Source organism: Hirundo rustica, chromosome 14, assembly GCF_015227805.2.
Source record: "Hirundo rustica isolate bHirRus1 chromosome 14, bHirRus1.pri.v3, whole genome shotgun sequence".
Lineage (NCBI taxonomy): Eukaryota > Metazoa > Chordata > Aves > Passeriformes > Hirundinidae > Hirundo > Hirundo rustica.
This window is the reverse complement of record NC_053463.1, coordinates 8924935-8996289: the sequence shown is the minus strand read 5'-3', so window position 1 is coordinate 8996289 and position 71355 is coordinate 8924935. Positions and strand designations below refer to the sequence as shown.

Here is a 71355-nt window from a genome sequence, read left to right as displayed (position 1 = left end):
TCCCTGCCCAGGGCGGAGAGTCTGCTCCAGTGTGGGGGATCTGCATGCCCACATCAGGAACATGCCACACTTCCTTCTGCAAAAACAACCAGAAATCACTGTATGTCACCCCAGTTCACTGATTTTCACACCAGTTTGTCTTTTCTTTTTAAGCGAGGAGCATCAGACATCCCAAATGTGGCACCTCCAAACTGCCAAGACATTGAAAAGTCACTCTCTGTTCAAAGAAGTTGCTAATAGTATCAACCATTCAGTTCTTACTCCTTTGTTTTTTACACTGTTTTAGTTCTAATCTCCAGTCTAAATTCCCTGCCTAAGGTGCTTACTCCAACCTGGCTGGAAATTTCAGGAACTGCAGAAACCAAGTTGCCCCACTGAATACAGGGCATGATCCTGGGAAGAGCAAAACAGGGAAACACTGTGGACACACTAAGGAAGAAAAATCCTGGGAAAAGTTGTGTCAGTGAGAAAATCTTCTGGTATCCATTAAAAGGTAATAATTCTAACCAAAGGAAGGGGGATTTTCCTGATGTGAAATGAAATAAACATCCAGAAATGATTTGTGCGTGTATTTAAATTTAGAATTTTATTAAGTATAAATTGTTGTTCAAAGGCCCTTTTCTTCCCAGAGTAGTTTGGCTACAATCTTCTCTTGAGAAAGTAAAACCCTGCACAGAACACAGCTTCACTTTGCTCAGCCCTCACCATGCAAGAACCACCAAGCTGGGATAGTGGGCAGCAGACCTTTCCATTTTTTAATTTCTGCTGTGGTCCTGGTAAATGCACAGCATCTCAGAGTTGAATTTGAGGATTTTTGTGCTAGGTTTGTGCTGAAAATAAATATGGATATTCATAGGAATGGTAAGAGGTGAGGGAGATCCCTGCCTGACGCCCTGGCATGGAGCTGGGGGATTTCCAGGTTGGAGGGTGCTCAGTATCCAACTTTCAGACCAGTTTTCCATTGGAAGCGGTGCTTTAGCGCTCCTGACTTTGTCATTTTGGGGCTGGTTTAAGTCATCAGAACGTATGTAAGTCCCCAAAGTGCATCACACGGGCAGCAGAGCTGGGCTGACACCAGCCTGCCCTGACCTGGCTCTGGGGTGCTCAGGCTGTCGCTGTTCTTCAATGAGGTTGTCCATGTCTAAACCATATTCTTGCAAATTAAGTGCCCAAGGGCTTTTCATTTAAGTCAAAATCCAAAAACTTCTGTGACCTATTCCTCTTAGGAGGTTCGGTTTCAGGCAAAGTATGGCAGCACTTAGGTTGGATACGGGTTTTTGAAATTGCTGCAGCATTTTTTTGTGCAATTATATCAAGAAACTATTACAAAGAAGTTATTTATGAAAGGCAAGCTGGCTCATTGTTGAGGCTTTTTTATTTCACTCACTTCTTAATTTGAAAAGGGACTTCTGTGCATCTTGAAATACTTTCCTGTGTAGAGAGGAGCTTATACTGAAACATGTGTGCCGTGCTCCAAAGTAGTAAGGCTGAAGTCCATGCAATTGAAAAAAAATTGTTTGTTAAAATGTTTGTGTTTGCTGAGCACAATGAAGACTCTGTGCTCTTATTAAAGTCACAAAAATAGCCATTAATTTTATCCTGGCCCCACTCCAAGAATGAAAATCAACTCAGTATCATTAACTCAGTGTGGCATCTGAGTAATTGCTGGGATCTCAGGTGCTTTTTTCCCATCCCACAGGAGTTTTAATATTCACATACATTCAACTGCCCAATGTTCCTGCCAGTGGTCCCATATGACGGTGTGCCCACTGGAGATCTGCACTGAACAACATGGTATTTTAATTGTGCATGAGCCTTCATCTTATCATTTATCTCCATTAATAATGCAGTTTCTCTCTTTAGTTCTTCCATTGATTCCCTGTGGTGGCCAGGAGGAGTCTAAGTTGCCTTTGCCTATAAACCCCTTTGGCACGTGGGCACACATCGAGTTCACTCCTGTGGAATTCCCGTGGAAATTCCAACTGGGAGGACTGGCAGCATGATCCTGGTCCCAGGCCTCTGCAGGCAACCATCATGTGTTGCCTGAAATGCAACAGAACCTCTGAAATAAAAATTTGGCTCCTCTGATCAGGATCCAGATGGATAAATTCAAGCTGAGGGCCCAGTTTTGACCCATGTCTGATTTAAATGCGAAGTATTGTAAATCATTTTAGCCATTCCTGCACGCATTTAGGCTCACCCATGTGAACAGTACCATTGGAGTCAATGATGAGCAATGGCATTTCTTCTTTATTCACTGCTGATTTCTGGTACTGGGTGCAAATGACTCTTTTATTGACTTTGACACCAAAATTCCTTAGCCACTTCAGAGACATTGCACTTATTGATAAATGCTGCTTGATTAGGGTGACTTTTAATTTTATAATCCCATTAAGAATGATAGATACGTCAAATATTTGTGCCTGCTGGACAGAACATAATATTCTGCTCTAAGGTTTCCAGTTTAATTTTTTTTGAGCAATTGGGCAGAACCACTGCTGTAAGACAAACAGATGCTCTTCAGCTGTACTTTTCCATAAATGATTTAGTTCTGTGGGGTTTTTGTTCCCCTACCAGGCATATCAAGTTCAAAAGAAAATGTTGCCTCTCACTAATGAGAAGATTAATCTCATTCACAAACGCAGCAGACTTTGTCAACTCTGTTGAAAGTTTGATGACCTTTAAGAGACAAAGTTTTAGCGTGCCCAAAATAAATAATTCATCCTTCACAGATTTGCCCTGTGTATCCATCTGCTTAAATCCGAAGCATGCTGATTAAAGTTTCTGAGTGCAATTATCTTCCTACTTCATTCAGATAAAAATCTCTATTTTCTCACTGCACTTCAAAGCGCCACTGCTCATTTAAGGATATCACCAGTGCGATGTATATGGGGTCCATTTTTGCTCTGACTCCTGCTCTCCACAGCCTTCTTCAAAATCTCACAAAAAGGACTGAAGTTCTCTTTTCCATACAATTTCCTTTTCCAGCACTGAAAGCTGAAACGTGTAACTAATCCTCCTGTAAAATCTTTGAAATCATCATCTTCAAACACAGCCAGAAAATTCATTTCTGTTCTCGTGTACAGAGCGAAAAATGTCACGTAGGCAAGCGGCAAGATGTGATTTACTTTGGTGACTGCAATTACTGTCACTGCTGGTCTCCTTCCACCTCTGAGGGCTGCAGGCAGCAAATTGCCAAGAGAAGCCATTGCCCTCATCTCTCCCCTGTGCAATGCCCCCTCGGCTGATTTCTTGCCCCACCTGTTGCCCTTTTGGCTTTCAGCCACACTTTTGCACGTAACGATGCGTGTAAGTAACACCAGCTTGGAGTGCAGCCAAAGGGGGCAGCTCATGGGGGCACACTCAGGGGCAGAGCACAGAATCACAGAACATGGAACTGAGGGACACACAAGGATCATCCAATCCAGCTCCTGACCCTGCACACAACCCACCAGGTGCCTGGTCCCTGCCCCAAAACACCCGCAGCCATCGTGGCTTCCCTCCAGCTGTTGGCTTCAGGGGGCAGGTTTGAAGCATCCTGCAGTGCCCACATGCAGATAAATAAGCTGATTATAAAATATCCAAGCAGATGGTCTCTTTTGTTGCTACCTGTGAGAATAAGCACAGTGCTCCCATATCCCTGGGAGGAAGGAAACAGCTCCATGGACATCACGCAGCTCTCAGTTTATTTAGGACACTCTGAAAGAAATGCTGAATGAATATTGCAGCCATTTCAATGAATCCTTCCTGGCCCCACATGAAATTAGACAGAACTGGCACCATGTCACCTTGTTACTAGAGAGAACAAATATTCCCTCTGGCAAAAATCCTCCTTCAGCCTTGAAAAATGTTGGGATGTTTTTTATGCAGAAATTGAAATTGGTTTTAAATGCTCTCTGGACTGAATGTTGCTTGTCATAGATGAAACAATGAAAAGGAAAGGAGAAATAACAAGGTATTGCTGGATTTTTAAAGGCGATTTACAGAAGAAAGGAAATCCTAGAGATTAGGAAGTTGTTTAAATACCAGTGACAGTCAAATATGGAAACATTCCAAAGTCAGAGATTAGGGGGAAAAAAAGGAAAAGATAGGAATTGTAAAGAAGAAAACCACAAGGAGGGGAAAGTATATTTAAAAAAAAAAAAAAAAAAAAAAAAAAAAAAAGAGTATCCATGGAAAGAAAAACAAAAAGCCTCTTAAATCCAGAAACAGGGCACCTGCTTTCCTGGCAGTTACCAGCAACAAGGAAGACTCCACCTGCCAACCCAAATTTTTAATGTCAGTAAATCACTGTGCTGGTAAAATAACAGGATGTTGGAAAGGAAACAATTGACAATAATTAGCGGATCAGATACCACTCCCACACACTGGCTGCTCTCAGCACTGAGCAAGGTTTGCTCCCACTCAGTGTGGATAACCCTCTTCCCATCCACACGGGCACATTCCTTTGCCTGGAGGTTGCAAGGTGAGGTTGGCTCCATGGTGAGGGAGGGGGATGCAGTTGGCCATGGGCCAGTGTGTTCCTCTGGGACCTTCCACCCCAGGTGCCAGATGAGGAACCAGTGAAACAGGGAAAGTTGGGTGAGAAAAAGTGTCTTGAGATGCTGAAGCCAATCTCCTCTTGGCAATGCAAAGGAAGTTTTGAATACAGGAGGAGTAATCAAAAAGAAAGAGCAGGTTGGTTGTATGAAGATCACACCCATTAGCATGTCACACATGCTCATACCCCAAAAGACTCAACAGCTCAACCTAGAGTGAGCAGCACATGAAAGGAAATATGGGATGGGAACTACAAATCATAAAATACATCACTCAAATTGAAAGCTGAATTTTGAGCCTCTAGAACAACATAAAGCCTGTGATGTATGCAGAGAATCAGTCTCATGTCTTTTGTTCAATTTAATGGGAGTGTTATAGCTGGAATCCCTCACATTGCACTGCACGTGTCAAGGTTGCCCTTGGTAGAAGCTATTGATGGCCAGTGATTTTGATTTTATCTTATGCTATTGTGATTCCATACTCTCATGAGCTCTTCTGAACCATGGTGTTTGCTTGGCAAACATGGACTGAGCTGTGGGTGATATTAACGTAGAGGAGCTGCCCAGAGGCTGTGGCTGTGTTAGGATTTCAGGAGGGTAGGAGACCTCTTGGTTTTGCAATATTTGAGCATCTGAATTGTATGCTAGCATTGAGTTCATTTGTGACAATCAAGGAAAATGAAACAGTTACCTAATCACAGTTACACATGAATGTTGATGCAAATTTGATGGAGGTGCCTGGTGAGAATCATAACTGAAAATCTCTGGTTAAGTTGTCCTGCAATTAAGTGTGCAAAAAATGAAGTAGATCTCAAAGGTAAGTTTAAGGGAATGGTATTTTTGGACATTTTCTCTGCCACTGGGTTGAACAAGGCAGACAGCCAAGAGTTTTTGCTTTTAGTGATCAGTAATGGTCTTGCTCTAGTGAACTTGTGGCTTGATGTTTTAATTGACTGGTCAGAAAGAAGCCAGGGAAAGGTATCGAGGGCCCTCCACCTCTTTGATCAGTGATCAGAATCCCCTCAAAGTAGCTCATTCATCCCTATCATCAAAGGCATGGTAGAGACCATATGAAAATTACAGCCCTGTTAATACATATTAAACAGTGTTTCTTTAACAGATGGGAAACCATAAACAGTTTCCTAAGATGCATAAACAAATCAAGAGAACTTCCAGCTTTGACGTCTTAATAGGCTGTGATGAATAATTTGGCATCGCGACAATATCTCTGCCAAGATAAGGAGCCTTGGGATGAAATTGCTCTTTCAAAGAGTTATTCAGTAGCTTTCCTATCTGAGCACAGATTATCTGGTTTATGGAGGACAGTGGAAGGTCTTGCTAGGGAAGTTTATCTGACCTGGCTCTCAGGGCTTTATCCTGTCACCAAGATCATTACCATGATAACTTTCATGTGAATCAGCTCTGCTCTTCTATTTTTCATAAAAAACCAATGTCTGACTCATATCCCACAAATAAGATGGGTATCATGGGGGAAGGGCTTAGTCTGTTGTTGAAATAAAAAACTATTAGCCTCTTTTATTATGGTTAGGTAATTTTCTGTAATGACAATTTACCAAAGTAAATGTTACTACCTGGAAAAAAAAAAACAAAAACCAATTGTAGTTGCCTACTGTTCACCAATAATTTATCAAAAACAGTGGCAAGAAGAAATCCTTGAAAATAAAATTTCACATATGGATACATGTTTCAATTGCAGACTGTAACTGAAATAAGCAGTGATTCATGGCAGATGAAGTTGGAATTAATTAGAGAAGCTCTGGTCTGTGACAGCCACCCTGTTTTCTCTGGACACTCAATGGTTTGGGGAAGATGATGGTTTTTGGCTCACACAGTGGTGCAATAGACCCATAGCCAGGTTTTTCCACTTTCTCCAGAGATGAACATTGTGTTGCCACAGTGCAGGGCATTGTAACGTGGAGAAGCCTCAGGAATGTGGATGGGATGTTTTTCATGATGCAGTTTCCATCCTGCCATCTCTTGGTTATTAACTGCAATTCTCAGTGCAAACAGAGATGTATCTAGAGCAAGGCTTGGCACAGCTTGGCTGCTCACCTCTTGTATCTCAGCAAACTGAAAATGCTCCAAGGCCCATCCAGCTCAGTGGGGCTGCAGCTGAAGGGAGGAGGGAAGGGGGAATCCTGACAGAGGCCATATGGACATCTGTGTGTGGAGGTGGTGCGTGGGGACAAGGGTCAGTGGTGGACTTGGCAGTGCTGGGGGAACGGTTGGACTTGATGATCCTTGAGGTCTTTTCCAACCACAGCTAAGCACAGAAAGGTCACACGAGATCAGAGCTCAGACCCTGCCCATGCCCTGCTCCTCCAGGTGACACTGAGCAGATAAAATCCCTTCTGGGAAAGGGAAAGCAGCAAACCTGAAATAGTTGTGCAGCTCAGCCTTCAGGTGCCATTTCCCTGGGCATCCCTCATAATCCCTGAAGCTGCTGTCTTGGTAATAACCTAGCAATTAAAGGAAAATATTGGTATTTAATTAAACTTGTCAATCAACCAGGAATAAGTTTTCCTTATCAAGGGGAGCTGGATTTGATTTTGCCACTTAGAAGTGAATGTTAAAGACTCTTGTAGAATAAAACTTTAATTAGGAAAGGAGATTTGGATTAACATGTAAGGCAGAGAGAGAATGAAAGGTCCTCAAAAATCATCTGAGTATGATTCACAGGAAGAGAGGAACCTAAATATGGGAACAGATTTTTTAATTTTTTTTTTTTTAAATAAAAGAGCAGATATATGATGCTAAAGCTCATGGGTAGAAGAGGCACAGGAGGGATTTTGATGAGACTAGGATGTCTCTATTCAATCCACTTTCCTGCTCTTAATATTTAGTCATTTCAGGTATTCCAAGTCTGGTCAGAAAGTGCACACATACACTGTGGAGCATTAGAAAATCCTCAGGATTTTAATGCCTGACTCATAAATTTAGATATCAGAGGAACAAATCTCTTCCGAGAGATTTGAAAAAGGTACAATTTTTTGTCACTTGCTGGTGGTGTTGGTAACATGGAGGATGCGGCCCATCTGCACCTCATTCCTAAACCCAGAGAGCCCCAGACCTGCCTGGCATATCCACACCAGGATCTGCTCCAGGTGCCAGGGATTGTACCCTGATAAATCCCAATGTGCTAAACTCCGTGCTCAGCTCTACGTTTCTTTCAGACTTGTTCCCAAGAAATATTTAATTTCATGGCATTGACTTCTGGTCCTTGGATGGCTTCTTCGTCCCTTCTCAGGTATGTCTCCAAAGGTTGGTGCCTCAGGGATTCACAGCAGCATCACTTTTTTTTTTTTTTTTTTTTTTTTTTTTTTTTTTTTTTTTTTTGGTACTTATATTTTATTTGGGGTTTCATGGAAAACAGGGAAAAGTTGAAAATACACTCAGAGAAATCAGAATTCATGAAAGTCTGCTCTGCTCTGCTCTGCATGTTGAGTCAGAACAAGGCTAGATGCAGGGAGGTGTTGCCTGGAGGATAGCAGTGCAGCTTAACTGTGTAAGCTGGAAAACAGCTCTGCTGTCTCTCCAAGATTCTTCCAACTGGGGGATGTTGAAATCCATGCTCTGAATTCTTGGGTGTTGCTACAATGTGCCCAAAAATATAGCTTTCCACTGAGCAAAGTGGGAAATATCATAAGGCAAGATGAAATCTCATAGGAATGTACTGAACGGCCAATGTCAATGGAAATGTACTTCATACACTGCCAGAGAGTTTCAAGCAGAAAAAAACCCCAAACACCACCTCCCAATCAAATGACCTCCTGCCACTTGTAGTTCTTTAGCACTTCCCTCTGAAAAAAATGCAGGAATCAGACCCAGAAGATGTAATTAATCCCACATTAGCAACCTGGGAGGATGCTGCTGGAGCAGGCAGGGGTAGGTGTTCCACCAGCACACTGACCAGTGTGAAACTGGGCTGGAAGGTTTCTGCCATGTTAAGGACTTGCTTTTAAACTTTCTTCTCAGAGTATTCTTCTGCTCAGTCATTAGTTTCTCCCTTGAGTACATTACCCCCCAAAATCATAGTTTTTTTCTAATCAGCTTGCCTGGACATGTTTCTGGATGTTTGTATTCTATCACCTGTGATCAGTATGAAATTTGCCTGTCAAAAAACTACGGGAAATATTCAGCTTTATAGCTGAGGAAAAAATGTTTGTCACTTGTGTGATCTAACCTGAAAGAAAGGATTTTGCCCTGCAGAAATTTTGCTTAAAAGTCTGTCAAAATATTTTAATGGTATTAGTGGAGACCTTAAGCCAGGGCTGCCTCAGCCTTCACAGCAGACAGCTGGACAGAGAGCTCTGGTTTGAGGAATGGAGGCTTTGGTTTTTTCTCCTTTTAGTTGTGGTGCTCACAGTTCACCTCTCTGCTAGGAGTTGTCCAATACACCAAGATGCAGGAGAGCTCTGGGGTTGGATTTTTGAAGGTTCAGGCAATTCCCTGTGGTTTATCAGCCAACAAAATGGGGATGGGGAGGAGCTCTCCCCAGCCATAGGGAACAGTAACTCCTCCCTGATCTCAGCCCAGGAAAAGTGACACCCAACACTCCCTCCATGGCCACTCGTATGTTCAGCTTACAGAATCAGAATCACAAAGGTTGGAAAAGCCCTCAAAGATCATCGAGTCCAACCACAAACCCAGCACTGCCAAGGCCCCAGGTGCCATATTTACATTGTTTTTGAACACTTCCATGGACAGTGATTCCACCACTTCCCTGATCAGCATGTTTCAATGCTTGACTACCCTTTCCACAAAGAAATTTTCCCTAATATCAAAACTGAATGACCCCTGGTACAACCCAAGTCCCTTTCATCTTGTCCTATCTCTCATTACATGGGAGAAGAGCTCAGACTCCACCTGGCTACAGCCTCCTGTCAGGGAGCTGTAGAGAGCAGGAAGGTTCCCCCTGAGCCTCCTTTTCGCCAGGCTGAGTCCCGCCAAAAAGTGATTGAACCTTCAAAAAGTTCCCTCAGCTGCTCCTCATCAGGCTTGTGCTCCAGCCCCTTTCCCACTGCCCTTCTCTGGACACACTCCCATTCCTATTGCTACGTGTTGCTTCTTCATATGCAAAGCCTGGAATTCAACCCCACAGCCTGGACAAGACAGTCGTTAATCTGCAGGCACATAGAGACTTTCCTTCTTGCCTCACATTTGTTTTTCTTTGATGATTGTTTGAGATGCATCTGTGTTTGCTTTAGGACTCAGATCAGAGCTATGTACTCTTCAGCAGAGTGGGGCTCATCCTGAGGTCTTCCATGTGTTGTTTTCATTAGAATACCGGTTGCATCCTGGTTGCAGAAAAAAAATTTCAGTATTGGAAGTACAATTTGGCCAACAGGATCATACATTCATATCATACAACCCAGCAGTGGGGTTCCCTTTTTCTGGGAATTCTTTGTTCTGGAGAAGTAGCGCCAAGGCAGTGAGATTGATTTATGTCGCCAATAGAAACCAAACACTCATCGCAACATTTCACAAACAGCAAACTGCTCCAAGGGCCCTGGTATGGGGGTGACTAATGCTGCTGTCCCTGAGCCCCACAGCTCCCTCCCTCTGCATCCAGACACAGGGAACAAAGTCTGGACACGCCCTGCAGGGGGGAAGGTGCCAGCTGGGCAGCTCATCCCACCTGCAAGGCTCCCCTTTGAGTGTGCTGGTGAACGAAATGACCCAAGACATTTTTAGGAAGCAGAAGAACGCAACAGTTTAAAAGATGTAGGGTTTTTAAATAAAACCGTTTTTAAAAACCTTGCCTATAACCTGGGAAAGTAAACCGGGGGCAGACACTCACCTTGTTCCTGCAGTCAGGTGTGTGGCCCCCAGACGTGGTGTTGGCTGCGGGTGACCACAGGCTTCCAGGGTAGTTAAACACTCAGTGCCCCACCGTAGCCTTTCTTACATTTTTACATTAATCCACTTGTCTTACTGCCAGGATGAAATATGTTTTCCCCATCCTGATTTTCTTTATCCTGTCTGTTCCACCCTCAGACTGTTTTAATCCCCCTCTTATGTTCTTTATCTATAAGATGGGAATCATGCAAGGCTTTTAGTGTTATTGCCTCCTACAAACTACCCCAACGCACAAATCCTCTGCAAGTCCAATGTGTCTGGGCAGGTACTGCAGCAAATGTCTGTGCAGCAGCAGAGAGGATCGGATCAAAAGGCACATCCCGCTCCAGGGCTCCCTCCCACCGTGCTGCCTGTGAATTCACGCACCGTGGACAGACACTGAGCTCTGCCCCACTCGGTCAAGATGTGGCGCCTGCATCCTGCCCCTCTGAGAACACCACATGTGCTCGCTGTATTTAATACAATCACATCTTCACTTGTAATACTAGGGGTCAGGCTATTTCAGGCGATCCCGGAGCAGCAGAAGGAAGCTGTTTGCTCCTGGGGTTCCCAGAGCAGCGTCTGTTGTGTGGCCAGGGCTGACATCCGCAGATGGAGGGGGCGGGCAGGGCTGCCGGAGCGGCCGCATCAAAGCGCATCTGCGGGGCGGGCAGCGCATCCCTCCCGCACCACGCACCCGCGCCGCCTGCCCTCGGCCGCCAGAGAAGGCAACCACAACCCAGCTGCACATCTCAGGCGTCGGGAAGCTGTTCCTGGGATGGAAAACATAAGGATTTAAGTAACAGGTGCTGATGCTGGGGAAGCATTACACAAGCGAAGCTTCAGAACGCAGAGAAGCACCTTTCCTCTGTTGGTACTTATCTTCTGAGATCTGAAATCCCTGAAAGGTTTTCTACTTGAAACACAAAAAGGTAGAAGGACAGCACCTAAACAATCATTTTTTGTTTGCTTTGTTTGTGCTGATGCAGGAGTCAAGGAAGTGTCAGAACGTGATCTAATTCGTTGGCTGGCGTGACTTCCACAGCTATAACAAATATCATATAATGCCAGAAGTGGATGTAAGCTATTAACCATGCCGAGGTAGGAAATCCAGGGATCAGGAGTTAAGTGACTATATTAAACATTTTATTTAAGATTCAGATGTCTCCTGGAAGAACACAGAGCCTTGAAATGGGATCCAGACCAGGTGATGGCTTGGATGGGGCCAGGCTGGATGGAGCTCTGGGCAATCTGATCTAGTTGGTGTCATCCCTGCCCGTGGCAGGGGTTTCGATCTTTAAGGTCCCTTCCAAACCAAACTGCTCTGTGTTTCTGTGAAGACACCAGTTTGCACAGCACTGGAACCACTCTGATTGCTCCAACACGGAATGTGGCACTTACAGGTGTGGTTGCAGGAAAGGATAAATGTTTCAAGAGATGCATGTTCAGCATTTCTGATCAGAACAGAATGAAAACAACAGATTTCCTCTCACACACCAGCCTGAAGAGAAGTAAGTGTCTTTTGCACTGTGCTCACTAAGAAGTCTGCAGGGAGAAATCCAGCTCAAGAGAAATTCCACAGAGGACAATCATGACCCAGTAAAGGCAAAGGGATTGTTAAAGGAAGGTGTGTTTTAGCAGTGTTCACAAGTAATGGGACTGACAGCATTGCACACTCATGTGCCAGAGGCTTTTCTTCCCTACTGAGGCAGCAAAAGAATACTTTTAGCATATTCTGACATTAATTGAAAACGCATTAGTGGCTGAGAGCAAACATTAGCTCTTGGTCTTGAGAAATTTCCTTTGTCACAAGCATAATTGTAATAAAAACTGAAACACCAAAATAAATGTTAGAACATTTAAAAATCATAAAGCCTTCCCTGTTTCCACTTTTCTTCTGCAATAAATTAAAAGCATAAGAAATTTCCCCTGCAGACACAAACATTAAGAAATCATTCGGCAAATGACTTTTTTCAAGCCTGGCATCTCTAGCCTGGGGAGAGCTTTGGAAAGGTCACAAGAATTTGTCCCATGAACGGCCTCTCTTCAAGCCTGGGGGGTAAATCTGTGGATCTGGCACACCGTGATGCTGATCTGGCAAGGACACGAGGGCAGATTGTGGGAATGCTGCCTGTTCTTTGCCAGGTGAGTTGTGCCACCTCCTCACCTTATCATGTGCATAGATACCTTTGCTCCAGGAGGCACCTGAGCATGTGTTTAAGTCTCTTTTCAAAGGAGTGTAAGTCCTTTCCTAGAGATCTTTCCTGAACAGCAGCCAGGAGAGATGACATAAGTTGTTGTGCTGCCTTGGGCAGAGACAGCAGCACCCTGTGAGTGCCAGGATGTCTGATACTGCCAGCAAGTCTGGACCCACAGGCTCCTGTGCCCTGAGGATGGACAGACCCTGCCCAGCAGGTCAGGAGGAGGCAGCAGGTTTCATCTCCTGCCTTCTTGGCACACAACCCACAGATCATAGCATCAGCGTTGGCACATTTCACTTCACCAGGAAAAAAAAAATGGGAAATGCAGCACCGACCACAACAAAGACATTCACAGCTCACATTTGGCATGCTACCTGCAGATCATGGCTCTCATCTTCCAGTGCCTGAGTTTGAAAAACCCAGCATCTCTGTGTGTACAGTAATTTCTTCTGACAATAAAGTCCCATCTGTTTCAGTCTACGTGCTCTGTGTCAGAGGGACCTGTGCAGACTCTGCATCTTGGTGCCTCTAAATTTTTTCTCTCTCACAATAAACAGGTGTGATGTGGACTTTGTAGACTCCCGGCTTAGGAGCATGTCCCTTCTTGCCTAAACAGAAGAACAAAATGAAACAAAACTTAGAAAACCACCAGTCCCCACTGCAGGAAGAAGGAAAGTGTCACAGACCCATGAGACATTGCAAAAAAATAGATAAATAAATAAAAGTTCCAAAGATGTCTTTTATTTTATAGTGGAGCAAGATAGAATCAAGTGTCTCTGTAACCAGAGTGAAAGTGACATTTGAGCAAAAGCTAGTTTTTTATCCATTCATGCTAAAGAAAGGATTTAAGTTCAGCCAAGGTCTTCCTCTGGATCTCTAACAGTGCTGATTTCCACTCAGGGAGAACAAATACATCTTTGCTCATGTAACAATATCTTGGTCTTTTCCTGAGCAAGTTTGCTGCAAATTAGCCAGAGGGAGAGAGCTAAAACTTGTGATAGAAATAACTGTCATGAGGAACAAGGGCTCAAGGGGTTTAGAAAGGTGATTTTATTAACTTTATGTCAGTTTTCAGTGCAGGATAAACGTCCACTTAAGAGCATTAACAATGCATTCCCTCAGAAGAGACATTTGCAGGACCTTCCAGGCTGCTCCACTTGCCTTGAAAAGGTGAAAGAACAAACAGCTGGAAGGGCTGGAAGGATGAAAGTGGGGGCAACCTGCACCAAACCTGTCCAAGGCTTCATTTCAGCTCCTTTGGCACCAAGTCCTCAGGCACTGATGCTCAGAGCAGGAAGGGGAGCAGCAATCAGGACAAGAAGGGGCTGTGAGAAGTCCCAGTGACCAACAGGCACTCACCTGACAGTTCCAGCTCTCTGTTTGGAGAAGGAAGCAGGATCCCTGTTTGCACATGGGGGATGCAGCCTCACAAACAGGAGTGCAGGCTTTGGCACAGCACAGACAGAGGTGGCTCCCACCTGCAGGAACAAGAGTCAGGTGTGATGAAAAAATGCTTTTAACATGCAAAACACTGCTGAGTTAGAGCATGTGTCAAAGCTCACTGAGAGACTGAACACTGGTGAAGAGTCTTCATTTATTAGGCACTTAATTGATTTGTTTCCTGGCTGAAGATAGAACAAAATGGGACCTGAACCTTACTTGGGGCTTCTGGGTGCTGGGACTGACCTCAATATTCAGGACTGTGACATCAGTCTGCAAAATTCACATTTAGTTAAGCTTAACTCTCCCCAATTTGACCAGCCAAAAAGACTGATTGATGCCCCAGGAGCAAGGGTGAAATAATTCCTTACAAAATCTCTGGAAGCAGGATCTGGAAGAAAATGTCAATGCCTCCCATCCCACAGTCAGGCGATCTCTTGGCACTGACTCCCTCTACTCTCAACAGCAGAGAGATGTTTTCCTAGATATCTCTAGATGTCTAGAATTTCTAGACATCTATTGTATTTCTAGATTCCCATGTAGGAAATCCATCTTTGTTAGGCTTCCAGAGTATCCAGCAGACAATAAGGAGTATCTCTGGTTCCTAATGCCAGAGCACAGAAAAATGGGAGAGTGCCATGCCAAGCCATAGAATCTGTGAAGACCCCCCTAGAGATTTCAAAATATAGCAGAAGTGAATGTCCATGAGCTCACTGCGATGGGAGCACCAGGGATCTGGGGAAAGCTTAATCCATGACATAGGGATCACCGAGGAGAGGGAGAGCTGAAACCCTGCAAATTCCCTTTCCCCAGTAAAACATCCTGTTTATGAAATACTCTTCTGACATTCAAACACCTTCATCTGTTTGTTTTTAACAGCTAACATTTTCTGAACTTAAATGTCATCTCAGCTGTATTCCCAGAGCTTAAATCATTCTGGTCCTATAACCATTCTTTTATGCTTATAACATATATTTTGAATTAGCTAAATTAGATTTCACTCTGTTGTCACTGACTGTCAGTTGTGATGCTTTTGACTTTCAGTTGCAAAATGTGTGGAGGTTTAAGAGACAGCAGAGTAAGCAGATATCCAAAGTATGAATTAGATTTTTAATAGACAAAAAAGCTATGAAGATGGAACTACTTTAAATTACTTTGGATATGTGGCCGTAATTATTACATGCATTTGATTTCTGTATACATATACAGGGATTTTTAGGAGGCTGGTTGCTATGGTAACTTCTTTACTGCATGGTCCATATGTTGCTTCTGAAATTCCTTTTCCTCTGTGGAAAATTACACCCATGGACATGGATGGCATTTGTAAATCTCCTAAAAAAGCAGTAATTTTCCTTTTCTGCCTAAATGTCATCAACTGTGTAATGGAAGTCTTTGAAGTTCAGTTCTCCTCGTTGTCAGTTCACCAGGCAAGAGACGTGAACTGCATCCAAACCTTCTCTCTCTACCTCCAAACTTTTGCGTTGCTTTGCTGCAAGACTGACTGATAGCAAACTCCCTGACTTTTTCATGGCTGAGTGTGAGCTCAGTCCTGTGGATATGGGTGGGTTTGGACTGGATTTCCTTTGCTCTGGAGGCTGGGAGAGCTGGGCGTATTCAGCTGGAGAAATCTCCAGGGAGACCTGAGAGCCCCTTCCAGTGCCTAAAGGGGCTCCAGTGACCTGGAGAGGAGCTTTGGACACGGGCATGGAGTGAGAGGGCAAGGGGGAATGGCTTCAGACAGCAGCAGGGGATTAGATGGGATATTGGGAAGAATTTCTTCCATGTGAGAGTGGTGAGGCACTGGGATGGGGCTGTCCAGAGGAGCTGTGGCTGTCCCATCCCTGCAAGTGTCCCAGGCCAGGTTGGATGGTTCTCTGAGCAACCTGGGATAGTGGGAGGTGTCCCTGCACATGCTGGGGAGGTTGGAACAAGGTGATTTTTTAAGGAGCCTTTCTACCCAAATCATTCTGTGCTTCTATGCAAGGAAATCAGTATTTCTGGCTGCAGAATGAAAACTGCTTCTAAAAATTCTTGTAGAGCAGAATTATTGTTTTCCATGTGGCTCAGGATGTCACTGTTGTAAAAAGCCAAAGAGATGGAGATCAGAATCAGCTCAGCTCCAGGTGCAGGCACAGCTGGGAGCACCAAGTACCTTTGGAAGCTGCAGTGTGCTTTGCTCTCAGGGTGGACAGAGCAGCAAATTAGAGCCATCCATAGGCACACCAGCACATTTTGGTGTGTTTTTTTTTGTTGGCTCTGAACCTTCAGACAGTTCTTCTAAGGTTGCAGCATTTCTCTATTCATCTGCTGGGGTTAGGGCAAAACAAACAAATAAACAAACCCTAACCCAATTGTTGCAACCAGTTGCTTTGCCTGGTCTGTTTTTGAAGTTTAAATCAGGGGATTAGGAATCCACAACAGAAAAATCCAGCACTGAGGCTGAAGGAGCAATTCTCTGAGCCAAGAGCCAGGCTGGCCTGTCGGATGTGTCCACACTCAGGCTGTGCCTCAGCATTTCATTGCTGCCATCAGCCACGAACAAAAGCACATCTGTAAAATATGGATTTCAGTGAGATTCGATTAGGGGTGGATTTCACTTTGTATATCTGAAGTTAACCAAAAACCCACAGACATTTAGATGTATTTTTAACCTTAATTTTGCAGCAATCCTGATTAACGACTGTGGCTTGGAAGCCACCACCTTTATACACCTAAAGAGTCTGTGAATGTTGGCTTTGCAGAAACCTTTCCCTGTGCCTTGCACAGCTGCAGTTCTGTTTTACATTGGAAAGGTTTGACACCTCAGCAGGATAAAGTTATAGGTTTTATCCCTAAAATTTCCCAAACGCAGTTTCCATTATTAACACAACTGTGACAGCTATAGTTTGTTTATATTGCTTCACCTGGGGCACATAAACTTAAAGGACTGAAAATACCTCCATGCAATAAAAGAATTTTATATAATTGCTACCTCTTGCTGCAAGGGACAGCTGGCCTTTGAAAGTCGGGAACTCATTTACATCATTGAAGTAAAATGTAAGCCTGGGGTTGAAGTTGCTGTAATTTATGTTTCTGAAGCTCAAAACAAAAATATGGCTGTCCAAAGGGCAAATACCTTTCCAAACAAACTAATATTCATAATTCATCTTGGAGAGTGTATATATCTACAATCTCCTTCTAGAAGGCTTTCAATGGCAGTCGCTGTTTTCTCCTGATACTTATTCTCTATTACCTCTGCTTTGCTATCCCCAAAGTTAAAATGTCTCTTGACGCTTTCCTAATTCAGCTGTTTTCAGTGTTTTGTAATGTGCTGTGCAAGGCTGTGCCACATCCCCTTACAGTCACCAGGGACACATCCCAAAGTTGTCACAGGGGGCTCTGACCGGTGCAGCCCAAGGTAGATGTGGAAGAGGTTGGGTCACCAAAGCCTCCTGAAAGCACTGAAAATGATTTATTTCATGAGGCTGGACAAAAACAGTGAGCAGAATAGTTATAAATGACCCTGCAGTTCTTGTGCTGAGTATTTTCTTGTCACTGTCTCTCAGCATGTGTCTGAACATCATTTATATATTTTGGGTTTAGGGCCCCGTTCCAAACAGCTGTTGCTTGTTTAGCTTTTTCATTCCACCCCCTCTCCCCGCCTTGTTTTTAATTTAGAATACTGAAAATCTCTCTGGCATGGGCTGACACCAAAAATGTTTGTTCTAGACTTGGACGAAAGCACCCACCCATGGTCCCTGCTTTTATGATTTACAAATTCACCAACATTTATTATGGCATTGCAAAACAACAGCGACAATAAGAAATTCAACCACAGCTCCCTCACAGCAAATTCCAGAGCTCCTCTGCAATCTTGCAAGCCCATCATCAAGGGGGAGCCTGCATTTATTTAGATAGTTTATTTCCAAATCCCATTTGGAGTGTGATCATGCTCTGCCTTGGCTTAGTCCCATATTTGTCATTTGCTTTTAATATATGTTCAGATATACCCACGACTTAAAAATGATTAATCTCTTTTCCATACTTTTAAAGAGTTTGGTTGGGCTGCCCAGCGTAGCTCAGCAGAGAAGAGCAAAAGGCAGATTTTGTCAGTTTTGGGTTGTAAAAGTGTGAACACTGAAATCAGGTTTCTAGAGCAAGAAGACCAATGACAGGTGAATCCAAATTTCACCTGAGCATTGTGTGGGTGATCTTGATTCCTTCCTTAAAAACACCTTTTTGGGCAAAAGTGAGCATGACTGCAGGCAAAATCTATCCAGTTGGAATGAGGCTGGGTATTCAGGTCCTGCTCCACCTGCCCTCATCACACGAGGAACGTGACCACGAACCTGCTGAGAAGGAGAGGACACAGCCAGTGGTGTCCTGCTGCTCCACTTCAGCTCATTTACACCTCGTGTGGGCTGTGCCCATGGCCAGGCTGCACCTGCACGTCCCTGGAGCTTTATTTAATAAATAAATGCTAGCCTGGTATTTGGGAATGCTGTGGCTCACTGGGGACCTCCTGTTAGCTGCTGGGGGACAAAATTCTCCTTTTCCATCAGGTTTTCCCCTGGCACGGGGAGATGTGGGTGCACACACACAAGTGAGGCAGGTGGGATCTGGCCGTGACGCACTCAGCAGTTTGCAGGCTGACCCCTGAGGATGGATTATTTTCCCTTCAGAATCACAGTAGAAATGTTGAGGCCGGAGTTTGGGAAAAACACAGCAGTAGCTTTAGAAAAATGTGCTCAAACCCTGTTCCCAAGTGAGAAGGGGAGCCTGAATGCAAGCCCAGTCCTTCCCTCCCAGCACAAGTGCAGCCCCTGGGAGGTGCTGTCATGTCCCAGGAATGTGTTTTCTGGACCTGCTGCATGGATCCCCCTCAGCTCTCTGTCCTGGTTCTGCTGGGACCACCCTCCCTGGCTCTGCTGGCTGAGCCTGCTCTGAGGGGACACCTCGTGCTGGGGATGGGGGAATGGCAGAAGGACCAGGACCCACTTTTTGGAGGAGCACAGCTGCCTGCAGCTGCTGCTGTGGTAAATAACGAGTATGGAAGGGCCAGCCGAGTCAAAACTCCCCAGCCTGACCGGTGTGGGACTGCCCCAAGGGCAGGAGTGGACCCAAATCCCAGCTGCACTATCCAAACTTTGCCAGAGGCAAAGGAGTGAAGCTTGAGTGAAACTGGATTGCTGCTGCACCCCTGGATTGTTGCCTGAGAGGAAACAGTCCCAGATGCCAAATCACAGAATCCCAGAAGGGTTTGGGTTGGCAGGAAGTTTAAGGCTCACCTTGTTCTAACCCCCTGCCATGTCTATAAACACCTTCACCGGGCTAACTTGCTCAGCGAGGAATATATTCCTGAGATAAATTGAATAGTGAACAGAACCATCAAGTAGGAACCACTGGTCATTGCCATCTGTGCACGGAGGTGGTGAGGGGACTGGCAACCCAAAGAGCAATTTCCTTTCTTACTCCCCTTCTAGGGCTGGATGTCACAGGATGCAGTGGAAGTCAGTGTTTCTAAGAGGACACTATAGTGAGGAGGTTTGCTGCCAAGCAGGAGCTTGTCCCTTCCCAGGAACTAACTGATGGAGGTGATTGCCGTGGTCAGGGACTGCTATTCAGGTCTGGACAATTTTTTCCAGTCCTCCCTCTGTGTCACTGGTACCTTTTCTTCTCTACCTGCTCGGAAACAGCTGCAGATGCTGAGAATTTAAAGCGTAGCCCTTAAGATCTAATGTAGTTGAAATGTCTATAAACACCTTGAGTCTCTTTAGAGAACTCTGTGCCTGCCAAACTGTGCAGCTTAGTAGGATGTCTCATTATTCGTGGTGCTTCCCCCTCCTGCAGTCCATGATTATGTGAGAGCTGCGGGAAAAATACCTTTAAAGACTTCAGTACATCCTCAATGCTTGAACTGAAAAAGCAGCCAAGGAAACTAACTTAATTAAAAAGTTGAAAACTTTTAATATTTTTTAAGATGACGTCAAGAGTTGGAGTTTGCTGTTTTTTTCTCCCAGCATTGGCAGGTAACAATATTGAAATATTATCAGAATATTTTTTCCTTATTTCTTTGTATTAATAACTCAAGAGCACAGATTGCTCAGATGAAATCTGTTGAACATTAATCACCAGATTCTGTTTTATGGCTGAAATAAATCTGATTAGAAAACAGAAAAAAAAATCCTAGTATATCCAGTGGCATGATTTACCATGAAGGAAATTCACTGGTGGAAATAGGTTGCTTATAGAAGTCAGATTTTGGGTTTGAGTAGAGATGTGTATTGCACAGCTGACCAGGGATGAACTAAAATGGCTCCACACTATTAATCACCAGTTATCTTCCCTGCATATGTGTATGTTAGGAGGATTACAAGATAACTGATCTAGAAGAGCTCCAAGGATATACAAGATATAATAATTTCTTGGACATTGATTAAAAGAGAAATTTCATTTTCTCTTCATTCTCAGGGCTGGGTCTCCCACAGTCTGGTTTGAGGGCTGCAGGGGTGCAGAGCAGCATCCATCACAGGAATCTCCTCCTAACAGGTAGGTGCTGTACCCAGGTATATCTACGTAAGGATCAGAAATTGGAAGCAAACCTCCCACCCATCTCCCCTCTGGGCAGTTTGGTTTGTGCTGAGGTGTGGAGCTGCAGCACATGAACTGGATGGGTCACCAACACCCCTCAGGGTCACCAATCCCCTGAAACACCCAGCATGGGCACTGGGAGTGCAGTGCTGCTGAAACCACCAACCCCCCTCTGCCCCCAAAACGCGTCAGGCAGCACAGCATCCCCCAGCTCGTGAGTGAGGTTATTGCTGTCAGCACCAAATGAGATTTTAGGGACTTTCCACCATTTATCTTCTCGTTGCCTCTCTCCTCCCCACAGGTGTACACTTGATACACATTTCTCCAGGGGAAGAACCTGTTTTCCTGGTGGACAGGAATGATGACCCACTTGCCTTCTGCTTCAAGCATCCATCAAACCCAGCCTCTGTGTCCCCCGGAGTCTTAATTTTCCTCTTGACAGCAAAGACAAATTACTCCCCCGGGGCTATTTGCTCATGTCTACTCAAGGTTTCTGTGACATTTCTTGAAGATGACCTATTTTTTAAACACACAATGAGTTTTCTTTCCACTTCCACCTACCACTGTGAAGGCAGAGATAGATTTGCTTTAAGAAAACCTAATGCTGTCAATCTCTGACACATTCTCCCTCTCTGCTTTCTGCTTTAGGCTTCTTCTGGTTCCCAGTTGTTGCAGCTGTCATTTTTTCCCATATTTGGGGTTGTCCTGCACAGATAAAGCAAATAAATATCATTTCCTGCACAGATAAAGCAGATAAATTTCATTGAGGTGCACCAACCAAAAGGAAATATATTTTAATTTTTATTTTTCTTTTCAGTCCAAGTTTTCCCAAACTCACCCTGAAATCTGCCTTTTGGGTCCCCCAACACCATACCCGCAGCTCCTAAATGGTGGGGAGCATTCCTGTGGGGAATATTCTCCTGTCTCTAGGATTATCCCACTCTCTCTGACCTCTTCTGAGTACACAACACGAGAAGCTGGGAGCTGTTGTTCAAGTCATCAAACCAGAGGAAAGGAGTATTTTATGCTGTTTAGGACAATGGTTCAACTGGGGTGTTCCAGGTGATGAAACATTACACCAGGAACATTTGCTGTTAAGACAGCACATAGGAATCACCAACTTTGTCAAAAGACAGTTGGATGGTTAATCTCCCCTTTAGGTATTACTTTTAGGCTTTTAATAGATTTTAAGACTTTTTTTTTTTTTTTTTTTATTCCTCTTTTTCAGATATTTTTGGAAATGACAGCCATATCTGTACGTGTCTCAAAGACAATTTCTTTCCCAGTAATGTCCCCCGGGACCAGAGAAAAGCAATGGCCACCCACCTGCCAGCCCCTCATCTGCTCACAGGCAGTTTGTTCTCTGCAAAGCCGTGCCTGGAACACAACTCTCCTTCTCTCCAGCCACATGGAAGGAACCTGACCTCTGCATGCCACCCAGGGGAGGCAGGCAGGCAACGCAAGGAATCAGGAGGGAGCTGGTTTTGTTATTGATATTTTCGTGATGAGGCATGCAGAGAAATAGGGGAAAAGTGCCTTCAATTCCCCCAGTTTCTCATTTTGGAGAGCTTGTCTTTGCAAAATAGCTTTTTAATGTCATAATTGGTAAAAATGTCCTTCCCTTAATTTTCCTCTCCCCAGAAAAATTGCCCTGCAGTATCATACAGGGGACAGCCGGGTCTTGCACTGGAAATACCAAACACCCAGATTTGCAAGGAACACTGCCAGCCCAGGCTATGATTAAACCCCATAAAAAATGAAGGGACACTCTGGCCAGATCCATCCGGGTGTTGAAAGAGAGAGGAATGTGATTGCCACTTTCCAGTTTCCCTTGGCTCAAGGATTTTCCATCCAGCACATCCTGAGGATGGGAAGTGGTGCTGGACCACCTGCGTGCTGGCTGTGCACAGAGGCCAGCACATCCCTCCAAGCATCAGCATTTCCAAACGCAGCCCTGGGGTTACACAAAGTCTTTCTGATCCCACCTCAGTGACCCCAAGGCTACAAATGCTGCCATGGGACCTTCCTCTCATTGGAAGGAGCTCCCTGTTCCCATAAATCATAGAAACCTAGAACAGTTCGGGTTGGAAGGGACCTTTAGAGGTCATTTAATCCAACCCCCAAATGGAAACATTGTGATTTGGGCACTCTACAGTGCAAACTCTCCTGGCTGTTGAATGCAATAATCACACTCTGGATAGCTGTGAGTTACTGTGCAGAGGGAAAAGGCCTCTCTCAAACCCCCTGCTTTGTCCTTCTACCATTTGTGTATGCTTAATATATATTGAATAATTTAAACAATCCACATGCCATAACATGCCCCCAAATGTTTAGTTGAGTGTTCCCAAATTTGTTTTGCATGTTTATCCTTCCATTCGTTAGGAAGGTAAATGTTCTTTGACTTCACCCTGTGCCTTTCAGCATTATTTTATGGAAATTCCCATTTCCTGCACTGAAAGAAACCCTGATGATAATGAGAGGCTTGAAGCGTTTCAAACAAAGAAAAAGCAGATTGAGTCAATTCTTCATTTTGTTCTTAATCAAAACTAGTTGTGTGCATTTGCATCGACAATGAGCCCAGCACACAATGCTCCATATGGGCTTGGCTGCTGGCATTCAGTGAATGGCAGGAGCCACTGAAAAAGCTCCCTGGTTTTCAAAGATTTAGAGATGACCTTGCAAAAGTGTCATTTGTCACTGCCTTCCTTGTCCAGAATCACTAGGAAAATCCCTGGAAACAGGCTATGGAATTGCAGAGGCCAGCTCTCACAGGCCAAAGCAGCACAGCAGCTCTTGCCTACAGGGAAACAGTGGGAAATGAGAAACTGGAAGCTTTTAATGGAGCCCTCAAATATTCCTTTTCAAGATTATTTATCTGGATATTGGTCTTCTACTTCAGATGTTACTCATTTTTCAGTATTATACCAAGTCTACTATAAATATGAATGCAAACAAGCTATGGTCCATTAATCCAGGCACCTATTTATAATTCCAAAGTGTCTAAAACACTTGGAAACAACCCACAAACTTTTACTGCTCCCCAGTTCAGACCTGATCTCACAGAACCCCCCCCTCATGCTAATTCCAGTCCAGTTATACCCAGGAGGTATCCAGATTTGTGCCATTTTAGGACAAGGCCCTCCTTTCTGAGCACATTAACAGCCCCCAGCAGGGCTGTGGTGCACAGACTTTGCATGAACAATCAGAAGAGAGAGGGATGGCGAGTCACACAGGCATCCCTGGTTGTGCTCTTCTGAGTGGCTGGACGAGTTCTGCTCAGGAAGGATTTATTTCGACTCATTTTGGTCTGTGGCTGTGAGAGGCTTGCAAAACCTTTCACCTTCTTTCCCTGGAGCCATGTATATTTTATGAGAAATTTAAGAATTACCTCTTATTAAAATGGGGATAGTGTAATTACCAATAAAAAGCAGATGTTATGGCATGACTAATGCCTGAAAATGTGTATGTAGCGAGTACAACATACGAGCACATCCAGACTTTTCACTGAGATAATAAAAATTGTCTTTGTTGAAACAAACTGGCCAAGTCACAGAGGTCTGAAGTCACAGGGAAATCATTGCAGAAAACACTGAAAGGCTCCACAAAAGAGCAGCTTTGCTCCCACTGATGTCAGCAGCAAAATGCAACAGCAGGAGGTTGCGACAGAGAGCTCCCATCACTGCTCACCCTGGCCGTGTCAGGAGGTGTTTGGAAAGGTGTCCTGGTAAAGCACCAAAACTCACCGTGCTGAGAACGTCCTCCCCCTGTAATGAGCCGTAATTAGCGAGCTCCCTGACACCTCCAGCACCTCTCAAGGGTCCACAACCCACCTGCAACAGTCAAGATCGTTCCCTTGGATCACTCCCAAGTATTTTGGCAAGGCGTATCAGGAGCAATCCGCGTAGGCTGACTTTTGAAACAGGAATGTGCAAATAGCATGTAAATGGAGTTGTTCAACAAATCTGTTCAGGCAGTCCCAGGGTTCAGAAATTTCTGCTGAGCTCAAAACTTCCTCTCCCTTCCTTTCCTGAAAACTGCATTTATTGCTCTCTACAGATACCTGAAGGGAGGCTGTGGCAAAGTGAGGGTTGTCTCTTCCCCTGGGGAACCAGAGATAAGACAAGGGGAAATGGCCTCAAGTTGCACCAGGGGAGGTTCACCTTGGATATTATGAAAAATTTTTTCATTAAAAGAGTGGTTAAACATTGGAAGAGGCTGCCCAGGGAAACGGAAATGGTTTTCTGGTTATTCAGTCAAAGGTTGGACTTTATGATCTTGAAGGTCTTTTCTAGTCTTGATTCAATAATTCTATTGCTTTTTGCCATAAAAGGATCTTCAAAGATGCACTCATCAAAAGGGCCTTTGCAGCTCAGGATGTGTGTGGATGTCAGCCTGTGGGTATAAATTTGGGGGCACAGGAAGATCTGTGCCCTGGCCAGGGGAGGCTGCAAGGGCAGTGGCAGCTGGAGGTGGGAGCTCAGCACCCAGGGTTTCGGGAGGGCCTGGAGCACCACAGCAGCCATGGGCTGGAGCTCAGCCCTGACCACTCATCTCCAAACCCCAAGTCTGAGTCTGAATTGTTCTCTGTCCCAAAGCCCATGCCCTGCCCAAAGCCCAGTGATTCAGGGTACACTGGAGGCAGCAGAGACTGCCCCAATTTTTCCCTAAGTCCCTCCCATATTCAGTCATTATTTCCTCTGCACACAAATTCCATATTTCAATTTGAAGGGAAAAAAGCACATCCAAATCCTCAGACTATTCTTGGCCCAGTCAGAGTGTTAACTCACTGGAGGAACCTCCAGCACTGTGCTGGGGTGTGCTGCAGGCTGGAGGGCTTTGTTCCTCTTAGTTTGTACCAGCATTAGCTCTGTCACTCTGTGAGATGAAACTAAGACATGCATAAGCAGCCTTGACAGCAATTAGTTCTGGCAGAACCTTTGTGGTAATGAATTTCAATGATGGTGGGCTTTTGGGTGCCTGAACACTTCATTAGCTGCCAGTATATCTGACTGTTGCAGCTGAGAAATCACATTTTAATAAACCACTTTTTACTGCAGGCAGCAACCAGGATAATATATGGGATGAATAATAATAGTCCATTCAAAATCATTCCTGTGCTTTAGAGCTTTGGAATTTCAGTAAATAGATCAAATACTATGCAGAAATGAATCTTACTCAGAATTTCTCCATTACCTAGCTATTTATGAGCATTTTTTTAATGTATTGTCAGAGAAGTTGCTCCACTCTATTACACTTGCCAGCTAAACTCTGAAATTCATACATGTTGATGCAGTAATAAGAAAAATCATCTCTAATGTAGCAAAATGCATTTTAAGTTCAAATGGAGGAAAATACATGGCCACATTGTTGGAAGTCCATCAAACATCCCTCCCGCACCAGAGAAGAAGGAAGTGAAGGAAGGTGATGTCCGGTTTATCAGGGCTTGTCTCAGCAGCTCATTACCTCACTGGCAGAGATAAAAGCTTCTTTAGAAAGCAGCCAGGGCATCGGCAAGCATCCCAGTACAGCCAGGATGCCCACAGGACTGCTCTGGGGAGGAGGAAAGGGAGCTGGGGTGGGTGGGGTGTTCTCCCTCTGTGATGCTCCCCTGGAACCCCATCACCATGGCAGCCAGAGATGCAGGGTGATGATTGTCTCCCTGCTGGCTTTCCTCTTCCTGGATTCTTCCTGAGTACGTGGTAACCATAAAAATATCCTTTGTCTCATCCTGGTGAACAGGTGGTTGGCAGTCACGTTACCCAATGGGGAGGTTCAGGCCCATTCCAAAGAGATACTTGTAAAGTGTCCTTAAAGTGCGAAAAAACCTTGGAGACAGGGCTTTAGGTAAGAAAAAAGCAGGAGAAAGTCAGTGTGGATGGGGAAATAACAGCACCAGAGTAGCAAATAGCCAAGAAGCCGACAAATTTTCTAGTGAAAAATATTTCTGTGTGTTTACCTGTAACAGCAAGAGGACCTTTATTTTTTTTCCCCAATAAAATAGTACCTTATATAGCAAAGAACTGTTAAATTACCTTTTCAAATAAAGACTGAGATAGAAGAATAATTGATTTGAAACTTCAAATTCAAAGTCTTTTAAAGACCTGAATTGCATATGCCCATTTTGGTTGTACAGAAAACTCAAGAAGGATATATCTAGAGGAGAGGAGGATTCCATAATTTTTTTTTTTTTCAGACTCTACCCAAATTTCAATGTTCTTCCATTTCCAGAATGCTCATAATCACTGCTGATCTACAAAGATTTTCAGGAGACCATAAATCACCCTAAATAGCCCAAGGCTGTGGGAGTTCTTTTCTTTGGCTTAGAATCTTCCAAGACAGCTCATGAAATCTGATGTAAGTTTAACCTCAAACGAGGTAAAAACATTCTCTCTGCCATGGTTTCACACAGTGCTAAACAGTAGCTTGCGAAAAATCAGGTGCTGAGACTGGGGGTTGTTTTTTGAGCTCTGTTATTGTCGTTCTTAATCAACAAGGAGAAAACATCAAATCGCATTATTTTTCCTGTGTGAACTACTAAAGACTGCTTGAGAGTATAGGAACGAACTTGGTACTTAAATTTAATTGAAAACACTACATGGGAAAATATTTCAAGACTCAAGAAGAAAGAGCTGCAAGACAACGTGGAATCCTTACGATGCTCAGCCTTTAAGTGAGTGTCTCCCAGCAGTGGCCGAGGTGCCATGGCCTGGCTGTGCAGCAGGACAGATCACCACTGGGGAATGACTTTGCTCGTGGCCCCTGCCCATTGATGGCATAATTGCATCATGTTCGATCAAATACAAATTTATTTCAGGATGTGGAGACAGAACACCACCACAGCCCCGTCATCCTGCCCAGGAAGCTTGGAAAACATCCCACTGACCAGAGGCAGTCCTGCAGGCTTGAATCCCCACCTCCTGCTTTGCAATGAGCAGCCTGGCCCAGGTTCCCAGGTGTTGGACCTTCAGTACCCGCCCTACTACAGAACATCCCACATCTGCCCAGCATCTCACATCTGCACAGAAAGAGAAAAAAGCTCCAATGAAGGCAAGGCTAAGGCTAAGCAGGATGAAAAAGTGAGTTATTCAGCCACTCCACAGGAGATTTTCCACACTGTGGGACATCTGAAGAGCTCCTTGGCCAACCACTCACACTCAGATGGCATATATGGCTAAATTGGGTTAAATACCTGCAAATCAGGTTCGGGCGAACTCACCTTGAATGTTTCTAAAAGGGGTGGGAAGAGAAGAAGAGAGGCAGGACCATCTCACATCAAACTGTTACTCAAAATTAGGCCCTTAGGAATGAAATGATGACTTGTGCTCTGAAAATGCAATGCAGGAGCAGAGCTATCTGCAAGGATGAGATACCTGAGGTAGTCCTAGCAAGGTCCCTCTCCCTTGAAACAACCTGTGGAACCCAGACTGCTGCTGTGAGGGACACTGTTGGCCCTGGGTGGGACCTGTCCCTCTGCTGCTGTGAGGGACACTGTTGGCCCTGGGTGGGACCTGTCCCTCTGCTGCAGGGACCCGCTGTGTTCCCAGGGGCAGCGTCATTCCCAACACCTCATCATCTCACAGCTCTCGGTCCTGTACACGTTTTTTTTCAGAGCATCCTGCCAAGTTTGGAGCTGAGAAAAAGGACAATTTCTCTTACAAGCAAGGAAGAGCCCCCAGCACAGGAGCTCCTGGGAGCCAGCAGCTCTGCCCTCTGCCTGCCCATGGCCTCGTTCCCCAGCGGGCTCCCAGCCCTGGGCCAGCCCCCTCCCTGCAGTGGGTACTTCCCTTACTACAGGACAGAGGGAGGGATTTGCACCGGCACACTGCAAAGAAAAGGGTCCTTCACCAGGATAGAAGGTCTGGAGACCAAAGAGGGAGGACAAAGGGGAGGATCAGGTGTTTGGAATCTCCGTGACAGCTGCTTGGTGTCCTGAGAAGAAGGAAGGGGGTTTGTGAATGATGATGTGAAGGAGAAACTCTTGAAACCTATGACAACATGAAAATTTGCGTGAATTTGGATAAAATGAAAATATTCCTTCTCTCCCAAAAAAAACCCCAAAAACCAACAAGTGATACCCCAGACTGTGTAATGGAAGCAGAAAGAAGCAGAGCGGGAGCTTGGGAAATCCAATAAAATTTCTCTAGACGCGAGGAAGAGAACTGTGCTTCTCTGTAGCTAATCCCAAAGGCGAGATGCTCACTCAAGGGATGTGCAGCTATGGGAAATGGCCAGTGGGAAAAACAAATAAGAATTATTTAAATCTAAGTTGCTTGGAAGAATTCAAAAGAAACATAATTTCCAGTTGGGATTGGGAAATACATTTCCTTTCCCCCTCACTACAATCCTTCCATTGTATTACTGGCATCTGTTAGACCTGTGCACAACAGACATACACAGGAGAAAAAGAAAAACATTTTTATTTAAATTCTTTGTCAATATGATTTTTTTAACACATTTCCATTATGCCTGTCTTCATTTCACTTGCACAGTCAGTAATGAAAAAACTCTTGATTACTTTAATATGTGCAACTAGGAGCTTCTATAAACATCAGTTTTGATGCTGGAAAACTGGAAACAGCATCCAGAAACATTTTGGCATCGGCGAGTCTTGACTGATTTACACCAGATGAGGATCTAACCAAAAAAGGTCAGCTCAGTATTTTCTGTGCAGTTGTGAAATCTTGCAACATCCTCTCCTTACTGCCAACTATGTCACCTCCTCGAGACACCACACGAGTTGATGAAAAATGGCTCTTTCCCATCCCTGCGCTGTTCACAGACAATTTCTGCTCAAAATAGATGAGTTTACTCCAACCAGTTAGTAAATCTTCAAGTGTTTCTATAATGATTACACACTGGTATGACAGTGTATTGACAGGCTGTGTCTAAATGTACCGATGTCGTACGTATTTTAAGGATCGAAGGAGAAAAACACATCACATTTCACTATTTCACATCTCCGTAGGTAGGCTGGCTTTCTCTGTGGTAAGTGTGACATTGAGACCAGGAATGCCACAGCCATGCAAGGTACATGATGGTTTTATTAATAATTTCTGCTTACACTGCTCTTCAGTGGTTTTGACCAGTTGGGGAGGGATTTTGGTTAGATGCTGGAAATCAGCAGATCTCCCGGACAGGAGCTTTGATCCCAGTCTTTCTTCTAGGCACTGCTCAGGAAGAAGTGGTGCCTCACTCCCAGGTTTTAAAAAAACGTTTAAAAACCTGGGGTCAGCCAGATCTGTGAAAATTCATCCCAATGTCCTCACACAGCTGCCCCAGCTGGAATCAGGAATGCAACTAGAGCACTAAGCATGCCTTCTGCATCCCTGCATTCCCACAGACACCTCAGTACCTTCCTGCCACCTTCCTGCTGGAAAACAAGATAAATCAGATTCCAGATGAACTGAGTCAGACTGTATGAAACAGCTTCTGGTTTTAAGCACAAAGAAGGCTGATGTCTTGGGTTTACTGAAAGAAAGCCATGCAAAATAGAGTGAGATTATCCAAACCCAAGGGATCAGGCAGAGGAGGAAACGAACTCTGTCTGAAAAGCAGGCGTGGATTGTTCTGAGAATTTTAAATTCAACATTTCCATAATTTTGGCATATTAAAATGCTTTGAATGATGTCATATTAAATCCACAAATCTGCCTGTTTTTTACTAGGTAGAAATTAGCTGCTTTCTATTGGCTGTACTTGATAATTTATGGGAACAGTGAACATCAGAAATCAAGGACTTGGGAGATGAGAATATTACAAGCTTCATGCTCATAGATCAGATAAGCCTAATTTAATCAAAAGCTGGCAAATATCATATCATATGTTGCCATCTTGAAATCAGAGCTGAGCAAAACTCATGATTCTAATGTATTTTCCACACAGTCTTGCTCGGAGGTAAAAAGGAAAGGATGGAGGGTAGTGCTGGAAGCTTCTGTGTTTCTCTCCAAGGTTTATGCGACTTTATTACTTTTCCACATAGTTAACATCCTGTACGCAGGCAGCAAATGATTTTTCTCAAACTGCTCCATGGATCAGATTCCTGCCTTAGTGAGGACACCATGTGCCTTCACCCCAAGAGTGGTCCTAGTCACACAGTTTGGTTCATCCTTGTGTACTGATAATGTATTTCCTTTCATCCCTCTGTTTGAAAAATTCATAATTACTGCCCTAAACCTTCAGTTCTTCAACACCAGCAATCCTCTGGAGTTTGAAAAACAATCTGCAATTGCTTTGATGCATGCTGTGCAGTCTTCATTGATCCCATTTAAGCTTTTAATCTCATGAATTCACAAAGTGGATTCATAAAACAAACCAAATAAACCATGGCAGAGTATGCCCTTTAATAACAAGTGGTGATGATCGTAGTTGTCTTTGGGGATTTCTGATAATGCAGGTTCCTCTTTCTCAACAGCTGATGTCAGATTTCATTTAGAAAGGGGGGGACAAGACTCTAGCAACAGTATTTTTTAGTCTGTGTACCCCTTGGGAAAAACCTACTTCAAAGTCAATAAAAGGACTCACAGAGACATGGCAGGACATGGAATTTGTCTCTGAAGTCAGGTACAAGAGACTTGTTTTAGTAAAACACTGCAGGCCTTAAGATCTGGACCCAAAGATTATTAACAGCAATGAGAGAACTCCAGCCTCAGCAAGGGGGCTTGGGGCTCCAGTCTCCCCATGTGGAATAGAACAGCACATTCCTTATATAAATCTGAACCCCACAAATGCTGTTTTAGGGAGGAAAATTAGCTCCCCAACATTTAAATGTATTGGTGTGCACCCTGCCCCAAGGACTGGTGTCAGCAGGGTTCTCTTTTCTCTGCCAAATCTGGATTGTGTCAATGTATATGACTTAACAACTTTATTTTGAACTCTGCTAGAAAAGAAGCTTTTGGCAAGCAGCATTTATCACAGAAGAGCAGAACTCAGCATGAAACAAAGAAGCTTTAATAGGTCCTTGCCCAGCAACGTGATGGGAAAGAATGGAAGTGAGTCATTAATGGGAAACAACTTGGCTTCCTTTCAGAACTGTGCTTATGGTGAGTGACTAGAGAATACCTTGCATATACACCTTCAGCAAATACCAGAACATGCACATCGCTGGGTAAGCCCAGGGATTGGGGGAAACAACACAGCTCTCCTGCTGGGACAGCCTAGTCCAGGATTCGGTGTTTCGCCGACGCAATTTAGGAACCACATCAGAGATGAGGAGCTGTGTTCTGCAGAGCAGGGATAGGTTGAAGGTACTGCCTGAGGGCTGTGCTGAATGCTGCTCAGGAGCAGGAACACGTGGAAATACAAAGGAATGAAGAAGCAAGGGTTGCAAGGTCCTGTTATCCACAGGGAAGCTGATGCAACAGGAGGGGAAGCAGCTGTGCTTCTGTCACACCTGGACGCTGGAATGGATTCCATTAGTCTGTCCTGACACACAGACACATTTCTGTATCTACCTAGAGCTACACCCTAATCTCACAAGAACGAATGTGCTTGGACACAAGTGAGGTACCTGCTCAAAATAAACCTGTTCCTCAAAATATGAAAAGGTGGGCTAGGGTGAAGGCACAGGCTGGCCCAGTCTGCAACTCTTTCTGTTAATGATGCATGTGGGAGGGGGTGGTGAAAAAGTAAAGAGCCTCCCGACCTGCATAATCCCCCATAAATCTATCTGTCCCCACCCCAGTGCTACCAGTTCCCATTAACTCCTCCCAGGCTCCTGGGGGCACTTTTGCCTTTCCTAGGAACTCAAGTTGTTGGGATTTGCAGGTGTGGGCAAGGCAGAAATGCCAGCACCTGATCCAAATCATGTAGTCCTTGACTTCTGCAGCGATCATTAGAGTTTCACATGTGGAAAAATGCATGTGCTATGTATTTTAGTCAAGGCTGGTGCCCTTGGGCCAATTTCTGCTACTGGTAAGTACACATGGGGAAATGCATCTCCAAGGACAGCTGAACATCAAGATCACCAGAGCTGTGGACTTCTCCAAACTCGTGTTTGAAGTTTATCCACTGTGCAGGGGAATGACTGTGCTCTGCTTTTCTGAGCACCTACCTCTGTGCATGGGGAAGAACTTCTGCCCTGGGAGGGTGAATGAGCACTGGGACAGAGAGGCTCTGGAGACTCCATCCCTGGAGATATCAAAAGCCACCTGGACACTATCCTGAGTAATGCAGTCCAGAGGATCCTGCTTGAGCAGGGAGGTTGGACCAGATGAGTTCCAATGGTCCCTTCCAGTGTTAACCATTCCCTGACTCCTGTAACTGCGTGGGGCACAGCCACCTGCCTGGCCACAGCCTGTGGTCTGGGTGGACACTGGGCCACCTCCTCATGGTTTTAGCTGAGAAAAAGTAATGCCCGAGCCTGGAGGTGACACAGAGCTGCTCCTGTTGCAATTACACCAAAGAACCATGGTGACTTGTACTGAGCAAAACTATCAAAGGCAAAGAGATAAATTGGAAGTCCTTGCAGGAGCAAGACCTGAAGGAAAGCAGCAATACAAGCAATGCAAAGGGAGCATGGTGGAGTGCGAGGAGTTAAGCTTGCCTGGCTGACCAGAGCTGTGAAAACAGACACCAACCTGCCTGGGAGGAGCAGTGAACTCTTCCCCACTCCGAAGCTCTGCAATGGCTGAGACGTCAAAACCCCAATACAATATAAACCTAACAATAGGGTCTGACAGCTGCACGGTGTTTGAACAACGCCTCAGATGGGGAAGCTTGTGAAATCCTCTATATCCCACCGGAGCATGGGAGCTGCAGCTTTTCCTGGCTTCTCTGACTGTATTTTCCCTTAAACCAGAGATTTGCCCCTTGTCCCACCACATCCTTTCAGGGACCCAGCTCACACCCACAGCCACCAAGCCTTGGCTTTATTCCCTAAATACATTTCCTCTGGAGCGGAGTGCTGATCCCTTCCTTTGAAGAGCTCATTCTCTTGAGGCATCCTCATGAATGGGTGCTCTGGGTGAACGTGAGGGGGTCTCACTCCAAGCAGCTGCCCTGTTAGCACCTGATGATGGCTAATAATAATGATTAATGAATCTTAATCTTCCTGTCACAATTCTCTTTCATTAATATTTATATCTGGCAGATGTATCCCCAAGGGATAACTTGAGCTGTTAAGTATTAGTCTGCTATGTACAGCTGGTATTTTCTCCAGAAACTCTGAGGAAATTCTTTGAAAGAGCATATTATGTGCAATTTTATTTTCAATTGTTAATGCTGTCACGTGTCAGCATAGAGAAGAATGTTTATTTTAGGCCTCCTCATTTGATGAAGTAAAAAACCTCCCTTAGATATCAACATTTCATGAAAAAAGGATCTGATGTAAAGGAATGATTACACACTTCAACAACTGGCATTATCACAGAGGTCAAGCTCAGCTATGGATACAGCACTAAGCCTCCTAATTACAACAGGGTGTAATTTAAGGCATCTTTAGCTGTCCATGATTTAAATGTGTGCCATGTTCCAGCTAGATGTATGTGTTCAGCTGCTAAAAAAAAAGTCCTGTGAGGCATTTTTGGACGCATAAATACTCAATTAAATTATCTAGTTGAGTCCTCATAATTGGACTGAAGTCTGTTTATAACTAATTCATGACACAACATAATTAGCCAAATGATTAATTGGTAATTACTCTATGAAAACAAATTAATCATTGTGTTTCCCAAATCAAGATCCTCTTTCTACACCATTGCAAACCGTTTGGCTCTGGTCTGTGACTGTCTTGATTTATTTCTAGCTATCCATCTCTGTCCTGTCTATGAAATTTGGAGGAATCTCCTCCCGGCTCTAAGTAATGCACTGACAGCTGTAGCAACAGCCAGCATCAAAAACATTTTCCATCTTTTTTAGCATTTTATTACCCTTCCCAGACAAGCCTGAACTGTAGCTGGCTGGATATTGCTTCTTTGATGGTCCTCTCACTTGAAAGTAGGAAGGAAAATCTTGCAATTATGTTCATATAAAGACTAAGAGAATGAGCAGACGAGGATGTGAAACAAACACAGTCAGCCTTTGTGTCTGAAACACTCCTCAGCCCGCAGGGGCTTCAACATTTACAGTTTCCAAAATGAATTGTTAAACCACGTTGGCACAAGGAAGGCACCAACAGATTGTATAAAAAACCAAGAGCTGCTTGCACCGTTGTGAGCTTTCTCCAGGAACCGATGGGAATGCTCTGGCCTTTGGGAAGCGTGGCTCACCATGGTTCAGGGAGGGACAACTGAGCTCAGAGGGGTCTGGGGACAGCAGTGGGCATGGAAGGAGCTTCACAGTCAAAACAGCCTCACAACAGAGTCACAGAGCAATTTAGGTCAGAATAGCCCTCTGAGATCATCGAGTCCAACCGTTAACCCAGCACTGCCAAGCCCACCACTAACCCACATCCACACGTCTTCTAAATCCCTGCAGGGATGATGACTTCACCACTTCCCTAAGAAGCCTGTTCCAACGTTTGACAACCCTTCTGGTGAAGAAAATTTCCTTAATGGCCAACCTAAACCTCCCCAGTGCAACATGTGGCTGTTTCCTCTTGTCCTAGAAGATTACAAAAATGGAAAAAGAAATCTTCAAGTGGCTGATAAACACTTTTATCTTTGCTCGCTCTCAGAAAGAGATGGAAAATCTGAAATACTTTGAGAGAAAGTACACTGGCAGAAAGCAGAGGTGAGCTCTCATGGAATGTGCTGGTCATCTGGAGGAGAAAAGAGACTCATCACGGAGCACAAAACTCCTAAAACTCACCAAAATGAAGGTTGTCCAGGATTTCCTGAGGAAAGATTTCAAAGGATATGCTCAAACAAGCAGGGCAGGCTGATGGGGTGTAAAACCAAAACCATGGGAGGTGGTTGGATCTCATGACTCGAGTGTGATGGAGATGTATCCTGCTGGTCCCACACCGAGCTGGCAGCCCCTGCAAAGCACTGTGCTGACTTCAGATGTACAGCCAAGATTAACCACAAAGCCTCCTGCTGTCTGATGGGCCATTTGCCAAATAGTCCCCAAGTAACCAAAATCAGATCTACATGAAGCCCCATGAAAACAAGTCTGATTTCCAGTCTCAGTTTGTTCCAGCTTTTGAGAAACTATGGAATGAAGTTGATTTCTGTAGCAGCCAGAAACTGGGTTTGGTGGCGACTCTGGGTGCTGACTCCATGACAGCACTCCAGCAAGTAATTTTTATTTGAAAGGAAGCCGACATTCCTAGGTGACACAGGAGACTTCAGCTTCTTCATGCTCTAGGTATGATTCATATCAGTTTTGGTATTTTAGCAGGATAAGTAGCTTCAGTGACTTACTAGAAATGAGGGTTGAGCCTGTTTTTCAGCTCGGGTGCCCTAGGGACCCCGTGCTGATTGCCAGATTGCTTCCTGGATGAGAGCGTAACTCAGCCATCAAACATTTTTTACCCTTTGCATTCAGCTCCATGTACCCAAAGCTGTTCCTAATGGGGTGCAGATGTTTCTCAGACTGAGTTGTCACATACAATGGGCAGGGGAAGGAACTACTGAAAACTTCAGGGAAATCGTGGCACCCATGAATCACCAGCAATGAAAGAGTTGGGGAGAAAAAACACAAACAACCTTTTTGGTTTTTTCACCAATCATTGCTGCTATCTCATGAGGGAAAGATGGGAGAGAGACAAGGACAATTGGAACTCTGAAAGTTAATAAAGCATGGAAACTCACAGAAGGAAAAGAAAAGGAGAAAACAGAGGCTGTGAGTCTGTGTTGGGTTGAGCTGCAGTGAGAGCAGCAGCTTGGGTAGCTCAATCCTGACCTCAGGGCTGCTAATTGCATTAATTGCACTAACTGTGAGACTTTGGGGATGGCAGCAGACAGCCTCAGCACTACCTGCTGCAGCTGTCTCCCTCTGGGCTCCCTGGGATCTGCTGACGAAGAACAGGATACCTGAGAAGGGTCAGGGATGAAGTCACAGCACATCCAGGCGTGGCACCTACAGCTCTGAGATTTGGGTCATACCAACTAAGGGAAGCTCCACGCAGCAGCAAGCAGCTGTGGGGTAATAAAACAAGCTGAAAGTTTCTGCTTGCCTTCATGTACAGCAGGCCTGGACTAGTTTTATTTATATGGTTTTTCCACTGAGCAGCAGCAGCAATGGATGGAATGATCTTGGGATAATTTGAGAACAACTCTGCTGACGCTTCTTCTAAATCCCTCACTGTGAACATTTTTCTCCCTTCTGTCTTCTTTCTGTCTTTTTACAAGCAAAATGCCGTGGTTTGAGCAGCAAGGATGATGGGCTGGATACCACATGCCCTGTTGAGGGGGGTGCTGAGTCTGGAATCAGGAGCTCTCTGCCTCCTCCCTGCACAGCCCCAGCCTGCCCTTGGGAGGACCCTCACCCTCCAGGGCCTGTTCCTCACCATATACCCACACAGCAGCAGTAACAAAAATTCAACCAGCTTTGGACTGACTTCTCTGACATTACTCTTCCTGATAGGGATAGGCAGAAAGCTGGAAAAATGATGCTGAAACTATTATTAAAAAAAAAAAAAAAAAAAAAAAAAAAAAAAAAAAAAAAAAAAAAAAAAAAAAAAATCACAAATGAAAACAAACACAGAAAACCTGAAAACCTGAGCAGGTAAAAATATTCCACCTGTAAAAATGTCCCAGCCACAACTCGAAAGGTCACCATTACCTTTGGCCCATTAAAACCACTCTGTTGACTGCATCTGTTAGCTGGCACCAGTGTGTACCCTCTGAATGGAAAAAAAAATTGCTCAGGTGATGAGCCAAATGCTGAAAATCATGGTCTTCAAGGTGGTCTGGAGGAGTGGGGAAGCTGCAGCTTCCTTTGCTAGAGAGGCAGGATTAGAGGAAACCCAAGAGCAACTGGGAGCAAAACCATGGCAGGGATTTTAAGGGAAGAAAACAGCTTTCAAAACCTTGATGACGAGGAAGGCAAATGCATTTAATGTTGAAATGAAATGGATGTAAAAGCCATCATGAAAAAATTATCTCAGCTGCTGAGTCCTGTAAAAGCTCCTCAGGATGCCCCATGGTTGGAGAGGGCTCGTGGTCTCCACCATCACCTGCCACCTGCATCCGTGTCCTCATCCCTGCCCCATCCTGGTGTCCCCTGCAGGCGCCACAGTGAAACCTGTGTCACGCTCCTCTGAAACAGAGAAAATCAAAAGAAAGGGCAGAAAGCAGCATTTGGTAGTAGGAGCACAGCCTGGTTTTATCATTATCGAGGGCAAGAAGCTGCTTTTGGAAACAGAAGAGGAAGTTTTGAATCATACCAAAGGAGTGAATTACTGACTCCTGACACACGATGCTGCAGGAGAGCTCCAAGGGTAGGACTGACAGCTCAGGTGCACCTGGACCATTCCTCAGGAACAAATGGCACATTTTCAGGTTGGTAAAACAAAAAATAGCTCGTGCCAAATGCTGGGAAGAGACAAACATCCTTAAGACTGTGATAAAAGACTATTTTTATACTTCATCAGTGCAGGGAGGCCGAGTCATGGTTTCCTCATCACCAGATTAAAAAGAAAGAGGGGTACAGATCCTTCCCCCACAGCAAGGAAAACGCAGCTTGCACAAAGCTCACTGATCCATCCTGCTCTGCTCCAAGCAGTTACCCTGGTCTCACTGAACCCCCTTCTCTGGCTTTTCCCCTCTCCAACACACCAGTCTGGGGACACCCAGGGTGTGCTGAGACCCAGCAAGAGCTGCAAATCCTGCTATGCTTTGTATCCAAACAGCGTTTTGTCCAAGGTACCAAATCAAGGCTCCTGGGTGGGATGTGCTCTTCTCTCCCACATCCAGCCAAAGCCCTCGGGTGCAGCTGGAGCATCCAGGTCTGTGCAGAGCCTGAACTGACATCCTGGCAGGAGAATTCTTTAACATCCCCCTGGATGCCAGGGCTCTGTCCTGCTGTGCAGTGTCTCAGCACCGGCGTGTGCAGGTGAACAGCACCCTCTGCAGCCACCCCGGCTGGAGCGCTGGGAAAAGCCAGCCTCGGAGAAGCATTTTAATCCATCTTCCTCTCTTAACGGAGACCGTGAATTCTCGCTAAATTAAGATAAACTTGCAGTTGTGGTCCCAGCTTAGTGTAAACCTCATCAGGTAGGATTACTTTAGCAAAGCCAGCTACAGCAAAGGAAGCTTTAAAGATCTGGGGAAACCCTAATATGTTTAATTTCTTGTCATAGTGCCTGCTTGGAAAAAAAATGATAAAATTATTCCAGTTAACCACAAGCAAATAAAATGTTATTTTGCAGGATATGGGGAATATGTTTTATAAAACAAAGAATAAATTTTCTCCATGTGATGTAATTTAGCAGTCAAGCAATTTTAATTTTTTTTCAGATTTTATAGAGCTGGAAATATCTTTAGGTGCTAAAAAGAGACTCTCCCAGCTAAATCAATTATTTCCCTGGCTCTCAGGAGGGCTGTGAGTGTTTCTTATAGAGACAGGTGTATGGAGGAAAGGATAAAGCAGAGATCTGGAGGGAGGGCAGTCAGGGAAACTGCTCCAAAAACACCGTTAGGAGACTTTTCTAGGATGGGTGATTTATCCCATTTCCTTTTGGTGGCACTGTCGGCCCAAATATTATCAAGCATCAGGTCCAGGTCCTTGGGGGTTTGGCGTTCAGCATTGCATCTGTGACAGATACCCAGGCTGGACCTGAAGTTTTTGTACATAATTTCCTCTGGTAGTGGTCGCACTGATGGTGTCTCTGGAATGACAGCAACGATGCACAGGAATGAGCCACTGGCAAAATAATACATTTGGAAGAATAAACATTTCCTTGAGCTTTGGACAGACACCACAAGAGCAGAGCTCAGACCAGATCTGGGCTCTGATCTGCAGATTTCCAGAGTGAAAATCTCTAGAATCTGCACACAAGGACCCAGCTCCTGCTGTAAAGCCCAGCAGCTCTGGGAGCCAAAATGCACAAGGACACATCCAGCCCCAGCTGAAGGTGCAGCACGCTTCCCTGCTTTACTGGGCCGGGAGGAGCCTCCAGAGGGACCTTCCTGGAGTCCTGTTTATCCTGTCAGATAATTGTCATGGCGAGATTTGCAAAGGGTGAACAGGATTTCTCCAGCAGACCAAAGGCTCTGCTCCCCATTTTCCCATCTTCACTCTGCTGATTTCTCCTACCCAAGCCCTTCTCAGCTTGATGCTTTCCCTTCACTACAGTGATGCTCCAAGATCTTCCAGAAAGGATGGACACAAATTCTTTCTGTAGACTCACTTCTGTAGTGAATTAATGGGGCTTAAATTGGACTTTGTGAGCAGGGAATCAATGAGACAATACAAAGGATGCGTCTCCATTAACACAAATGAGAAACTGTCTCACTGTGCCCGTTCAATCAAAGCATTGCCCACAAAGCAGTGGGGTTTGCCTCTCTCATGTAAATTTTCCTGCAGCTTTCAGCACCACGGTTGGTATTTGCAACTTTGAAATCTCTGGTTAACTGTGTTGTTTGCAATTCCTCTTCCTGGTGCTACTGATTGCAGAGATGTTTCCAAGCAAATAGTGTTCATCCTGTAAAGTCAGCCTGCTCCTCTTCACCCCACGATGAGTTTCTACCCCAGCCCAGCTGGGCCTGGCAACCTACAGAAAATCCCTTTCCTGCAACGGAATAGTAAAAAAGGTGGAAGAACGTTTGGAGGGGTAAACACAGAGGAAACTTTTTCACTAAAGACAGCCATAAACACACTCGCACACACACGCACCTCACACAGTTTAAATTTAATTTTAGAACTGAATATTTTAATTACTCGCAGTTACAGTGATTTTCAAGACGATTTACAAAAGCCAAGGTCCAATTCGCCATGTATTTTTCTAGAGTTAGAAATTCAGCTTCCACAAGCTGATAAGAAGGATTTATTTGTATTTACATTTGCCAGTGGGTTTGTGTGAGATCCTGTGCATTCAACTGCTGGTGTTCCAGATGTGGTATTCAGCAAATGCATGTCAGGAGAAAGGGTTTCACCACACGAAGCTGGAGCTCAAACCAAACACATCTCACCTGAAGAGTCTGCCTCATGTCTGCCTTGACACAAGACCTGGAAAACAAGAGTGGGGATTGTTTTACCTAAATGTGTATGTCTGCAGTGGAACTGTGTACACCTAACCTTAGGTTCCCACTGGATGACGAGCCACAAGCTCATCTCAGATGCCCAAGGGGGCTGCCATGACCAGCCCAGGCAGTGAACTGAGAAGGGAAACAAAGCTCAAAGGAGTAAATCCTGTCCCAAGTGTTGAGAAGATTCCTCCTGGGCACCAGCCCTTTTCCTGAGACCTCATTCTTCGCTGTGAGGTTGCAACAGGTTGCCCAGAGAAGGTGTGGATGCCCCATCCTTGGGAGTGTTCAAGGCCAGTTTGGATGGAGCCCTGAGCAATCTGGCCTAGTGGAAGGTGTCCTGCCCACGGCAGGAGGGTGGAACAAGAGGATCTTTAAGGTCCCTTCTGACCCAAACCATTCATGACCAAGAAGCACTGTGGGGCTGAGCTGAGCTCCATGAGCTGTTGATGGAACAGAAACTCAGAAACCTGTTCATGGCTTTGGGCAAAGTGCTCCATTCAGGCTCATTAGCAGTACAACCACATTACCTGTGCAGCTGCCTCTGCCAGGGAAACTTCCTGCTCTTTCCAGGTCTTATCAATAGCTGCTCGTGGAAAATGAGCCCAGGCAATGGGGGCAGGGAGCATGAGTCACAGCTGGCTGTCTCCTCTGCCAGGACAGACAAGAACACCTTTGCTGCCATACACCTGGCTTTTACAGCATTGCTCTGCTCTCGGCTTCAAGCATGTCCTGCTGAGCTGGCCCATCTCAGCCAAAACCTCCTGAGCTTTGCCTGGTGGGAGTGTGGCTGCAGCTCAGCCAGCTCCAGATACTGCTGCTTCTCCTGCTCTCCAGGAATCGTGGCAGAGGAAGAGCTCGGTGCAGTGGACAGGGCTGCTCATCGATCTCAAGAAAAGGTGTTGGATGGTGTTTGGGAGCTGCTTATGGAGTGTCTGCCCTGACTGCTGGCTGGTGCTCAGCCAGGCTGGGATCTGGGGGAAATGTTAGATATGTCAGACATGTCAGACATGTCAGATATGTCAGGTATGTCAGATGCCTGGTGCTGGAGGCTGCGGGCAGTTCGTCCAGCAGTTGGTGCAGCACTATGGAACTGCATCAGCTGGGTCTTGTCTGCAGGTCTGGAGAGAGATCTTCTCATGGGATATCAGCTACTTCAAGCATTCATCAGAAGAGTTCCCTAAATAAAAATAAATAGATAGTGAGATGAGATTGATATGATATGACATGATATGATATGAATTATATAGATACAGATGATGAAAAGACCAGAGGATTCCCTTCACTGCCTAGTTCTTCCTGGAATGCTTCTCCAACCCTACCCAGGTCCTGGACAAGGAAGGGCAGAGAAGAGCTTTTCAGCTGTTCACAGTGGGGCCCTCCATGCCTGTTTCTGGTGTGTTTGTAGCCTCTAATTCATCTGCTGTGCACATTCCTGCAGAGCAAGCACTCATGTTTTGCTGCCTACAGAAACAGGCTTGTTTGGTAGCTCCTGGAAGGGAAAACTATTTCTGCTATGCATCCCCTGACATGTCTTCCCACAGCCTGGATCTGTCTGGTTGCTCTGGCCATGAAGTTGTCCTCCTATCACCACTTACACATTGCTTCAGATTGTTTGTGCATTGTTTTTTAATTTACTGGGCTCAGCTCATGCAACTCAGTCCCTCAAAGAGACACCAAGCATTAGAATCTGGTACCAGTGACTCTGGATGCAGCAGCAAGGTTTAATGTCATTTTACTTGTACCTTGTCTAGCAGCTCAAGCCATTATTTGTTACTAACCATTTAATGTTTTGAAAAATTTTAAAGGGAATATTTAAAAGTAATTAGAAAGTGAATTTACAGTCAAATGCATCCTAGCCCAGAAATCTTTTTCAGATGGATACAAAATTAATAACTCCTTTCTATCTCTAACATACTCTGTCCCTATTGAGTTGATTCTTTAATTCCCAAGAGCAGTTAAGTGTGAATCTACAAGTTCCTGAATCTGTCCCACTTTTTTCACTGCAATGCTCTTCCAGAGAATATAACACAGCCCTGGTTAAGACAGTGGGGAAATTCTTTCCTTTTTATTGGTAGCATTTTCAACCTGCTGTGGAAACTCTGTAAACTGGTGAAAGAGTGGCACCGGGGGGAAAAAAAAAAAAAAAAAAAAAAAAAAAAAGATTTATGCTTGAGAAGGAGACAGAATCCAGAGTGCTCAGGATGATACAATTTCCCTGTTCCCCCTCTTGGCAGGGAGAAGAGAATTCCTCATCCCTAATCGAAACCACACGTATCTCCCTCTGACCAGCACTTGTGAGTGGCTACAAGCCCAGGCTGGGGCTCAGAGCAGCAGAAAGGATGGATCCCTTCCCAGTTTTCCATACGTCACTGCTGCCTGTTCCCAGTAAAAGGAGATGTGCTGCCAGCTGGGAGGTGGAGGTGTGTGTACAGGTCTCAACAAACAGCTCTGCATTTGACAGCAGCACATGGAGATAAGAGCCCTGAGTGTCTCAGCCCACGGGCAGGATGTGGCAGCACACTGGAAAGTTCTGAGAGCAAACTGCCAGTGCCACTGCCCAAACGCATCTTTGCTTTAGTGGTCCCAGCTCAGCCCAGTTTGGTAAAAAATCACAGAATCATAGAATCCTAGAACGGTTTGGGTTGGATGAGACATTAAAACGTGTCCAGTTCCAACCTGCCTGCCAGGGGCAGGGACACCTTCCACAGGCCATGCTGCTCAAAGCAGCAGCAGGAGCTGCAGCAAAGGCTCACCTGTGCTAACCAGAGAGGTGCCTCAGCCTGGCTGGGAGTGACCCACCTGCCCCCAGTCCAGAGCTGGCACCAAGGATAAACTCTTTTTGAGCAGCAGCCGCGATGCTTCAGGAACAAACACCCTCTCCCAAAGCCCAGGGGAGCAGGGCACCGAGGGGCTGAGCAAACACGGACTGTCCAGGCTTGCACACAGGTCCCTGCCCACGCTGGCAGCATGGTGGGTTTGTGGGCACTGCCTCGAGTGCCCTGCAAGCCTGGGTGCGTCCACAGGGATGGCTGCAAGGACACCTCCATCCAGTCTGTCCCAGCCTCCCTCCTCTAGCCAGCAGTTGTTTGGATTAAACTCTCCATAACACATGGTTTCAGCTCCAGGTTCAGCGTCGCACAAAGACCACGTCCGATATTTTCCCTGAGTTAGCCGATGTTCTGAATTTGGCACGGAAATCTGTTATTCCCAGTTAAAGAGAGTTCATATGATTAATGATTAATGCTGCTATCTGAATAATTACCTCATTCAGCCAGTTTTTCTTTTGGTTTTGCAAGAAAACGTGCATGAAAAATGAGGACAAAACCTTTTTTCTGTGTTATTGTATATGTGGAATAATATTTCTACTAAAAAGAAGAAAGCCAGTTTGAGAAAAGAAATAACTGACAAATTTCCATAGTGGTTGTGCACACATGTTCTCTCCAACATTTATCCAGGACCACAGTCCCCCTCAAAATCCATTAGAGACCTGGTGCTTGAGGAAAACTTTCCTCATGAAGAATGAGCATTGTTATATGCATTGAAAAATCTAAAGTTTCAGGTGTAGATTATCTGAGCCGATAACCATGCACACAATATCAAATTTCTATAAGCTATTTCTAGACAAAAGCCCCCTTCAGCAAACTCAGTGATAAAGTTTCCTATGTGTATGTGTATGCACATAAGGGAACTTTGTTTTAAGGCCTTTTTGTGGGATATATTAATTTAGCAATGGAAATACCATTTTTTAAGGGAAAAAATTAAATATTTATATTTTCAGCCAGTATTTTGGCATTTGGGGCTTCTTGCTCATGAGCTACCAGCATTTTCTGTAGTTACCAGAACATGTACTCAAAACACATTTCAAGAAAATCCAGTCTTGCATTTAAGGAAGGCAATGTAGCAAACCTGATGCCAATCTTGTCAGAAATCTTTCAAAACTGACCCGAGGAACAGTTACCTACAGAAATCTAGCCTAGACGGGAAAAAAAAAAAAAAAAAAAAAATTGCTTTAGGCTGTAGCATAAACCTCAGCCAGATGTATGTGTACAGTGGCCAAGAGCAAAGACATCTTTTTCAGAGCAGTCGTGCCTTTGAAGTCCAAGAGGACATTTCTGATGGAGTTGGTGAGCACAAGGAGAGCTGGATGAGGAACATGAGGTGGTCCTGAGTTGAGAGGCCAGGTGCTGTTCAGTAAATCATTAGATTTACTATTTGAAAGGGCCACAGAGGAGGCAGGACAGCCACGCTGAGCTCAGGATCAGGTATTCATGATTCAAGAGAGGGAGAACAGCCTTCAGCCCCAGTCAGAAAGGCATGTTAGGAATTCCCAGAAAAGGGGTTGAGATCAAAACAGAAAAATCTTTATTCTGCTGAGTGGTTCTTTTCTATCACTTGTGGTTCTGGATGCACAGTTGAGAGACTTTGAACAAAAATGATTAAGGAGGGTGAAAAGGAGAGTCTTGCACGAAAGGAGAATAAACCAGATCTGGAATCTTGGCTCTGGAAAAGCCAGGACAGAGGGAGAAACGTGTAACACGTGTATAAGAAAATTGTGAATACTATGTAGAAAGAATGGTTCAGGGGGACAATTGTTCATTGCTTCCCAAAACATGGAAATTGGGGTTATCTCCTGGAAAGATTATACAGAAATGGGGGGTATCTCCTCAAAGGATGATGCAGTCATTTCAACGAAGGGAACGGAGATATTTTTCAACTGATTAAGGCTGCAATTATCTTTATCTCTGTACTTACACCTTCAATCCGAAGCGCACATGATCTTCCCCACATCCCTATCTTTTCCCCCGTCCACGCTGAGCCCCGTCCCGCGCTGCCCGCCCAAGGAGCGATGCCGCTCCTCCCGCTGCCGCATCCCCGGGGCGATGCTCGGCTCTCCGTGCGCCCATCTCCCACGGCCCAGCCCCGGCGCTGCCGCCGTCCCGCCCGCACCGCGACCCTCCCCGCCCCGGGCGGGCGGACGGGCGGTGTCTCCGCGGCCCCTGCGGCGCCTTTAAGCCGCGGTGCGTGATGTCACAGCGCTTGGAAGCCGCGGGCGCGGAACGCGGAGCGCACGGAGCCCGCACGGAGCCCGCACGGAGCCCGCACGGAGCCCGCACGGAGCCCGCACGGCCGCGGGACCGCCAGCCCCGAGGGACGGGCTGGGAGGCGCAGCATGGGAAGCGTCCAGATCCAGGACTTCGTGGCGGGCTTGGTGGGCGGTGAGTGATGCCCTGGGCGCGGGTGGGGAGGCAGCGAAGGGCGCACGGGTAAAATCCCTGCGGGTCACCCACGGGCTGCGCCTCCGCCCGGCGTCTCCCACGGTTTGCTTCGCTTCAGTGCGGTTCGATCCCGCTTCTATGGGCGGGATAGTTAAAATTTAGAACGTTTAAAGTTTAGAACGTGCGATGCTGCTCTGCGGGGCCGGCTTCCCCGCATGCCCCCAGGTCCTGCCGGCTCTCCCGTCCTCGTCCCCGTGGCTGGAAGCGCCGCCGGCTCGGAGGGGGCTGGCAGCTGCCAACCCGGGGTTCCCCGTGTCCCCAGCCCCGGGAGAGGCACCGCCGGGCTCTCTCACCCCGCCGTCCCACCGCCGCCACCGGGATAATGGCCAGGGCGGGGATTGATCCCGTGTGCTGGGAATTCCGATGGCAAACACCGGGAAACAGGTAGAAGAAAGGAAAGGAAGCCAAATGACACATAGGTGCGTCAGTAATGGGACGAGGTTTACGGAACTGAGAGGTGCCCGCTGGGTTTGCCAGCTGAGAGGGTGAACAGCTCTGCTGCCCCCAGGGCTGCAGCGGGACAGAGAGTCCACCGTGGCACCAGTCACCGCAGAGCAAACCTCTGCCCAGGTGACCCCTCAGACCCGGCGCAGGAGCAGGGTGTGAGGTGGTTCACGGGTGTCCTGCCAGATGAGGTTAATAAGTTAGTAGACTAAAAAACCCTCTGCCAAAAGTTTGTGTGAGCAGCTGATTTTTGGATCCCTGCTGGCTGTGGTTGCTCTCTCTGCCCCATTGCCCTGTGCTGCTGCTGCACACCCCCAGCAATGGGACAGGATGTCCAGGGAGGTGAACAGCCACCAGCGCTCAGCAGCAGTGGCAGCTGAGAGTTTTCATGCATAGCACTAGACCATGGATGGTCCCAGGTCCGGGAGGAGAGGCGACACTTTTTAACACATTTTTAGAACAGTCATAATGTGTTGACATGATGCTCTTTTCAGCATTAACCTACTATGAGTGAGAAATTGCATATAGTCCCCAAAGCACCTGTGGGCACTGGTTTTCACAGAGATTTCAATGTGAGGAAGAATCACAATTTACACCCTCTCCACAAACAGTAAAATCTGCCAGTGTTGTTTGCAACAAACACACAAAACCATGTCCTGGCCATGGCACACAGGTGTTCCATTCTCCTGGAGAAGAGGGAAACCAAACCGTGCACTGTGCTGCCACGAGGGCTCCTGGCAGTGTGGGTAGGTGGGTGAATGGTAAGAGAATAAGGGCCAATTTCTCCCCAGAGGACCACGGGGAGGAAGGAGAGATCTGTACAGAACAGGGTCCTCTGTATCTGAACCCTCTCTGACAGGTATCTCTTAAACTGCTCTTAAAACAGCCAAGGATGAGGAGCTCGCAGGTCCCATTAGCAGTCAGCTAGGACATCACTCTGAGCCAGGAGAAAACATTGCTTTGTGTCAAACAGGAATCTCACCATTCTGAGGCTAAAAATCTGTGTGAGTTTACAGGAGAGCAAAAGGGGCTGGTCCTGGATATCTTAACATGATTTCTTCTCTGGTGTCTTCGAGATGTGGAGCCCAGGAGAGTGTACACAGAAAAGTGTTTAAGCTCAGTTTTTAGCTGTTGTCAGGGACAGGGGATGCTGGTCATTGCTCTGGTTAGGCCCCTTACAACTGATCCTAAGGAAATCTCTCCTCTCAACCCACTGCATCCCGTCCTGCTACAAAAGCTTTGATTTAATACTTTGCTTTCATCCCCAGGAATTGCCAGTGTGGTTGCGGGCCATCCCCTGGACACGGTCAAGGTAAAACACTTTGAACTGTGTTCACATGTCACCACCCAAATCTCCATCAGTTCAGACCTTCTCTCTGGCTGATGCTTCCAAGGACTTTGGAACATTTTAACAGACTTTCTTCCTCTCCAATGCTCATTTTGTATGAGAAACTAAAAGAAATGACTGATGCGTGCAAGTTCCTCTGTGGAGAATTAAATCTGAAAATTAACCTGGCTTTACTTAATGTGTGGTTCACTGAACAGTTCTGCCAATGTTTTATTGAACTTTGCCACAGATTAATATTCAAAGGGCAATGAGGGAACTGTATTTGTTTTGCTGCAGGCACATTTTTATGTTTTACCAGTGCTGGCAACATTGGAAGGGCAGGGTGCTGAAATTGCTATCCCAGGGCTGTGACACACAGTGTTTATGATTTCTGTTTGATAATTATTCCTCCAATGGAAGCATTTAGAGAAGTAAGAAGGTATTTGTCAGCACAATGCAGACAAGCCCATGCACACACCCATGAATCCTTACTCAATCAAGCTGACCATCCTTACTGATGCAGAGATAGGGAACAGGATCCTGTTCTTTCCATTTTTTGCCCAGGCATTTCTGGGCAGCTTTGATTACTTTAGCTTCTCTGCCCTTCCTGGGGTTGTTCAGCCTGAAGAATAGAAGGCTCCAAAGAAATCTTACTGTGGCCTTCCTGTGTACTTGAAGGGATCTAAAATAAAGACAGAATTTTTAGCAGGGCCCATTGCGATAGGACAATGGGTACTGGTTTTAAGCAGAAAGAGAATAAGTTTAGATTGGATATAAGGAAGTCTTATAAAAAAAGGTGGTAAAACACAGGCACAGGCTGCCCAGAGAGGTGATGGGATGCCCATCCCTGGAAACACTCAAGGGCAGGATGGATGGGGCTCTGAGCAACTTAGTCTAGTTGGAGATCTCTCTGCTTACTGCAGGGAGGTTGAACTAGATGACTTTAAAAGGCCCCTTTCAACTCGAGATAATCTACAAACCTGTGTGATCTGTGTTCCCTGCTCTGGTTCAAGCCTGGCTCTGGCACCAGGCAGAGCTGCCAGCTGCGGCAAACCCAAAAGCCCCTGGTTGAGTCGGCACCTTAAAGACCTTTGGAGGGTGATGCCAAGGAGGCAGGGCCCAGCATGGCCCACATCACCTCCCTTCCCCAGCCATCACAGCTGTCCCCTTGCACACACCAGGCTCTCCTGGGATCAGGAGATGCCCAGCCAGCCCTATTCTTTCTGAGATGCTAAAGTGATGGAGTCCCAAGGGCATCCCTGTGCAAAGGTGGGTGCAGACCCCATGCAGGAGGAACCACAAGGCTGCCCACCCCACCCAGCCATGGGCAGGGCACAGGCAGCAAGGGCAGGCTCTGCCCAGCATTGCCAAGGCAATGCCCATCTCGGGCTGGTGGTCATGGCATCATTGCCTGGTTTGGAGGAGTTTGGCTAGGAGAATCCTGCTCAAACGTTGAGTTTCTGGATGCCAAGAAAAGAGCAAGCTCATCCTTCAGGGGTTATAGAGAGCTTCAGGCTGCCCCCTCTATTGCTCTCGGCTTTGGGCAAGGCTTTGCCTTGGGAATACCAAGTAGGCAGACTTGTTATGTTCCAAATTCAGGAGCAGGAGAATGGAAAAGAGAGTTTTAACACGGCACCAGGCCAGCAAATGGGCTGCTGAGCAGCACCCGCAGCCTCCAGGGGAGGAGTCTTTCCCCATCTGGGGGAGGAGGCAGGACTGAGTATAAGTCTCTGTGGGGTTGGTGGCATTTACACCACAGTTCCCATCAAGCCACCTCTTCCCCCTTCAGCCATCTCTTCCCATTGTTGCAGCTTCCATCAAACCCTTGCAGCTGTTTTTTCCTACCTCCTTGCAAAACTCAAAAAGTCGTGCCTTTATTCACTTTTCATCCTACCCATTGCATTCATTTCCCCAGAACTTTCTTCAGCTTCTGAGTATTACCCAAGAGCCCTATCTAATCAAAACATAACAAAAAGGAGAACTTTCCAGAGGTACATCCATACTGGTAGAGCTGACTGTCACAGATACCAGCAGGGATTTCAGGGCTGGGTGTTAACAGATTAGCTAAGGGACCTGTGTGAAAACCAGATTGTGAGAACACTCAGTTGCCCCCAGTTAATTAAAAAATATATTAACTTGAACCTCTAAATACCTGGTTACTGGGTAAAAGAAAGAAAGAAAACACCCAAGTCCATGGAGGCAAAGTGGAAATGCCTAGGCTAAGCAGAAGCCAGGAGAGAACTCAGGGCTGGGCATCGGGGTCAGCTTCTCCTGGGTTTCTCAGGGTCCAGACACCTTCCCCTGCCCCGTTATCCCCAGTGTGGGTCAGGGTGTGCCCAGTCTGCACCCACAGCCTGGGCCAGCCCACACTGCACAATGTGTGCTGCGTGAGCCATGGCAGCATCTTCATGCACCAGCTTGTTCTGAGTGTTCAGTAAATATTCTGCTTTTGCTGCTGCTTCTCTGTGGCCTCTGGGCAAGCCTGGAGCAGAGTGGGGCTGCTCCATGTATGCAAACAGCTGCATGGAGCCACCCCAGGGTGAGGGGTGAGCCTGGGCTGAGGGGTGAACACAGACTTTGGTCCCTCCTGCTCCTGCCAGGGTCCCACGGTGGCACTGGCAGCCTCTTGCAGGGCTCTGGGCCAAACGATTGTGCCATCCTACCTGCTGATTGCCATCCAAAAGCTCCCACCAGTCATGAACTCTGGCAGACACTCATTCCTTTGGGCTTTAAATTCCCAAATAATTTCCTGCTTCGCCCTGGTGTAAATCAGGGCTGAGCCAGCGGAGGGGATTGGACACCATCCCTCCAGTGCAGGTCGGCAGTGTCCCTTAAGACCTCATTGCTAGCAGCACTGCTGAGAAATATGGTCAGAAATGTTGTCCCCAATTCCTAAAAACATTCCTGATGGAGCATGTGTGTTCTTTCTATAAAAAATGAGCTCTGGCCTCAGCCAAGATGAAGCCTGAGGAGCTGTGAAGTGAAGAGTGTTCCCATTACCTTGCACACCTCTAAGCCCAAAAAATGCATCCCTATTTAGGATGTTTCTAGTGCAACCTTGTGAGCATCTTGAATGAAAGACAACGTAAATATATACATATGAGAAGGGGAAATGCTTTATCTTGTAGGCTTTGTTGTTACTCACATGCCATTTCTTACATCTCTCAGAAGGTGTATAAGCAATTTGCTTTCCAGAAATAAGATGTCTTTTTTAAAAAATTATATGAAACTGTGTTTTTGAGTGAAGCATGGAGAATTTCTGAGATGATGTTGAATTATTTTAGCTCCAATTAGTGTCTCTGCATCTTAAAATCCACCTTGGAGCAGAAGCTCTCCTCTCCTCTCTTTGCAACACACCCCAGCCTTTCCTGAGAGTCTCCAAATGGAGAAGACCACACCACTCTCCTAATTTCCACATAAATCAGGCCCTTGCCAATGACAGCACTGCGCACCAGCAGCCTGCTGTGCTGGGTCAGGGTGGCTGGTCCAGACTGGAGAGCAATTTGACAGTCATTGATTCCAGATGTTGCAGAGAGCTTCAGGCTGTGAGATCCTGCTTAGCCTTGCTTCTGGCAAAGTTCAAGAGGGTGGATGCACATATATCTTATTTTATTGCTCAGTTCTGTTTACAACTAAGGAATGACTTGCTCTTAAAGCAAAGTACACATTGTTTAGGTAGCATGAGCCTCCATTGGGCTGGAAGCATAGGATTTTAATCACATTTTACAAATGTCTTTTGCAGACTCGTTTGCAAGCTGGACAAGGATATGGAAATACACTCAAGTGTATTCTCACTGTGTACAGAAATGAGTCTGTAAGTACTTCATCGTGCTTTAAATGCGCTGGTAGAAAGTGCAAGTCAATAAATAGATAAATACATAAAGCAATTGTACAAAATGCTGTTGACACCAGCAGTTATATAAAGACCAATAAAGTTTATGGAATTGAGCCTGCAAATCCCTACAGCCTTCTCTTGCTTAAATCTAAGGTCATCCACTTGGTGACTCCTATAGGGAAAAGAGAGATCCCTGGCATGGAATGATCGGTGTCTCCACATCGGTTGCACCCACAGTGACTCTGTTGCCCGATCCCACTGGCAAAGGTCTCCCAGAGGGATTTTGCTGACTTTGGTGAAGCCAGAACAAACACTGTCTATATGAGGCACTTCTACACGGGTTCCTGTGCTTTTAACCATATCCCGTATTCTGCACGATCTTTATAAGCCTTTAGCAGCATGATCCAATTTCCTTTGCTCAGCATGTGCAAACAGTTGGTTCCAGGAGACATCTGCTACTTGGATTTCCATTTCATCCCTGACTGTGGCAGGGGATTGGAACGAGATGACTTTCAAAGTCCTTTCCAACCCAAACCACTGTGCGATTCTGGGATTTCTAACCTGATAGACAAGTTGGGGTTTACGCTGCTCAGTCCCGCTCAGTCTCCTAAGCCCTGCTCCCTTTCCTGGGTAGCTGGCTGGCTTCTTCAAGGGCATGTCCTTCCCGCTGGCCAGCATCGGCATCTACAGCTCCGTGGTGTTCGGTGTCTTCAGCAGCACGCAGCGGTTCCTCGGGCAGCTCCACCACGGCGACCCCGCTGCCGCGCCGTCGCTCACCGACATGACTCTGGCCAGCATCGTGGCAGGGGTCATCTCTGTGGGCATTGGCACTCCCGTGGAACTGGTCAAGATAAGGCTACAGATGCAAACACAGCCCTACACCAAAGGTAGGAAGCAAGAGTTTCTTCTTCCCGTCTCTGCCAGTCTTTGGTATGTACACGGAGCTTTAGAACAACTTTTGTTCAAGGCCAGGCTTTCTGCTGCCTTGTGCTGCTGCAGTTGGGCTAAAATTTCCCCCTTTTGCCTGAGGATGGACCCCATCCTGCCCAGCTCAAGGGCAGGGCTTTTATCAATCAATTTCCAGCCAGTTGGGATCTATAAGGAACATAAGGCAGGTCTGCTCCAGACCAGAAGCTGCAGAAACTGTGAGTTCCTGGGCTGTGAGGTCCCCTGGAGATCCTAACAGAAACACTGTGGCCACCAGTGGCAATGCCAGCTCCCCATCTCAATCTGCACACTCTCAGTCCCATATATATTTGCCCATAAACCTCTGTAATTCCACCCTTCTCTGTTCAAAATCAGAAGTTTCCCATTCACATTTAAAAACCGCTGATTTATTTCACTCAGGGTGCCAGACAGCCCAGGTGTGAGCAGGACGGGTCAGGAGGGGGCACGAGCAGGATGGCAGTGGGTGGCTGTTCCCTGTCCACAAGCTGCAGGCAGAAGGAGCTGCTTCAGCTCTAGACAGCAGCTGAATTCCATTGCAGGCTGCCAGCACGGAGCAAACCCCACCAGAGCACACGCACAGCCAGACGAAGGCATGGAGCAGCTTCAGAGCTGAACAGCTTGGATTTCAGCATTTCACCTTTCTCACAATTTCAGTCATGGTGTTTAACTGTGAAATGCTGGCATTTTTCTGTTGCTTCAATAATATTATGTCCCATTTTAAAGCCTCCATGCGTCTTAACAACCTAATGCCTTTTACAAAAACAACTTGGTCTGGATGGGAAGGGACAGACTCTGAAGATGATAAGGCTTTCAAAGATGTGACTTGGCATAAATTGAAGTTAAAATCCATGAAAATTGGGCACATTGCCTTAAACTTATTTGGAAGTCTCACTGGGCATATACTATTGGGAGGTATGACACGCCTCTAAGAAAAATCCATCGTGAAGTGTCCAAATGTTTTCTGAAAATGGACCTAAATACTCTCTAAAATGGACCTAAAACTTTCCCCCTATGATATCTGTTGACCCCAGCAGAAAAAACTGGATGGCAGTGACTTCTAATCAATGGCAATGGGATTTGAAGAGGAGTTCTATGGCAATATATTTATTCTCAATGTTGGTGGGGTTTTTTTTTTTTTTTTTTTTTTTTTTTTTTTTTTTTTTTTTTTTGTAGCAAACGCTAAACTAAATTCCACAGTTCCTGGATCTCCTGTGTACCGAGGCCCAATTCACTGCTTAAGGACAATCCTACAGAAAGAGGGGATAGCAGGAGTGTACCGAGGCAATGTAGCAATGCTCCTGAGGGATGTTCCCGGGTACTGCGCCTATTTCATCCCCTACGCAATGTTCTGTGACTGGATAACTCCTGACGGAAGCATTTCTCCTAATCCCTTCTCTATCTGGGTGGCAGGGGGTGTAGCAGGTAAGCACCTTCACTTCTTCACAGCATTGGCAAAACAAGAACGGGAAGGTTCTCAGGGCAGATTACGAGGGTGACTCAAAGGCCACCGCATCCTCCTGAAGACCAGCAGAGGACACGGGACTGAACGACCTTCCTTCCCCAGGGCAGGGTGCTCTGGCACCACAGCTGCACTTTATGACTTGAAAAACTTTATGGAAGTTGTGTTATCAGACCTTCATTGGGCTCATTGTCACTGAGAGAAGAACAGACAATGCCTGCATCTCCCTGGATTCCTCAGGGCAGCTGCCAGTCACTTTGCCAGGGATACATGTGAATTTCTGAGTTCAATGACCTGCGGGCAAGGAAGTATAGTGAAGGAATTATTCAAATACTTCTGCATTTTTCCAGGAGCCGTTTCCTGGGCAGTATGTACTCCAATGGATGTGGTGAAAAGTCGACTTCAGGCAGATGGAGTTTATTTAAACCAGTACAGAGGGATCCTTGACTGCATGTTGCAGAGCTACCAGAACGAGGGCTTAAAAGTAAGTGACAATTGATGTTAAATCTGGTTATTAGGTATTTAATTGTCAATTGGAAAATACAGTGTCCGTTAAAAACCTATTTGCAGTGTTGAGAGACAGCTAAAGCCAGTTAATGCTAAATTATTATAATGGCAGTCGGTAATTATAGTGTAGATTCCTTCTAAATCAAAATAGTGAGAGTAATAATGCATGTTACATAATAAAGAAATGAATGACTGGGGGTCACACACTGCTGGCGTAATTAACTTCAAACAACATGTCATGTTAGTGCACTTAATCATGGATATAATTTGACTTATCATAAATCAGAGGTAGAAAGTCTTACCTCTGTGATTCTTCTGCAAAATGCAGAGGTCAAATATTTCCCATTGACTTTAGTCAATGAACTGATGAACTGTGGGACAGTCCTGCACTCTGGGTGTGTCTGGTCACCCTGGGCAATGCTTTGGTGGAACTAACGCTGCTTTTGCACTCCTCACCCCCGTTTTGCACCAAGACAGAGCTGTTTGTCAGCGTTCTTAAATTAGAATTGCTTTCGTTTCGAACATGAAGAAGGGCTGCGTGCCAAACAACTTATCTCCTTTTCCTGACTTTGTCTGTTAGTGCAATAAAAGATATTTGTTCTACCTGCAAACTTTGCCTCAGTTAAATATGAACAGCAGAAAATAAGGGTTTGCAGCTTCATTGTGTTGCCAAAGCATGGTAGTGGAAGTAACATCTTCTGATATTGAAATAAATCTGTATTTATCATCAGAACAGCACATTGTCTCTTAACTCCAAAGTGTTAATTTTCACATTTGGAGTGAAACATAACAAAACAAGTTACAAACGGGAAAATAACCTGCAAAATCACAAGTCAGTGTGATTTCAGTATTTGCCAACGTGCCACTATGTCATGCCAGCTGTCACAGAAGCCTGTGGTCTGGTTCAGCTTTTGCCTCTGAATGAAGAAAGTCACATTCACGTGAAGCACAAGCACCTGAAGAGAAGCTGAGGACTGTGCCTGGAAAGTCAGATGAGGGACAGGGTGCACAGGCTCTACAGTACCTGCCTTGTGCATTCCACTTTGTGTGCACTTTCCCAGCAGGGTGACTGAAACAAGAACTTCCATGGGTTTTCCCTTCCCTCTCCATCCTCATCCTCATTCTCATCCCCTGCCCTCCTTGACCTGCATGAATTAACAACTAAAATTTCTGGTGGAATTCTGTACATCTTGCGGTTTTTTGGCTGTCACATCTGGCACCTGCACCCAAAGCCATCAGTAGGACTGAGTAATTAGTTGATAGCAAGACTGGATCCTGATCTCATAAGGAAAATCTTTTTAAATGTTGGGAGACTCACAACTGACAAATGGCAAACCCAGGGCTGGATGCTTTCATTCTGGGACAAAGGAACAGCATTCTCAGTGCTGAAATAATTGCCTGATGTATACAAAGAAACACAACTATACCTTTGTCTTTCTCCATAGCCAGGTGTGTTCATTCTGATAAGAAAAAATTATGCCTCTGGACTTTTCATCCTAAATCTTCATTATTTAACTTGAGTCTCTTGTGTTACTTTATGGATAATGCAAAAACATTAAATTTCCTCCCAGGAAATTTGGTAAGAAATTTCCAGTTTGTTAGGAATCTTCTCTTTCCGAACAAAATAAAACATCCCAATTAATCAAATAATATCCTAAATGTCCCAACACTGCAATTTTACATTGCTTTATCTAAACTATGTGAGCATATTTTGATTCTGTCTCAAACAAGTCAGCACTATGTTTAGACTTATTGGACACAAGATATGATGATGTTTAGTAGAGTTCAGTAATTTCAGGGGAAGAACTGGTTATATGCTTAAATCTAAGGGCTTCTGATCTTGGGGCCAAGATTTTTCATGTTTTTTTATAGTAGCTGTGGGAGCTTTGCCATTATAAAGCCTGGAAAGGGGTTTGATTGTTGATGTTCCTTTTCACATCTGTTGTGAACTTGTGGTGTTTAGATTAGCGACTTGTGGTGATGAGCCTTGGTGGGTAATGGAGTGATTTTGTGAGAAACAGGCCAGCAGAGACACCCCCTGGAACCATCATACTGATGAGCAGACTCACCCCAAAGATAGCAGTTTGTGCACATCCTCACACACACACACATACTCCTTGTCAGGAGTGACAAGGCTTTTTCAAAAGCACTTTATTGTTCAAGCATTTAAAAGCCACATAATCTTTCACTGTTGTATGTGCCAGCGTCTTTTAAAAAGAAATAGAAAAAGACCAGAAAAAGGAAATCTTGAAGCTGGTATTTATTAGCTTTATTAAAGAAAGTGCTGAGTTAGGTATGGGTACTGAAGTTTGACCTTAGAAAGACTCATGGGAAAATATCAGCTTCTATCAAATATTTTTTCCCAAAGGCAGTAGCGAGAGAGTTCTCAGCAAGGTACAGACGAAGCCTGGTTTTCAGTTGACTGAGAAATTCCTTCTATGCTCAAGGGTGAAACCTGAAAATTGTCCCTGCATGGCTGGGCTGGCTCACAGCTACACCGCTCCCTCTCCACTTGTCAAACATCTCCTGTGCCCACAGACCCAACCCCAGGGGTCAGAGCATTTCCTGCATGAACACAGAGCCTTCTTGTACCCTGGGGTTTGCATGATCCCCACAGACTTATGTATGCCAAGGGAAGGAAGGCCAGGTTGGATGAAGCTTGGAGCAATGTGGTCTAGGGGAGGTGTCCCTGTCCATGGCAGGAGGTTGGAACAAGGTGAGCTTGAACGTCCCTCCCAACCCAGAGCACTCTGTGGTTCTGTCACCCTATGACTGTAGCGAGGTAGGACAACACTGGAAGACATTTTAGATTTCCTGCTTTCTGTTTTATACCAGTTCCATGAGGCCAGTTTGTACCCTTTACCTCTTTAACTCTGGCTGGCATCTGCAGATGGGGGTCTGTAGGGAGCCCAGAGCACAATGGTGCCAAGCCAGCGACTCCTGCCACGGTGTTGCCCTTCCCCGGTGCAGACCCCAGCCAAGACCAGCAGTGGGAGCATATCTTCCAAGCAAACCCAAAAGTTTTGTCTTTTCAGAATCCCACCATGATTTCATTCAATGTCTTCTTCCTCTTCTTAAAATAGTCAGTATATTCCTGTGCTCTAACCTTGCTCCATTCCCAACAGGTCTTCTGTAGGGGCCTCATGGTCAATACTGTGCGAGGATTCCCATCGAGTGCTGCCATGTTTCTTGGCTATGAACTTTCTCTCAAAGCAATGAAAAAATGCCAAACTGACACCAGTCCCTAACTTCCAGGTCAGCACATAAAGACCCTCTAGCTTTATTAAAATTACAGAATTAATCTTTGAATCAAACAGAGTTGCAATTTTATAGATCCTCTGAAAGTTGTATTAACTTACACAGGTACCTACACCTGAATAGCGAAACAAAATTTGGGTCTGTGGGATTTGGAGCAGACTGCAAATGTGCCAATGGATTTGGGTTTCAGTCCACATCTCCTGGAGTTTCACCATAATCTGTTCTGATTGTTGTGATTATTTTAATTAATATCAACTAGAAATAAGAATTTGAGATTATTCTGTAATATTTTATAAGTTTTGAAATATCATTTTTATTATAGTCCCTGCACAGGAGTTCTTTCCTCACTCGTTCCACCCCCAAAGATATGAAATTAAGTTCTTTCGAAGAGCCTTGACTGTTTCACTCTTTCCCTCATTAACTGAGAGCTGCATAAAGGAGCAGCATTAAAAATATCTGATTAAAGAAACTTTTTTAGCAGCTAGATACTCAAGATTTTTCTTGGCTGTCTTTGCTGTTTTCTGCAGTACTTCATAAATCTCCTTTTTTATTTCAAAAGTGTTGCCAGGCAGACCAGAAAGTCTTGTACTTTCCTGAGCCAGACCAGCAGTGTGGAGTTGGTGAGGGCTCAGCTGCTCTGACTGAAGACTCCCATCCTGCAGCAACTCTGTGGCAACTGCTGTGGACACGTGGCCATTGGAGGGCTCTGAAAATCACACCAGCTCAATCAAATCCAAAGACTATTTTATTATCAAATCTTTCACTGTTGAGTAAGAACACCTTAATAACTCTGGTGGTGGTGGTGGGCTTCCTCACCAATGACATTTTCCCTGTTGAACCAGGAAGACAACTTACTTCCCTTTCCTAAGGGATGTACCCAAACCCAGCCCACCTCAAATCACCAGGGGAACATCTTTCATACAACATGGCGTTATAACACTCGTCTTCTTTGGTGAATGAGGAAAGGAGAAAATGCAGTGGGTACACAGGTGCTTTTTCTGTTGGAAGGTCTGGATTCCTCAAATCCTAGCATGCTTTCAGGTTCAATGAAGTGGCTGACTCCTCCCATACAAACACTTGTGTTCTACAACACAGTTTGGCACAATTTGACACAATATCATGAAAAATGTAAAAGCTTCAACAATTTCAGTCTGTCATCCAAGGTATAAATTAAACTGGGAAACAGGAGGATGTTAAATTCACAGACTAAACTGCTTTTTTAATAGAGAAAACAATGAAACAAGTCTGCATTTCATATAAAGGCTGCCTGTTAATTCACACAACTTGCCTGGTGCCGCCCTCCAGGGACCAGCTTGAGGTGTCTCATTAGACCTTCTGAGCTCCCTGACACGACTTGCCCGCTGCCCAAACCTGCAGACATCACTTTGTAGCTGTGAGCAGCACATCACCAAAGGAAGTCTCTTTAGGACACAGTACACTTCAGACCTCCAGCTCTGTGCTGGAATCCCACTGAGACCCTTGGGGCAGGCCCAGTCTCTCTTTGGTCTACCTCAGCCTCCCAATTATTCCAAGATCTTTTACATCATGATTATTTCTCCTTATGCTGTTAAATATCCTTATGATTTATTTTCTAAGCATGAAGGTTTTGATGCCAAAGCCCAAGAAGGACCAGCTTTGCTGTGACACGACGACTCTGGTGGCACTGGCAGGAGAGGCCAAGGGGGCTCACATGCAGAGGGACACATGACATGGGGCAAAAAACTAGGACAACACTTCATCTGGGAAATGTTCAAGAAGAACAGCTCTTCTTCTGGAGAAGAGCTCTGGGGGAAAAGCTCAGTGACTGCAGTTTCAGCAGATGCCTTCAAAACCTGGTTTCTGAGGACAATGTGGAGCTGCTGTCCAGCTTTCCTCCACAAAATGAGGAGAAGGAAAGAGAAACTCCTATGTCTTCTTCCCTGGAGGAATGGGAGAATTGGCCACAACACTTGAAGATGTCAGCAGAAAGTGCCTAAAACTTTCCGTCTGGAACAGTACTTGGAAATGGGGTCACCTTCTTTGGGCTCCTCATCACTAGGGCCTGGATTAAAAACAGAAGAGTGGGTGCTCCCAGAACTGGTCTTAAAAGGGAAAGAAACAGCTGGTGTTGCTTCATCTCAGGACTTCACTGTGAGAAGGCTGACAGTGCCTTTGACCTTCTTTAGGATACATGGAACTGGTTTTGATAAACAATATGGAAAAAATTGATGAGCCTTCACACAAGTATTTGTTGCTGGCTGCATTTAAGGAGTCATCCTTTCCATGTTGCCTATTTTAATGCATGTATGTAAAACATGTTTTTTAGATTGATAATATCACGTGTCTCCAGGGATCATACTCAGGCAGACTATTTTTTTAATGCAAATAAATGGTGTGTTTATCTGCCTGCATAATGTAAAATGGACCAGGAATGAATTAAACTGATGAGTTCACAACAAGCTGCGTATCTGCATGGTCCTGCCCTCATGGTGATCCATTCAGTACTCTCTGGGTGTATAGCCCTGAGACTCGTGTTGGAGTTGCATGGTGATTTTTCATATTATTCATCCAATGAAACCAATTTTGATATTGGAGCTCAGGATTTGCCTGGACAAAACTCTCACGCAGCACACACCTGCTGGGAGGAGCTGTCAGGGAGAGCCATGGGCAACTTGGTGTGGAAAGGGAGCAGAGGGCAGAAAGCTACTCTAAATAATATAAATATATATTATATAAATATATATAACATAAATACAAAATCATGACGATCAAGTGGGAAGTGAATATAAAGCTTTGGCCACTTGATGGCATCCTCATCCCTGGCAGGGCACGTGCTGCTCACTGGAGCTGCCAAGCAACCCCTCTGCGTCTTGTCCATTCAACCCCGAGCCCAGGTCTGCTGCCCGACCAGCACACACTCCCTTCCCCAAGGGCAGCCCCACACTGGACAGCCTTGACAAATCAAAAACCATTTTGGGTGACCCTGCCCTGCCAAAGGCTCTGGCAGCCCTGGAGGCTAGCCCCGGACACACTGGTTAATCAGTGCATCACCCCATTAGCATTCACAGACAAACCACAAAGAGGCAAAGCCACTCTGGGCTACAGCATGAGGGTTTCAAGGGTGACAGCAGCACAGGCCACTGTGAAGGAGATTCGGCTGTCTCTGGGCCACTGCTGGTGACCCAGGACACCTGAGGGTTGGGACGAGCAGCTTTTGGGGCAGAGCACACCCTGTGATACTCCTCACTGTGACCCATCACACCCCTGGGGAGTGCTCAAGGCCAGGTTGGACAGGGTCCTGGTTTAGTGGAAGGTGTCCCTGCCCATGGTAAGTGGGTTGGAAGGAGATGAGCTTTAAGGTCCTTTCCAACCCAAACCCTTCTGGCTCTCTGATCCCTGCACATGGGGGCTGAAGACACTTTAGTCTTTCGCAGTAGAGAGTGTGTGGCTGTGTCACCAGTAAAAGAGGTCGAGTGGTGCTGGGGTTGTGTGATGCCATAGAGGGCCAGCCCCACATCCCAAAGATGAGGCATGGCAATTAAAATTTATACACATAGAGACTTGACAAGTCTGTGTCTTGTGAATAATCTTCTGTATCATATATCAAACGCATTAAATTTTGGAAATAATATCAGTATCATTATCTATGCATAGAAATTAGGATCTACAAAGAATTTTTCAGGGACCTGGTGATGGGAGTTTAAAACAGCCTTTCCTGGGAGGCAGACAGACACACAGCTGATTCAGCGGGACACTGATTACATATGTTGGTGGTTTTGTCTCTGAATTACAGAAAAGAAAACCCCAGTGTCAAGAGAATTCACAATATGGACCCAGCTCCTTTGCCAGTGCTCTGTCTGTACTGACCTGCCATCAGCGGCATGTTCCACACACATGCTGGAGTAGTAGAAGCCATCTACTTAGTAGGTTGTTCAAGGTGTTTACAGAGACCCTAATTTCTAAATAAATGCAGTAAATTCTGAAATTGTCAAAAAATGAGAAGGGAGACCAGAAGAACCAGGGATACATAGTTCTGTGTGTTTGTTGTCTGGATTGTGAAAGCATATTCAGACCTGTCATCCCTCAAATAACTCTGTAATTGCCCAACTTCCATGTCTCTGGTGGCATTCCAGCTCTTACGACAGCTTGCATTACTTAATGAGACGCTGGCTGTTTTTCACACTTTATAAACTACCTAGTGCTATGAAAGGAAAAAGGGGAAACAGCAGCTTATTTCCTTCATCAGAAAAAGCCCAATCAAACAGGAGCCAATTTCCCAGTGAAAATCTGTTTTTCTAGAAAACAGCCCTGACCTGGATGAAGGACTTTGGGGCTGGGATAACCTTTGTGATGTTTATGGTGCATAAAGTGGGAAGAGGCTGGTGCTGCCCAGTAGATTTAGCACCTATCAAAAAGTGTCTGTAAAGGTCTTTTCCAACCTAAATGACTTTACGATGGCTCTAGGCCAGGCTGAGATTTTCTCACGCCTTGGAGTCCCTGCCTGGTGTTTCCCCACCACAGGAGAAGGCAAGATCACAGTCCACATCTCAGTTTCTATTTCTGAGACAGAGGAGTAGGTGACATCTTTGCAGGCATTAAGATATATCTCTTTGGTTTATCTGAAGTTCTTTGTTTTGTCATAGAGGTTGTTTTAGTAGAGATTCTTCTCCTAGGCGTGGCATTCATGTCAGCCAAGAAGACCAATGCTTGTCTTGTACTTAGGAAGAAAAAAGTAAAGTGTAGAGCAAGAAAAATGATGAGATCCAAGGAGACAAGTGGGAAGAAATTCAAGTGCTAAACTGAATGTGAACTGCACGAGAACAGCTTCCTCTCTCTAAAGCTGTCTTCTTCCCATATATGCTCCTTCAGTGATGCACAGACCGATCCCTGCCAGCCTAGATAAGCAATATGTAGAGTATCCTTCCAGAGACAGGCTCCAAAAGGAATGAAGCCATGAAGTGAGCAGAAATTTAAGTAGTCACACTGATTTTTAAGGCAGTTTTCCTAAACTGTAGATCCTGTGACAGTTCCAGAATCAGACACAAGCAGAACAACCAACCTGTTAGGAGCCACTCGTGCAGAAGAATATATATATATATTTAGGGGTTTTAGAGTTCCCATGTGCAGTTTCACTGTAAGATATAAAGTGCTGGATACATCAAGAAATCCTTGCTTAGGAAGGATGAAATTCTGAGGCTACTGGGCCATACAACACCCAGTCTCTGAAGAGAATACAAAGGTCCTCTTTGAGTGATAGAGAAAGCAATGGATAACCTTGAGTCACGAGGAGAAAGATTTGGAGAAACCAGAACCTTGCAGGTGAGAAAAAGCACGTTTGAGACTGCCCTGCCACCAACATCTGCTGCATCAAACAGGCACCTGCACGGCCTCACCTCTGTGAAAGCACCAGGACTTAGCTCATCTTCATGGGCCGCTCCATTCTCCCGTGTTTCAAAACATTTTAGCACTAATGTAGCCTACTTCAAACACAGAATAGAAACACATGGTATAGAAATCCTGCCAATTCTCATGGATAAGGGCCAGCTTGTTCTTACTTATGCAACCAAGTGGGAACCAATATTCATCCCTGCTTCACTGTTAAATCACTATTGCTGTGTTTCCATCGAGCAGCCTGCAGGTGGATTTTGAATGCTTCCAGCATGAAAAGTGAGCTGCGATGTGGGGCTGGCTGGTGAAGAGCTCCAAGGCAGCCACGGAGCGAATGCCTCGTGCTGTCTGTCTGTCCTGCATGTTCAGCCTCCCTCTGCACGCTGTGCTGAGAGGGAAATCCAGCACGCAGGCTCACCGCACAGTGGGACAAGCAAGGAAGGGTGAGTGGACTTCTGATGTCAGAGAGCTCGATGTTTCTCTTTCCTGGTATCAAAGCAGTCAGGACACAAAATAAGATACTGGAAAAAGACACTAGGAAAAATCTTAAAATACAAGAGAATTCCTGGTGACCTCTATGGTCAATTCCTGCTGCCTTCTGCCTGCTTTTAGAGATGGTTGGTTGTGGGAAGCATTTGCAATATGCACAACACACAGCATGCCTGGCCTGTTGCTGTCAGGACTTTTTTCTTTTAGATGACTCGGCTCTTGCTAAATATCACTGCAGCATGGAATGCTTGGCTCAGCCCAGGCCAGCTCTGTGCTACTGGGTGAAAGAAGGAGGATTTGCAGCTCTGAAGGTCTCTCTCATGTGCTCTCCCCTCTCACAGCTCCTGAGTGCCACTAGTGTTTGTTCATAAGCTTAAATGGTTTCAAATCAATTAAAACTCTTCTGAAAGTAATGAGAGCTCCATTACCTACAGAAGTTAATGTGAGTCCTGTGGCTCCCAGGAGGGGCACTACCCTCTTGGATTGGATCTGACATGTTGCCTGGTCTGAAATGTTTGTCAGGATCTGATGCCTTTCTGTTATAAGTAATCTCGCTATTACTATGCTATGGTTTACCCTCTCACAAAGGGATTAGAATGCCCCTATTTTCCTTGATTTCCACATTAGCATATGTCATCTGTATCTAAGAGAAAGGAAAAAAAAAATACTCCAAGTTATCTCTGGAAAATGAAACTATGAATAGCATCTCTTCATTTGTGGTCTTTGCATCTCTTCTATCTTGATCAGTGCACACAGCAAACGTAAAAACAAACTGGTTTGTTATCTGCGTGTTTTTCCTCTGCAGGGAATTGGTTTTTTTCTACATTAGAAAACCCAAAATGTGTAGAGATTCTTAGAAACTCTGCATGAGGATGCAAATTCTCTCACGAGAACTCATGAGAACTCATAAACTCTGGAGTGGAGGTTTCTGCAAACCAGGTTAAAATATCGATCTGGAAATCGGATGTTTTGTGCAGCATTTTTGGTCATCCAACCTAGCATCAAAGTAAAGGCTTTATAAGAAAAATATATAATCCCAAAGTATCTACACATAAACAAAAAATGTGCAAGACATTAGACTCTCCAAAGGAGCCAGAACAAACTGCCTGCAAGAGACCACAGAAATACATTGGAGAGTTTTATATATTCCCCTTTTCCAAATAGCCTGCTCAGGGCTGGAATCTTAATATCCCATCACTTGAAAGCTGATGGGCTGCCCTGGTGCTGGCAGTACCCGTGGTGATGGAGCTCTCTACCCCCTCCTCACTCTGCTCCTCCACTGCACCCTGCCCACTGCATCCCTCAGCATGTAGGGAAGTGGCAGGACACGGGGATTCTCCATCTGCTGCTGTGTGCCTCTGCCCCCGGCTGCTCACAGAGAGTTTCCCTGCTCAGGTGGCCCCATGGCGACACAGGGGATGTTTCTATGGGCTACTGTTCTCAGTATCTTTAAGGCTGGTGGTCTTTATTTAATTTTTTTTGAGCGACGGATGAAAACCTTTTATTTCCTCTCCACATTTTGGTCTGTTTTGCTGAGAAAGAGATAAAAGGAGAAGAGTAGATGATCAGGCTACCTAGACATGAGGACAGAAAATTCACCAGCAAATGACAACCTATTTGTGAAAACATGTTGCTGCAGCTTGTCATCATAATGAATATTTTTGAAGCATCAAAGCTATATGTTTGCAGGTTCTATTAAAAAGTTAGTCATTTTGCTGGATGGCATCAGTTATTAATTTCCACAGCCTTGGAGCAGCTTTGAAATGCAAGAAAAGAAACCAAACTCTCTAAAGAGAAGCTGCAATTGGTGCCACTCACTCCTATGCCTCGTCCACCTCAGTTCTAACCAACACATGGAAAGATCTTTCACTGTCAGTTTGACTTCTGGTGCTTTTTCTTTCACTGTAAATTGAATGCAGCTTCTCTGACAAGTCATTTAGCCTGGAGCAACAACAGTGTGAGACAGATCTCACTAAGCAATCAAATAGAAACGGAAAGATGCAGAGATAGTGCTGGCACTGCTGGCAGAGAGTGACCACGGGCAAGGAGGAACCACGGGCGTGGGAGCAGCTTGGAAGCAGCTCTGGAAGCTCTGCCATTCTGATTTGCACTTAGGAACAAAAGTACAGACCTCACCTTTCGGGCTGTAGGCCTGGGAAGAAGTCATCTGATCTGCTCACTGCCCAACGTCCATAATTACATCTCGTGTATGGAAAGATCCTAATTATGTATCTTGCATACGATTTATACCAACATTGCCTTAGTTTACAGAGCATGGCAGCAGCACTGAGATGTCATTCCTTAGGTGACAAGGCCCTAGAGACCCTGCTCAGTACATCAGATTTTGTGAAATCCTTGCAAAGACAGCATAGCAGTTGCTGGGAAAAGTGGGATTTCTAATGAACATATTTGCCTTAAGAACAGACATAGCAGAACTTCCTGGATGAGCCCCTTGCGCCTCTCTTCCATGACTTGTTACCATTTTCTTTGCACAACCCTGGCTAAATCAAAGATGCTTTTGAACTCTTTCCTTTAAAGAATATAAAATCATTTTTTCAACCACCTGAGAAACCAAGGATCTCACAAATGTTACTCACAATTTATTTCCCGCAGGGATTCGTGCTTTAAAGTAATTAGGGCTTTACTGGCTGAACAGAGAGCAGCAAGCCCACTGCTTTGCTTGGGCAAAGAGCAGTTTCCTCGAAAGAGATGTACCTGTAACAGAAGTTTCTTTATTGCTTTTTAGAGAATCACAAGCTCTCAATCACAAATCAATGATTTTATTCCTTCTCTGACTCTCCAGTTCCCTGAAAGACGCCTCTGTCTGGCTCATGGATGCCAGCAACCCCCAGGGTATATTTGTGCACCTGCTGATCACTACACAGCCTGCTGTCAGCTTTAGCTTGCCCAGGGAGGGTCTCTGGCTTTTGCTAGCTGTTTCCTGGGGTCTGTGTGCAAGCTGGACCCGCCCAATGGGCTCTGAACACCTTCCACACTGAATCAGCTCAGAACAAACCTCAGTGAAAAGGCAGGAAGCATCCAGCCAGCCCAGAGGAGCTGCTGGTGTGCGGGCAGGGGGCAGGGGCAGCAGGCAGGGTCTCCTCTGCTCCCCTTGCTGGCAGCAGAGCCACACTCAGCCAGGTGAACCCGCTGATGGCTGGCAAAGGCCAGAGAAAAACAGCTCATTGCAGCTCAGTGTTTTCTCTTTCCAGAACAGTTTCCAGAGGGATCACAGTTATCCATCAGCCAGACTGACCTCAAAAAGTCTCAAGCTTTTGGAGGGGACCTTTGAGGCATAATGGGACTTATGGCAAACAGAAGGGATGTTTAGAAGTCAACCCTGGGGATTTAAGAAAAAAAACAAACCTGAAAGGCTCCCACTTGCTCTGCCAAGGTGTGCAACTTGCAGAAAGGAAACTTCTGTTGCCAGGGAGGGCTCTCACCAACACTCAGCTGTATTTGGAGAGGCCACCTGTCAGAATTTCCAAGTTAATACCATTTGGGTTCACTAGAACTCAGCTCAAAAGGCAACAGGTGGGATGCAAGCCTGTTTGCACTCTGAGGGCTGCACTCTGCTGCACGTGCACTCAGCAGAGTGAGATCATGTCAAGGACTATGGGATTGCTCTCTGGATGCAGCGGCTGTAATTCGGTGTGAGAACTTGTCCAGGCACTGCTCCACGACTTGATCCATGTGTCTGTCTGCTCCACAGACCCCTGCAGTGTCACCAGCTTTCTTTCAGCAGGGTCCTGCTCTGAATCTGGGGGGAAGCCACCCTGCAGCACATCAGTTTGCTTTCTCAGGAACTTTGGCAATGCTGAAACATTATCATTTCTTTGCTTTCATGTAACTATAATTTACATAAGTACAGGAGGCAAATCTCATGTCTGGGAAAAAAAAAAAAAAAAAAAAAAAAAAAAAAAACATTCATAGATTTCTTTAACCATTGTTTCCTGCTGGGGTGTGATATCATAATGTTCAAATTAATCACTTCTCAGGAGCATCTGTGAATTTCCGCAGTACTAAAATCACTGGAGTAGGTGACTCAATTCCACGTTTGATTTCTTTAAAATGCTGTCCGAGCTATGGGGAAAAGTAGTGGGCACCTGGTATCAGTTTTATAATTGGGTTTTTCCATATTAGAATGGGAATTTTGTGAAGACTCAATTAAAAGGAGTGTCCTCCTGTTCTTCTGTCACCCATCAGACTGAGTTGACATGAATGCCAGCATGCTGTCATACATACTCTTCTCTTGTCTGCTGCTCTCTGTGCAAGCAGAGTATTGTGGTGTCCGGGAAATTATCCGCTATACACAGCGCCTGCTTGTAAGTGGCTGTTTAGCACCTTAATTCTGAAAAAATGCATGCTTGTGCAGAGAGGTGATAGCAAATACTGACTTCTCACTTGCTCTTCTTCCAGGACAATAGTTCTGTGAGTTGCCCATGTAGGCAGACAACTGTCAGTGTGAGTACATGGCTTTTGAGAATACGAAACTAAAAAAATCTGTACTGGTTCATTGAATGCTGGATGTTAACACTCACTCTTTTTGCTTTCAGTCATGTTCGTGTCTCCCCATTCCAGAGGTAAGTAAATTTCTTTTTAAGCTCTTGTAGGTGTTGAAGAAGTTTGGTATTAACCCAGTTTAAGTTTGTTTACTTTGCTCCTTATGTAACTTTTGCTTTTATTTATAAGGAAGATTTTAATACACCAATAGCAGCAAAACTGAGCTTGATGAATAGCGGTGGGGAGGGAATCAGAAGCCTTCCCACTACAGAACAATCAGAACCAAGCCCAGATTCAGGCAAAAGTCCTCTGTAGGCCTGACTTGCATATCAAGAGATAGAGGCTCTTGCTTTGAAAATCTCTGCAAGGCTCTCTTTTATGCCTGGGTGCCTAAATACTAAGTGAACCTGGGCTAGAGATGTTAAGCCTCAGACTTAGCTCTAGTTGTATCCAGCACTATTTCATTGTTTTAAGCTTCCTCAGATGTGGTGAAGCCCCAGCACTAGATGAAACTATGCCTCAAAAAGGTTACTTTTACAGTTTGAGGCTCCTTGAGAGATAGACAGATGGCATACATGAGAATTCAGTGTTTTACAGTCGCCCCAAAGGTCTTGTACCGCTTTTCAGTATATTGCAAAATACGTTGCATTTGACTGTGACGTGCTGCCACATTTAGGAATACAAATTTTATCTTTCTGTGGATAAACAGAAAATGCCCTCTAGGTTTTTCTAATGCCTTCTTTGTTGAACAGCATGGCCACGAACTGGCATGCTTTGTGGATGGAACCAAACACCTGATGGAAAACAACGAATCTTCCAACCCAGTAATTACAAGGCTTTACTGGACCTTCCAGGCTCTACTGGATAGAAAACTCTGTAAAGTAAGTCTTACTTTTCAACAGATCTTTTCTGATCTTTTAAAAAAGAAAGTATTTTTTTTTAATAATTTAAGCATTTGCAGATAAGCGTCTCATTAATTTTAGATGTGTTTTAAATACTCATATTGTGCAGGAATCAGATAAAACTGCAACATGCATGAGGCAGTGAAAAGCTTTTTAAGTTGGCAGAGGAAGAAGGGGGATGGGCTCTGCCCCACTGTGCCCTTTCTCTTCTCCAAACCCTTTGAAAATAGATCTCTGGGACAGGAGCTTTATTTAAATTGCTTTTCTAGTCTCCTTTCTCAGATTGTGTTCTGACATTAAATAATAATGACCTAACACTGGGGAATGGATGTACAGGAGTTGCATGGCTGGAGGCAGGTGGGCAGAGCATCCTTCCCCTCTGCAGCTTGAATTCTACCTGAGCAGTAGTGCCTTCACTGATTCTTGGCTGTGAAATACAGCTGTGACCTGCAGAATCTTGCAACTGGTGATGATGCTCAGGAAGGCTCTTGGGTCCTCCCTCAGGTGCCTTTTCTGAGGCAGTGAAACATCCTTTATTTACATAAGCTTGTGTGATTTGATGAGATACAGAAGATGCTGACAATGCAGTGTCACCAGCTCCTTTAGGCCACCTTTAAACTTGCAAGGAGGAATAGTTAGGGTGGCCTTGGGACACTGACCCCCTGTCCCACTCTTGCCCAGCTCCTCATGGTGTTGGCACTGTTTTCTGGGTTGAAACAGCTTAGGTTAAATGACTTTAGCTATAACTGAATATATGAACTGAATACATAGAATTATATGACAATCCACCTGCCACCTTCCCAGTCACCATGAAAAGCCACTCTTACACCCACTGCTCAAGGAGTAATTCTCTAGGAAATTATTTTTTTAAACCTTGTGTTGCTCCAGATAATGTATATTTTCACTGGTTCATCTAAATTCTTCATTTTATTGTGAAATCTTTGCTAACCCAATCTTTGTTCTTTCTTTCACAGAGACTGGCACATGGTGATCAATGCCAGTACAAGACCAAGGGAAATGTGAAGGAATTTCTGACAAAAATCCTGACCACCTATCAAGAAATTGATAAATTCGATGCTTAATTTTTCCTTTTATAAAAGATTTTTAAAAATCCAAAATCTTTGGAAAGAACAGGGAACAGAAGAGTTATTTATTGTATTTATTGTCCACCTGGAATATAAAAGGTAGAAATAACCATTTATAAACCAATAAAATTACAATTTACCTGAGCACAAAATGTATTTGAGTCTTCATTTTATGTTCTGGACTTGGGGAAAGGTTTGAAGGTCCTGATATCATATCAGTAGGTGTCAAAAATGCTTCTGCAAAGCTCCAGTCCAATATTTTCACCAATATGAGATGCTCCAGCAAAATTCACACTTTGCCCAATGTATAGCACAAGAAATATTTCTGGACTTGAGATGCAAACAAAAACAATCTGTGTTTTCTTTCTGCATCACTTATTTTCTGACTATACCTATACACCATGAACAAGTCACTTAGCTTCCTCCTTGCAAGGCTGCAGGTTTTCCTGTCTATAACCATTTTTTTTTTCCTTCTAAATATTCAGTACTAGATAATTCATTAACATCTTAACTTACAAAAACAAGACCAAACTCACATTGATTACAAGCTCTTAATGGGGCTGTGCATTTGGAATGTGTTGTGGACAACTCTTTCTTTCCCAGTATTTAATGCTGGCTTTTTTTCTATAGTGCCATGAGCTCAGAAATGCTTCTCTATCACTTCTCTACTCAGCTCAACAGAAGAGTCAAAAATCGAGCTTTGTTGGAAAAAGAAACCAACCCATGTGTAAGAGATGATGCTTATCTCAGCAACCTCTTCCAGCCTTACCAACACCTTACGTAGATCTCTTTACAGCAGGGAAAATCCCAAATTTCATCTCTGTTGTGGCTCAGAGAGGAACAAAAGCATTGTAACAGCACCTTTGAGATGGAATATCTTAAATATCTTGAAGGACTCATATCTTCACCAGTGCAGGATTGTGCAACCCGAAATAAGAGCTGCACTGCTGACTGCCTCTGAACCCCTGTGAGCTGGTGCAAAGTGTTTGCTTGCACTGGTGACCTCCCCAAGCTCCTGTCAGTCCAGGAATGGCGTGGCACCTCATCCTCAAGTATTTTCGCCTTCTGCCTCCCACAGGCATATTGAGATCTTCTCCCCGGGGCTCTTATGCCCTGCAAGACTCTGCAAGCCCCGGGTCAGGCGGAGGGCAGGGCTGGATGTCTCTTGGCAGGCCAGAACATCTCTTCAGCCAACGCTGGGCCGGCTCCTGAGGGACCTGGGACCCTGTGGATGCCCATGGGTCTCTTCTCTCTCGTGTTTAGCTCTCAATAGGACTGG

At 45.2% G+C, this 71355-nt stretch overlaps 2 protein-coding genes across 2 annotated transcripts; both read left to right on the top strand.

The window, feature by feature from the left end:
- The first annotated feature begins 45846 nt into the window (after window positions 1-45846).
- Window positions 45847-57727, top strand: SLC25A48 (solute carrier family 25 member 48). The gene is made up of 7 exons (XM_040078407.2): window positions 45847-45892; window positions 47665-47708; window positions 51466-51537; window positions 52193-52445; window positions 53680-53928; window positions 54316-54449; window positions 57598-57727. Exons 1-7 carry the CDS (start codon window positions 45847-45849, stop codon window positions 57718-57720), a joined length of 921 nt encoding a protein of 306 aa, XP_039934341.1. The 3' UTR covers window positions 57721-57727.
- Window positions 57728-67506: 9779 nt separating this feature from the next.
- LOC120759361 (uncharacterized) lies at window positions 67507-70073 on the top strand. The gene is made up of 5 exons (XM_040078542.1): window positions 67507-67911; window positions 68006-68050; window positions 68143-68169; window positions 68842-68970; window positions 69966-70073. Exons 1-5 carry the CDS (start codon window positions 67804-67806, stop codon window positions 70071-70073), a joined length of 417 nt encoding a protein of 138 aa, XP_039934476.1. The 5' UTR covers window positions 67507-67803.
- Window positions 70074-71355: the final 1282 nt, after the last annotated feature.

Bases quoted from the DNA above. Each gene is read 5' to 3' on its own strand.
- SLC25A48 (XM_040078407.2), top strand. From the start codon at position 45,847: ATGGGAAGCGTCCAGATCCAGGACTTCGTGGCGGGCTTGGTGGGCG. The intron at 51,538-52,192 runs GTAAGTACTTCA...TTTCCTGGGTAG, and splicing joins CTGTGTACAGAAATGAGTCT to CTGGCTGGCTTCTTCAAGGG. The intron at 54,450-57,597 runs GTAAGTGACAAT...CATTCCCAACAG, and splicing joins ACCAGAACGAGGGCTTAAAA to GTCTTCTGTAGGGGCCTCAT.
- LOC120759361 (XM_040078542.1), top strand. From the start codon at position 67,804: ATGAATGCCAGCATGCTGTCATACATACTCTTCTCTTGTCTGCTGCTC. The intron at 67,912-68,005 runs GTAAGTGGCTGT...CTCTTCTTCCAG, and splicing joins GCTATACACAGCGCCTGCTT to GACAATAGTTCTGTGAGTTG. The intron at 68,051-68,142 runs GTGAGTACATGG...TTTTGCTTTCAG, and splicing joins GTAGGCAGACAACTGTCAGT to TCATGTTCGTGTCTCCCCAT.